The following is a 72,089-nucleotide window of genomic DNA, read 5'->3' as shown; positions in this document are numbered from 1 at the left end:
CTCCATGGAAGTGAAAGAGTGGATGGCTCAAGACAAGGACAATATCATAGTGGTTCACTGTAAGGGAGGCAAAGGTAAAAACATTCTTCTTTTTATTTCTCTTTTTCTAAAGAAATTTGAAAAATTTAATAAGGGACATCAACAAGATATGTACTGCTATGAACCAGTAATAATCACTGTTGACATTTTTAAAAATTAGCTTCAAGACTGAAGGAAGAATGTATAATTATGGCTGATTTGAGTTGTTGCACTACAGAAACCAACACAACACTGTAAAGCAATTTTCCTCCAATTAAAAAATAAATTAGATTAAAAAATAAAAAGACTGCAGGAAGAGAAGGAAAGAGGAAGGAGAGGAAAGAAGGGAAGAGAGAGGAAAGAAGTCAACTTACACAAATTCATCCAAAGACTTAAAAAAAGAGTAAGTGCAACTTAATTTTAGTTTATGAAGCCAAAGTTTGAAAACTAAAGCTGCTCTTACCCATGACATGGATAGAAAAATTCTTAAGAAAACCTTAAGAAACCAGCAATTTATTAAAAAATACTATAGCACAACAAAATTGTGTCTATTCCAGGAATTCAAGGTTAGTTTACTATCAATCCATGTAATCAACCAGATTAATAAAGCTAAAAAATCATATTATTTTAAAGATACAGAAAAAGTTTCTGATAAAATTCAACATTCATTCGTTATAAAAACTCTTAGCAAATTAAAGGAATGTCTTAATGTGATAAAAACCACATACCCGCTAAAGTAATAGGTGAGCTATTGAAAGCTTTTCCTTTGAGAGTAGGAGAACAAGGGTGCCTGTGATCATCACTACTAATTCAACACCACATCAAAGGTTCTAGCCAGTGCTAAGGAAAGAAAAGATTGAAAAGGAAAAAATATAGTTCCTTATTTTCATACAATATAATCTTGTGCAATAAAATGTGAAAGAATTTACAGATAAGTTAACAGAATTAATGAAAGATTTTAGTGAAGCTTCATCACACAAGTTTTTGTATGTATTCATTATTATTTAGTTCAGAATATTTTCTAATTTCCATTGTGTTTGTTTCTTAGCCTCATGGGTTATATAGAAATATACTATATTTTCAAACATGAGGATTTTGTAATTGTCTTCTAGTTACTGATTTCTGGTTGTATGTCATTGTGGTCAGAGAACATCTGTATTTTTTTTCTTTGAAATTTGTTTCAGTTCAGTTCAGTTGCTCAGTCGTGTCTGACTCTTTGTGACCCATGAACCACAGCACGCCAGGCCTCCCTGTCCATCACCAGCTCCCGGAGTCCACCCAAACCCATGTCCATTGAGTTGGTGATGCCTGTGTCAGTCATCCTGTCGTCCCCTTCTCCTCTGCCCTCAATCCCTCCCAGCATCAGGGTCTTTTCCAATGAGTCAACTCTTCGCATGAGGTGGCCAAAGTATTGGAGTTTCAGCTTCAACATCAGTCCTTCCAATGAACACTCAGGACTGATCTCCTTTAGGATGGACTGGTTGGATCTCCTTGCAGTCCAAGGAGTTCAAAAGTCCAACCTCAGTTCAAAAGCATCAATTCTTCAGTGCTCAGCTTTCTTCACAGTCCAACTCTCACATCCATACATGACCACTGGAAAAACCATAGCCTTGACTAGATGGACCTTTGTTGACAAAGTGATGTCTCTGCTTTTCAATATGCTGTCTAGGTTGGTCATAACTTTCCTTCCAAGGAGTAAGCATCTTTAATTTCATGGCTGCAATCACCATCTGCAGTGATTTTGGAGCCCATAAAAATAAAGTCAGCCACTGTTTCCACTGTATCCCCATCTATTTCCCATGAAGTGATGGGACCGGATGCCATGATCTTTGTTTTCTGATTGTTGAGCTTTAAGCCAACTTTTTCACTCTCCTCTTTCACTTTCATCAAGAGGCTCTTTAGTTCTTATTCACGTTCGGCCATAAGGGTGATGTTATCTGCATATATGAGGTTTTTGATATTTCTCCTGGCAATCTTGATCCCAGCTTGTGCTTCCTCCAGCCCAGCATTTCTCATGATGCACTCTGCATATAACTTAAATAAGCAGGGTGACAATACACAGCCTTGACGTACTCCTTTTCCTATTCGGAACCAGTGTCTTATTCCATATCCAGTTCTAACTGTTGCTTCCTGATCTGCATACAGGTTTCTCAAGAGGCAGGTCAGGTGGTCTGGTATTCCCATCTCTTTCAGAATTTTCTACAGTTTATTGTGATCCACACGGTCAAAGGCTTTGGCATAGTCAATAAAACAGAAATAGATGTTTTTCTGGAACTCTCTTGCTTTTTCAATGATCCAGCGGATGTTGGCAATTCGATCTCTGGTTCCTCTGCCTTTTCTAAAACCTGCTTTATGGCCCAGAATTTGGTCAATTTTATCAAATGTTTTCTCTGCACTTGAAAAATAAGTGTATTATGCATTGTTCAGGGCTCTATATGTACCCATTAGGTTGTCTGTTCATTGTTTTATTCACATATTCTATATCTTTACTGATATTTTGATTGAATTTTTTGCTTCTTTCCATCCCCACCATTTGCTTGGAAGTCATATACTCTTTTTATATTCCTTAGTAATTACTCTAAAGATTTCAACCTAGCTCCTTTATTTAGCCATGAGTTTGTTGGGGGTTTTGTTTGTTTGTTCTTTTAGTATTGACCTTGTATCTTCCTGAACTCTTGTCATCAGTTTTAGGAGTTAGCCTATAGAGTTACTTGGATTTTTCTAGTCTTCAAATAGTTTGTTCCCTTTTTTTTTTTTTTAATCCATATACATTTTGTTTCTTTTTCTTACAACACTGGCTAAGCCATGTAGTTCAGTGTTAAAGAGAAACAGCCAATAGTGGACATTTTGTTTAGTTCCTGGCTTTAGAAGGAATGTTATCATCATTTCATCATTAATATGATAAACCTGGTACATATTTTGGTAGATTCTTTTCATCATACTTAAAACTTTTGTCCAATAGCAAAAGTTTAGTGAGTGAATATACACCTGTGTTTTAAGTTAAAGTACTGAAAACAAATGTAAACCATTTGAATGATTCCTTGCATACCTGAGTTGACTGGATAAGCGGGCGGCTACTCTGTCTATGGCAGCGTGTGTGTGCTTATCCACAGCCACCGGGACATGGATCTACAAAAGTTTTTTTTTTTTTTTTTTTTTCCAAATGGGAATATATAAGGGCTGTGGAGACTCATAGATGTCCAACAAATGTGAAATGTTAACCTAGAGACAGCCAGGTCGTTAACGGTCAGTAGCCTTCTTTGGAAGTTATTGGCTTAGAGTAGTGTTTTCCAAACTATGGATTGAAAACTAAATTTAAACATTCATTTTTTTGAAGGACAGAATAGAAAATAAAGTCTATCTCAAGGTAAAAGGTTAAGTTTGGAATTACATAAAATAAGTTCAGCGTACGCTAGCTAAGACAAACTCATAGGTCATTGTAGAAATAATAGAAGCAATGTACTTTTTAACTCACACTTTGTGTGCCTGGACAAAAATATAAATTAGGAAAAAAGCATGAGACTTTGAGCTTGAAATGACATGAAATCAAGTTTTCTTTAAAATGCTACGGGGGTGAAAGCATATATGTGGAATCTAGAAATGGTATAGATGAAGTTATTTGCAAAGCAAAAATAGAGGCACGGACCTAGAGAATAAATGTGTGGATACAAGGTGGGTAAGGGTAGGTAGAATTGGGAGGAATTGGGAGATTGGGATTGACATATACACGCTATTGATACTATGTGTAAAATAGACAACTGATGGGAACCTACTGCATAGCACAAGCAACTCTCTCTAATGCTCTGTGATGACCTAAATGGAGGGAAATCCAAAGGGGTGCATATATGTGTACATTTCGCTGATTCACTTTGCTGGGCAGTAGAAGCTAACACTACATTGTAAAGCAACTATATGCCAATAAAAATTAATAACAAAGTAAGATGCTACAGGAAGGGCATAGAAAGAAGGAGGGAGAGAAGGATGAGGGAAGAAAAGAAACAAGTAAAATAATAAATAGTTATGGAATCTGGGGTATGGGTGTATGCGGGCTTATTACACTGTTCTTCCTATTTTAATGTATGCTTTACAACACAATAACTCTAACTGAAATAGAAGGAATGGGTATTGCAAATGCTAGGTGGCGGTTTGGGTTCTGTCCATCTTTTATCTTTTATAGCTTCTTTTATTTACATTAGTAGAGAAACAGGGTGTATAATTAGCTCTTAATCGGTGAGCATCACTTTAGCTTTAGAGTCCTAGAGCAGAGCCTGTTACTGCAGTCCCCAGGGGTCGTGATTCAGGAACAACATACACGTGCACATGCGTGCACACAATTAACACAGAACTCTAGGCAGACCCTCAGAACAAGCAGTGTACCGGCTTTGGTTATCTCTGAATTGAAATATTTTGAACCTGTACTTTTGGCATGAAAGAAAATCAATCCACAATGAGCTCTTTAAATACTTTGGAGGGTAGTTTTATATCAAGTGCCCTCAGGAACAATGGTTCATGGACTAACTTCTTTTCTAGGAAGAACTGGAACTATGGTCTGTGCCTACCTTCTTGCCAGTGAGATATTTGCCACTGCGGAGGTATGAAAGATACTCCTATAAACACTGTCTTAGGCTAATTGAGTTTGCTAGCTTTGAAAGCTCATGGGTAGGATGTTAAGATGATTCCTTAAGTCATGGTGTGTGTGTGTTGTTCAGTTGCTAAGTTGTATCTGACTCTTTGCAACCCCATGAACTGCATCACGCCAGTTTTCACTGTCCCTCACTATCTCCCGGAGTTTGCTCAAACTCATGTCCATTGAGTCATTGTTCATTGTATTTCATGGAATTGTTATTGGAGAGGTGGTTTTAGAACACCTGGCGTGGATACTTTCTTGTTTAATTGGCACTGGTTGGTAACTGACCTCAGTGCCTCTTCCTCTGGGCTGGGATGAGGGTAAAGTTGCTGAGACACTCACCCTGGGCACAAAATTTAAGGGAATGCCAAAAATCTCAGTAATTAGGATCAATAATCTTCTAATGCAATATTTTTCAAAAAATCAAAATTAATGCACCCACATTCATCATGAGCACAATGTCAATATTTTGATTAAAGACAGGACCCAGTGGAAGAAGGGTTAATGTGAAGTGAGTAAGGTTGAGTTATGCAAGTACAAAAAACCTCAGCAATCCAGAAACTTGACTTGCCACCCCCAGACCCAGCCCTGCTCTGATAGAATCCCACCAACTCCTGGCTTTCTGCTTTCCTCACAAGAATAAGAAGATGGGTTAGGGAAATTTTCTAAAGGACCTTGAACATCCTTGGAAGTGCTCAGTAGGTAAAAGTCATACTTTTCCAACCCAGAACAAAAGCTCCCCTGGACATTATTACTATCTTTGCACAATCAATAGCTGTGGGGTCTGTGCCCTCTGGGAATTTCTGAGAAGACAGGATGGGCTGCTGCTGTGTCTTAAAGCAGGGTTCTCAGTCTCTTTTTTCTGCCGTGATCTTACAGAGAAGGGCATGCTCCCAGCATCTCTGGGCCTCTTGTGGTCTGCTGCCCAGATAAGAGAAGCTGAGGGTTATGCGCTGGGTCCAGGGCTCTGAGTCCACCCTCCTCTTTGCTTCTAATTTGAGACGCACAGGTTAGGACAGTGGATGCTCTAGGACAGTGTTTTCCACACTGTGGATCAGAGTTTATCAGGGAGCTGTGAAATCAACTCACTGGGTTGTAACTTGCAACCAAATCTACCTATAAGATGGGATAGATTAGAAAAGGTGAGTATTGTTTTGTGAAACTTTTGTTTCAGTTGTGTGTTCATGAGAGAGAGTGTGTGTGCATCTCCCAGGTTTATGGATGTGGATTGTAGCTTTGAAAGTGAAAAGTCTGAGGACTTTCCTAATGGTCTAGTGGTTAAGATGCTGCACTTCCAACATAGACAGCACAGGTTCAATCCCTGGTCAGGGAACTAAGATCCCACATGGTGCACGGCCAAAAAAAGAAAAAGAAAAGTTTGAAAGCCATTGGTCTGAAGCCCTGGATAGAGCCAGAGGCCAGTGTTCAGGCCTGTGCTGTCTTTGACCAGTTACATACATCTCCACGGCAGGTCACTTGATTTTCTTTTGGTCCTAGTCTTTTCGTTGTAAAATAGTAAGAAAGGAAGAAGGACCAGATTATCTCTGAAGTTTTCCAGCTCTAAAATTCCCTGTCTTTATGAATCTTTGAATGAGAGTAGGCCTTGATGTGTCTTTCTTAGTTCTGTTATTTTGGGTAGCCTCTGCCCGGAGACTGCTGACCTTAGGAAATCACATGTCCTTAGAAACTTTCTAATGCCTTCTACAGAAAAGGAAAGTGCAGATGACCCATGACTGGACTGTCCCCTCTTTTATAGGACAGCCTGTATTATTTTGGAGAACGGCGAACAGATAAATCCACTAGCAGTAAATTTCAGGGAATAGAGACTCCTTCTCAGGTAAGTGTTCTTTCTTTAAAAGTGTTCTTTTCTCTAAAAAAAAGTGTTCTTTCTTTTAAAGAAAAACACCTATTTCCTGTTTTTTTTTTTTTAAATAATTTTTGGCTGTGCCAGGTCGTTGCTACGTGTAGACTTTCTCTAGCTGCGTTGCATGGGCTTTTTATTGTGATGGTTTCTTTTATTGCAAAGCACAGGCTCTAGGCCCTTGGGCTTCAGTAGTTGCAGCTCTCAGGCGTGTGTGTGGCGGTAATTCTCAGACACCATCCCCTCCTGGCCCTGCTTTGTGGGTCATTCCATGCACTACACACATTTCATCCATCCCTGACTGAAGAGCTTGACTGGCCCTTTCCAAAGAAGAGCATGGTGGTTAATTTTACTAATATTTCCCAATGAGTGGGGAAGCCTGTGAACTTTTCCATCCAGCTGATTCCATACAGAACTCTTCGACTTCTAGAAGAAAAGTTCAAGCGGAGCCCTTGTGAGCGACTTGCCATAGAAGGACTAGGCTAAGAGAATCCGCAGGGCTTTGCTGCAAAAATGGGATTGGGGAAATGGACAGTGGGGAACTGCTTGCTGACTGGGACTGGAGAAGAATGCGTATGTGCTGCTGGCCTGGGGCGGCCTCCCCCTGAGTTTTTACATCTTCCCTTCTCTTATCCAAAGCACAAACCTTCCTTTAACTCAGCCACCACAAAGCTCCTACCCTCTAACTGCCTCTTACATTTGCGGTTAACTGCATCTTGCTGTGATGCTGTCGTAGCTATTTTGTTGGTTCTGGTTAGTTGCTCTTGGTCCCAGCTGCCTCTCAGAACACCAGGCCCCTTTCTTGTTCCTTCCCCATTGCTTTTAGTTCAGTATTTTCCCCCTACGGTCGATATACAGCCATGAGACGACAGTGCCTGATCTAATGGCCCACCGTCCATGTTTCCTTCATCCATTACTTTCCTTAAAAAATCGGGGATACGGACTTTAGAATTTTCACCTCCATTGAAATTGAGACTCTGTTGTTTTGCAGAATAGATTCGTTGGATATTTTGCAATGGTGAAAAATATCTACAATTTGACCCTTCCTCCAATAAAAAAACTCACGATCAAAAAAATCGTGATTTATTCAATTCATGGTAAGTGCTCTATGTATAATTGGAGAAATGGGCAGGAGGGCCAGTGTTCTTACTATTTGGGAGGGTTTTCTCACCATTATATACACAGACAGTCCCAACTGATAGCTGTTAGTAGAGCCTCATGTACAAGTTCCTCCCCCTGGAATTGCCCGTTAGCCCTGTACTGCTATGGCCACCTTGTCTCTATCGTTCAGTTGCTGAGTCATATCTGACTCTTTTGTGGCCCCATGGACTGTAGCCTGCCAGGCTCCTCTGTCCATGGGATTTCCCAGGCAAGAATACTGAAGTGGGTTGCCATTTCCTTCTCCGGGGGATCTTCCCAACCCAGGGATCAAACTCATGTCTTCTGCATTGGCAGGAAGGTTCTTTACCCTTGAGCCACCTGGGAAGCCCTGTGGCCACATTACCACCACTCAGATGTCCTCTCCTTTCCTTTCCCAGCTTGAGGGGCTCCATCCACCCCCTTCCCTTTCTCCTATTCTCATTGCAGCTCTGGGCTCAGCCTGGGGTGTCCTTTTCAGAGTAGGACCTCTGAGATTAAAGGGAGTACGGGCCCGTAAGGCTGGAGGCCACTTCTTTCTCACACCTCATCTCTGGCTCAGGGTTTGTCTTGGCAGAGACATCCCTGGATCGTTCTCTCCTTCTCTGTTCAGAGATCCTCCTTTTTTTTTTTTTTTTTCCTCATCACCTGGTTTTCTTTGATTTTCTGCTCACCATCAAAAGTTTCTCCCTTTACCCACCCTCCTCTCCTATAGCCCTCTCTCCCCAGAAACTCCATCAGGATGTCTTAAATACCTGAACAGCAGATGCATTTTGTTGCCACGATTCTTTTTTTTACAAATAACTCCCAAGAACTACTTTGGGTCAGGCCCCCGGCTTGTGTTTCTCGGGAGCCCGTGAGTGGTAAACAAAGGAGAGGGATGTACATGAATGGAGAGCTGACGGCAGAGTTGGAAAGTTTCCTGCGGGGACAGTGCTTGGGTCTTCCTTCCCTGAACCTATAGGAACACAGAAAAGGGTTGGGACACACCTGGTCTCTGGGGGCCTGTCTCTCAGTACCCTAGCTCTTACCAGTTCTCACTGGGAGTAAAAATCCTTTTAAAAATGTAAGGAGAAAGACAGGGACCTGCCATCGCCCTGGGAGACTGGTCGGATCATTCATCTCTGGGACTTGAAGGAGGGGGAGAGGAATAGAGGTCAAGCCCTGTGTTTTATTTCTCTCTCTCACCTGCCTGGCTTTCCTGCACAGCTCAGTCTCAGGGAGGCAGGAGACAGGGACCCCTCAGTGGAAGGGATGGGGCTGCCAGGAGCGGACGTTTCTGGCTCTGATCCCTGAAAGCATCACCAGCTTGAGCACCCAGTGGTGCTAGACTCTTCTGGGTGGTGTGGGGCCAGAGGTGCTAGTCTCCACTCAGACAGCCCAGTGTTTTTAGTCCTCTGAGGAGTCACACAAAATCCTCTCTGTTGTTGCTGTTCAGTCTCTATGTCATGTCCAATTCTTTGCGACCCCATAGACTGCAGCACGTTGGGATCCCCTGTCCTTCACTATCTCCCAGAGTTCACTCCAGTTCATGCCCATTGAGTTGATGATCCAACCATCTCATCCTCTGCCACACTCTTCTCCTTTTGCCTGCAATTTCCCCCCGTATCAGGGCTTCCTTGGACGCTCAGATGGTAAAGTATCTGCCTGCAGTGCAGGAGACCCAGGTTTGATCCCTGGGTTGGGAAGATCCTCTGGAAGAGGAAATGGCAACCCACTCCAGTATTCTTGCCTGGAAAATCCCATGGAAAGAGGAGCCTGGTGGGCTACAGTCCATGGGCTCACAAAGAGTTGGACACAACCGAGCGACTAACACTTCACTAAAATACTCTCTAGACATTTTTTTAATGCTTCATCCAATTCTTCAGAAATAAGAGACTCCTTCAAAATATATGTAAAAATTGCATAGTTAAAAAAATTACAATTATTTAAATAGAAAAAGCTTTTTCTCAGATTATTTATATATTCCTCCCTCCCTACCCACACACCCCCGCGTCCCCACCACACCTCCTAGTGGTGGTGAGGAGCTGAGGGCCAACCACAAGCAGATCACGTGGGTTTCTGGCTTCTGGAAACAAACTTCAACCCAGCAGCAGGGGTTCTGTGGGCAATTTTGGTCTAGATGTCCAAACAAGCGTTGCACAGGCAGACCCTGGAAACCCAGCCTGTTCCAGCACAAGCCTGCCTCTGTGTATAAAGGAGTAGCTGTTTGTGAGGAGGCTCTGTGGGCTAGAGTTCTTTACAGGTCATTCTGACTGTCTCATGTGTGTGTGATGAATGAGGGACAGGGCTGGAGTGGAGCCTCGCTCGGAATGCCAGCTGCCCTCAGACTTCCCTGGGGTGAAGCCAGGCTCGTGGGCGGGAGGGGACAGGGGTGGCTCACTCCCCATGGTTCCCTGCAGAAAGAGCCACACTGCTCTCCTCTGCAGTGTGAGAGGCAACCCAGGGGCTGGTGGAGCAATTGCTTTCTCACGGAATTTTAAACTCAGCCATAAAACCAAGTTGGTGCGTGAGAGCCTGGTTTGTACCTGCGTGTCTCGTCTCCCTCAGGGCCCTCTTGGTTCATGATGAGAATCCGGGAAGACCTCATTTTATTGTGCTTTCCTTTATCACACTTTACAGAAGTTGCTTTTTTTTTTTTTTTTTTTTTTTTACAAATTAAAGGTTTGTGACAATTCTGCATTGTCAGATGATGGTTACCATTTTTTAGCTATTTGGCAATCAAATCTTTTTTTTAATGAATTATGTAGTGTTTTTTTAGACAAATCGACTACAGTACAGTGTAAATATACATTTTTATATACAGTGGGAAACAGAAAAATTCACGTGACTTGCTTTATTGCAATATTCACTTTGTTGTAGTGGTCTGGAAACAAACCCACAGTATCCCTGAGGTATGCCTGTAACAGTATCTATACACACCTCTGTGAGTATGAAGCTATTCCAAACAAGCAAATAGACATTTAGTCTGATGGAGTTTTGATGCATTGCTCGAACATGAACCATGAGAAGAGGAATCATTTCTCAAAATGCTAAGCTTGAAAATGGTTTTAATAAGTTCTAGCATTTCATAGATTGTCTCAGTCTGATATCATATCCTAAGACTGTGGACGGCTCTTAATATTTTGAGTTTTACTTAACCTCTGTGGAGATACTGTTAAAACTGTCAAGTGTAGATCTGGAACTAATGCAAATTTATAAGCACTGCAGGGCAAAAACCGGTGGAGAGATTTATGGGTTTAGTTTCCTCGTCTCAGGGCTTCCCAGGTGGCTCAGTGGTAAAGAATCTGCATGCCATACGGAGACTTGGGTTCGACCCCTGGGTTGGGAAGATTCCCTGAAGAAGGGAAAGGCTACCCACTCCAGTGTTCTGGCCCGGAGAATTCCATGCACTGTATGGTCCATGGGGTCGCAAAGAGTTGGGCAAGACTAAGCGACTTTCACTTCACTTCTCAGGCTAACATAAAGTAGTGGATTTTAAAAGTCTACTTTGAGACCCCTCACAGAGGCTTCCAGACAGAAGCTTGTGCCCTTTACAGCTCTTCTTATAATGTGGGACTTGGTTGGCAGTGCTGACTTAAGGCATGCCTGGCATGCTAAAATTCTTGCTGTGCCCACGTAAATAAGCAGGCCAAACCCAGGGACACCAGCCCTCATTTGGAATAAGAATTCTTTCCTTTGAGGGAGATCAAGATGGCAGAGTAGGAGGGTGCTGAGTTTACCTGTCCCTACCCCCCACCAAGAACACGTCAAAAATACAACTCCTTGCGGAGCAACCCGGGGTAGATAAGCTCTTCTACAGCCAAGTCTGTAAAGAAAACAATTCTGGAGTCTGGCAGGAAGGGAGGAGAAGCAATCTGATTGAGACCTACACCCTTGGTGGGAGACCCAGAAGAGGAGGGGGCTGGTGTCATGGGCTTGGGGATTCTCCTGGAGGAGTGAGGGATTTGATTTGCACCCCAGCTCGCGGTCTGACACCAGGAAGATGGGTCCCCTTGGCTGGTTGGGTTTTTTTTTTTTTAATATTTTATTTTTATTAGTGGTTTTATTGATTTGCAATTTACCATTCTATGCAAAATTCAATACTAACTTAATTATCTTTAGTCATTACCTGGGAATCAGTTTTTTAAAAAACTACTAAATCCTATTAAAGCAACGCTAATGACATTCTATCAGCTTCAAATTGACCGACTCACCACATCATTACACAGTCATCCTGCATCTGTTTGTGGAATGGTATAGCTTGAAAATAACAGATCACTGTGGTCTGTGGAATTGAAAATGTTAGTAGAGAGGTAACTCACATACCAGAACACAAATGATGCTGGAACGCTTAGATGCGTCTGATTCTATATTAGCTAAGTGTCAGTCACACTTTTGTATCCCCTTAGCAGGCCTGAAAGCCAGTGGGGCTGAGGGGAGGCTGTGAAACACTGAGACCCCTGCTCTTAAACAGCAAAGTGGTGGCTAATACACCATCCCAACCGAGGCAGCAGCCTGAAAACTCTGACCAGGGAGAAGGCAACCTTGGCCAGTACTCTGTTGCTACCCACATTTAGGAGGAGCAAAGCTACTCCAGCGCAGTGACTGACATTGCTGGTGAGACAGAAACCAGCCCAGAAGTGAGGCACCAACCTCTCTAGCCTGACCCAGCCTCGCACCAGGGAAAAAACGTGAAACCAGCATAGAATTGTGGCCCCCAGCCCGTGGGGCACTAGTGGTAAAGAATTCCTCCAGTGCAGGAGACATAAGAGACATGGGTTTGATCCCTGGGTTGGGAAGATGCCCTGCAGAAGGGAAACAACCCACTCCAGTGTTCTGGCCTGGAGAATCCCATGGACAGAGGAGCCTGATGGACTACAGTCCATGGAGTCCCAAGGAGTTGGACACGACTGAAGAGACTTAGCATGCATGCACACAAGCCCTTGAGCCCCTGATGTGTCCCAAACCAAGGCAAAGATTACTGCCATCTCCCTCATTCACACACACACAGGGTCGCGCCTGGCTTTGGCTGTAGCCTCTCCATCTCCAGCCCCACCTCCCACCAAGGTGGAGACTCCCAGAGCATCTCAGGGGGAGATGGGACCCACGCTCACTTCAGGTCCAGCTGTCCCACCAAAGCCACTGGGCACACCTAGACTGGGTAGGGATGCTTCCACACAAGGCCACGCCTTCAAGACCAGGATAGGTAACTGATTCACCTCATTTCATAGAGACAGAGCAAGTTAAACACAGTGAGGAGGTAGAGGAGTATCAAATGAAAGAACAAGGGAGAAAATCCTGTAAAAACTCTAAAGAATAATCTTCCTTTGAGATTATGATCATAACAGAGAGAGAGTGGGAAGACTGTCAGGAAAAAGTGACAGAGATCTTCTCCAGGGTTGTATCTTCTCCAGGGTTGTCTTCACCGCTCGTGGTCTTTAAGCTATTTTACAACTCTAAGTCATAGAAAACTGATGATAATGCAAATTATTTTGGGGATAGAAATGCAAATTAGTTGTGTCTAGTAGAATGAAATTGCTTATTGACCTGTTTTGTATCTATTTGTAAATTAATTTCATCATTCCTTATCTGCCCGTGAATGCAGTACTTTGAACCAACTACAACATTTGACTGTTTTCTTTTTTTAATAAGTTAAATAAGATTTTTGATGTGTTAAAAAAAGTACAAGTACAGGACAGTGCTATGGTATGCAACAATTTCTGTAACACAATATATATATATATATTTATGTTTGTATGCATGATGCTTAGTTGCTCGGTCATGTCCAGCTCATTGTGATACTTTGGACTGTAGCCCTCCAGGCTCCTCTAAGGGATTTTTCAGGCAAGAATCCTTGAGTGGGTTGCCCTTTTCCTCCTCTCAGGGATCTTCCCAACACAGGGATCAAATCCACATCTCCTGCGTCTCCTGCACTGGATTCTTTAACGTGCTGAGCCATTGGGGAAGCCCTGTTTGTACGTATATACACGTATAAAACATACAAAACTCAGAGAAAATATATTTGATTATACATAAAAATAGAAACTAATAGTTATCTATTGGAGCTGGCAAACCAAACAGGTGGGGGATAGGTGAAATGGAGACTCTTCATCTTCTTTATATTTTATTTTTAAATCATGTGATATACTTACAGTATTTTAAAACTTTTTAATGTGTGGGAATTCAAGCTCATAAAACAATGCCCTTGTCACTTGATAAATGTCTTAACGTTTAGCTCTGCATTTCCTGAATTCTAGTTAATATTAGTTGAAACAAATTCTGCAACTGGATATGACAGAGAGAACTGAGGCAAAGCCATGACTCCTAATGACAAATGAATATTTCAGTGTTAGTGAGAACAACATTAAATGAACATGAAACAATATGAGAAAATAATCAAGAATGATCGATAAATGACTTTGTTAGAATATTTGTTTTAGTTCTATACCTTTGGTTCTGTGCATTTTTGAAATATGAAGGATTGAAACAAAAGCAAGAAAAGTTAATTGGAGGCTTGAGAAACCAACTCTGAGGAAATACTAAAATAAGTGGGTCAATTAAATTGGGAAAAAAAAAAAACAAGAGTGGGGCAAAAAACCATTTGTTTCTAAATATATAGTGAACACAGCAGGAATGTTTGGATACAGCTATCCTGTGTTTTGTATAAACTGGACTTAAATTAAGGCAAGAGGAATTTTAGTTTATTATTAAGAAACATCATGATTGGAAATCTGAAGAAAGCTACACATCAGTAAGAAAGGTTTCAAGTCCCGTTCCCTAATTTTTTTTTTTTTTTTTTTTTTTTTGCTAGATAGGTGAGCAGTAAGATTCTAAGTCTTAGAAGCTGAACTGTGTCCTTTTTGTTTTTCGGGTTTTTTTCCCTCCAGCCTTATAAACTCTGCCTTAGGGGACGGAATTGGATTGAAGCTTTGTCTTTCAAAGACAAAATCCAGGCAAGATCCAAATGATTCAATATTAACACATTGTTAGCTGGGTTCATTTTTTCTCTTTCTAATCCATATTGTTGATTTTTAGACATTCTGATCTTTGCTCTAACCAGTCTAAATTTTTAATTTCATTCAGGTGTTGGAAAAGGCAATGGACATGATCTAAAAGTACAAATAATAATGCAACGAAAGACTGTCTTTTTCTGTTCTGCTTCCAAAAACTGTAGGGTAAGAGAAAGCACGTGAACTGAAAAGTCTGGTGTTTGTTTTAAATCTCAAATCAGCACATTGACCTCCCCAAACCATTTATCACCACAGGGAAAGGCCATGTTGCTTTCTGGTTACCATCCAACTTGGTGTCCCTGGGTTTGGATGTGAGTCAGGAGTTAAACTGATTGTTCAAAATTGTTTTCAGGGTGTTTTCCAGAATACACTTTTGGTTCAGAGTGGTGCTTTGCCCTTCACTTTTCCATAGATGCTAAGCATGTTCCCAGAAACCTATCAGAGTTTTAAATTCATGCCTCTGGTCACTTTTAGCCATGTCCTGTTCTTCTTGGTCATTGTATTACATGGCACTGATTCTGAAATTTCAATGCCCATGAAAATCACCTGTTTCCATATCTTGGCAATTGTAAATAATGCTGCTGTGAACATTGGGGTGCATGTATCTTTTTTAATTAATGTTTTTTTTTCCCCAGATATATACCAAGAAGTAGATTGCTGGGTCATAGTTTTATATTTTTGGTTTTTTGAGAAACCTCCATGCTGTTCGCACAGTGGCTGCATCAACTTACTTTTCCACCAAGAGTGTTTGAAGTTTCACTTTTCTCCACGTCCTCACCAACATTTGTTATTTTTCATCTTGATGACAGCCATTCTGATGGGCTTGAGATGATAGCTCATTGTGGTTTTAGTTTGTATTTATCTGGTGGTTAACAATGTTGAGCATCTTTTCATGTGCCTGTTGGTCATCTGGATGTCCGCTGGAAAAATGTCTATTCGGGTCTTCTGCCCACTTTTTAATTAGGTTGCTTGTTTTGGTTTTTTGTTTTTGCTTAATGTTGCAGGAGCTGCTTATATATTTTGGATATTAACCCTTTATCGGTCAAATCATTTGCAAATATTTTCTCCGTTTTGGTTGTCTCCATATTCTCGATAGTGTGCTTTGCTGGGCAAGAGCATGTATGTTCGGAGAAGGCAATGGCACCCCACTCCAGCACTCTTGCCTGGAAAATCCCACGGATGGAGGAGCCTGGTAGGCTGCAGTCCATGGGGCCGCGAAGAGTCGGACACGACTGAGCGACTTCACTTTCACTTTTCACTTTCATGCATTGGAGAAGGAAATGGCAACCCACTCCAGTGTTCTTGCCTGGAGAATCCCAGGGACAGGGGAGCCTGGTGGGCTGCCGTCTATGGGGTCACACAGAGTCGGACACAACTGAAACGACTTAGCAGCAGCAGCAGCAGCATGTAGGTTTAATTAGGTCCCATTCATTTCTTTTTGCTTGTTTCCTTTCATTTAAGAGACAGATCCAAGGAATCCAAAGAATTATTGCCACGATTTACATCAAAGAGTGTTCAGCCTGTGTTTTCCTCTAGGAGTTTTATAGTATCAGGTCTTACATTTAGATTTTAATCCATTTCGAGTTTATTTTTGTACAGGGTGTTAGAAAATGTTCTTTTACACATAGCTGTTCTACTGCCTTTGTTTTGAAGTCTATTTTGTCTGATATAAGTATTGCTACTTCCAGTGATTGTATTTAGCTCTGATTGGCTCTTTTTAATATCCCTTTGTTGAAGTTCTTACTGCGTTCATTCTTATTCCAAGTCTGAGTTTCCTTATGGGCATGACTTTGAATACTTTATCAGGTTGATTCCTTATGTCCATTTTGTTGGTTCTTTTTCTGAGGTCTTGTCTTTTTCTCTCATTTGGGACATTCCCATCTCCTCATTTTCCCTGACTCTGAGTTTGTTTCTATGTGTTAGGTGGATCACCGACATCTGGGTTTGAAGAAGTGGCCTTAGGTAGAAGGTTTCCTATGGGACCCAGAAGAGCAATCCCGGCTCGTCACCAGAGCCAGGGCTGTTTTTAGTGGGCTGCATGTGCCTGTGTGTTGTGTGGTGCCACCGTTGCTGCAGACACACGAGTGGATGGCGCTGGCCCCCAGGCCGGCTGCCTGTGAGGCCTGGCCACGGCTGCTGCAGGTTCACTGGTGGGCAGGGCGGGCCTCAGTGCGGCTGGCTTGGCGCCCAGCCACATCAGTTGCAGATACGGTCGTGATGGGATGAGCGTGGTCCCTTAGGGTGGGAGGTGCTTTGGAGGACTGGCCGCTGGGGTGAGCACGTGGGGCAGGGCGGGTCTGCAAGAGAACACCGGGGCGGGGCGCGTGGTGCTAGCCAGGTAGATGGCAGACGTTTGAAGTGGCACCCACCACGCTGGGTCAGCTAGGCGGAGAGGGAATTTTTCACACAATGCCTGCCAGCACTTTGTTCTCCAGAGGAAGCTTCTGCCCCTGGGGCACTCACCCTGAAGTTTATACACGTACTTCACATTTGGCCAGGGCACCTTTTGAAGTACAGCCTCTGCACTGGGGCTCCTTGTGAGGGAGTTTGTGCACATGGCCTTTAACACGTTATGAACAGGGGGATTTCTGCAGATAACTAATGCCTGTGGCCGGTCATTTATCGTGTAAGTGAATATTGAAACGTCTCTGATCAATAACATCTGGGTAGCAGAGGACGTATTAATATGTCTCTGGTCAGAAGAGCAGGAGTTTCATTTCCCACTGCCCTCCTGCTCTCCTGGATATAAGCCCTGCTGGTCTTTGGAACCAGATGTTCTGGGGGCTCATCTTCCCCAGAGCTGGGGTGCCTGATGAGAGGGGCTCGAACCCCTCCTTTCCACTGGGAGAACTTCCACATTGGTGAGCCCCCTCCCACTTGTGGGTAGTAGTCAAGCTGGGTGTACGGGTCTGCTAAGACCACCCATCTCTACCATCCTGTCTCAGCGTGGTTTTCTCTTCATATCCTCAGTTGTAGCAGAGTTGTCCTGCTAGTCTTCAGGTCATTCATAGAGTCGTCCCATAGGTAGTTGTAGTTTTGGTGTGTCCGTGGGGGCCGGTGAGCTGGGCACCCTCCTCCTCCACCATCTTGATCCTGCCTCGGTGCTCCTCTTCACCAACACACATCCTTCTGTGCCCAGCTCAGCGTCTGCCTCCTCAGGGAAGCGCTCTCATTCTTCACCTCCTGTTAACCTCCCTGAGCCCATAACGGCACCCTCAGTCTTTATCATCCAGCTTGACACATGATTACCTGCCATTCTGCTATTGTTCCTTGCGTGCTTAACTCCCGGAAGCATCATCAGAGTCTGCACTTCCTTTTGTATTTTTTTTTTCACAGGACCAAGCACAGACCTTTCCCCCTGTGGGTGCCACCCTCACCCAAGGGTGTATCAGGAACAAAGAAATAGTATAGCATCCAAGTCGTTCATTCCAGAAACTTGGCCTATCCTTGGTCCTTCCATCCAGCTGTCTGCTACAGACAAGACCAATAATCCCATCAGCAAATACATCTTTTGTAAAATGTGACCCATTAGGCATTGCTTTTTGAATGTGCATACTAGCTTTAAAACTGAACTTCTAATGTATTCTCAGTATTTGAAAAGCAGATGATAGACATTCAGCAGTAATGTTAACTTAGTTGAAGTCTAATGGAAAACAGGATACTGTACTTTTCAACAGTGCTGCCCCGTAACCTTCAACCACATTGGCCTATTAAAAATGTAAACAACAGTATTGAAACTTTAAAGATTAATGTTTATACATGTAGTCACTGAGCTATGAGACCAAGAGTACTTGATTAAATATTAGAAGCTGCAATAAGCGAACATGAACTTCACTGTTGGCTCATTATCAGGTTGATAATTCTGAATTCTATGTGTTCATCCAGATATTTCATGATGCTGAAACAGACAGAGTAATACTCTTGCTCTCTAAGTGCCCACCTCTGTATGATGAGGTCAAAGTGAAATTTTTCTCTTCTTCGGTGAGTAATTAAGAACAACCTATGCTGTTCATCTCATCTAGTCTTGTGAATGCTTCTGATTTGGGATCTCCTTGGCTATAATTCCCAATAAGCGAGATGACAGGCAATGTCAACCCCAAGTCGGGGAGGGGAAGAAAACAAGTCAGATTACTATAAAGAATTTTTTAAAATAAGAAAATATGTAAGGAAACCCTTTTCCCTTGCTTTCTAAATTCTATACAATTTGCATGTGTTCATTTTCGAGTAAGAAAAAAATACAAAAACCAGGATGTTAAAAACAAAACAATGTATGTCTTACTACATAGCAGTGATCATATTTTTGCTTTGTATCTTTGAAACACATTTCTCCCCATAACTTATAAAATACTTTAAAGGGAGGGAGGTTTTGCTTTCCTCGTAATTGAGGTATAATTCATTTAAAATAGTATATTTAATCCAATATTTATGAAATATAATGTCTGCCGCTGTCAGTACATTATCATGAGGGTATAATTATGTTGACCAGTTAGCAAATGTCTGATTCTGTATATGGCAGTATTCTGTACATAGTAAACTTCTAAGCCTCAATTGCTAGTTCATTTTCCTATATCATCATCAACCAGAACTGCCAACGGATAACTGTGTTGCTCAGTTTAAAGCTTATCTCCTCCATCCCCTGCTTGCTCCCTGTTGGGGAGAACTTACTAAGTTTGAAGTGGTAAATGTGTTGAAGTAGGTGACCTGGAAAGTTCCCCTCGAGTAATGGAGCCAGTCTGAGTTCTCTTAATCAGTGGTCTCTAAGCAGAAGCGCTAATGTGGGGATGTTGGTTTTATCTGGCCTTTGTGATTTTCAGGCCCATGAGATGAAAGCCCTTTTTGAAATTTTAGCTATTTCTATCATCATTATCGATAGTGGTTAATTATCTAATGTAGCTGTTCTTTGTAAAAATGGATGATACACTGGGGCAGAAATTGGCATAGTCCTTAGTAGATTCTGTTTAGCGCTATCCAAACCTGATTAAAATACCAGTGTCTAAATTTATAAATATCTATCATAGAGAAAATACATTTCCTTGAAAATTTTGCTGGAAACGGCAAGAGAAAGGAACGGTAATCGCTTAAAGTCTCCTCCTAGGTGTCTTGAATATAATGTTGACTAGAAGTGCTGCATTTGAATAACTACAACTATTTGATGAACACAAACGAATAAAGGAAGGAATTTTAATCCCTCTGGAATGACTATTTTTCACAGTTACATGGATACCAAGAACTAATCGTTGTTTAAAACCATGTCTTTTTAGGCTCTTCCTAAATACTACGAAAACTGTGCATTCTTCTTCTGGTTCCATATGTCTTTTATACGAAATAACAGGTATGGCCATGGCATAATCCAGTAGAAACAGCTTAGTCTCCAATGACTACATAAGGGATAATAACAAGCCTTTATTTTAAAGTTATTTTACTTGGCTGTGTTGGGTCTTAATTGTGGCACACAGGCTTAGCTGCCAACCTGTGGGACTGCTCCGTGGCATGTGGGATCTTAGTTCCCCGACCAGAGATCGAACCTGCATTTTAAGGCAGGTTCTTAACCACTGGGCCACCAGGGAAGTCCCTGACAAGTCTTTTGCTAATTACCCAAACCCAATTTATAGATACCAACAAAAAGTTCTTTTGAGTCCCTGTTTTCACTGCCTTATTTATTGTGATCTGGGTGTTTTAAAAATATGGCTATTCTTGAGATCCACTGTTGCATTATCCTCAAGACCCATGCCGTAGGACTGTGTTATAAAACATCCTGTAACCAGATCTTGACTGGTAACAAGTCCTTCCCCTGAAAGTTCAATATGAGTGTGTTGAGCACCTCAGATATGGCAGGTCCCCAGTACATGCTGACTTACTGATGACCAATCAATACCACATTCTACGCCACAGTAAGGCATCACCCAGGGAGGCTTCGGCTGGTTTAAAAGCTGGCTGACACACTTCTATTTTACACTTCTATATTTAGGTCAGAAGTTATAATCCACAGTAAGTACTGATGAAGACAGCTTAAAAAAAATTATGAATAGTCTCCCATAAAAAGTGTTCTAATAACTATAAATTGGATAATCTATTGATTTGAAGATTATGCCAAAGAACCTCTATCATATCTGAACCTCATTCCTACATCTAGAAGTTCCCCACTTCTCTTGTCCTGTGGTGCTGAAAGTTTGAGATTGGTATCACCATCCCATCCCATCCAGGGAAAAACAATATACAAAAAATCGTACAGGAGTTTTGAAGAAGTGGTTGTGATTATATATGGCCTGAGTTGATAGTTCTCCTGACATACAATTCTAGCCTTTTCTTCAAATGTGGATGCCCTCTCGTCCCACCTCAAGTTCCAGGAAGGCAACAATATACCTACAACGCACACACACACTTAGTGGATTGCGATAGAATGAACTTTAGATGTGACGGAACTTTACCAGATTTTTTTCCCCTTGGATGTGCTTGTGATCAGTTGTGTCTAACTTTTTGCAACGCCATGGACTGTCCATGGAATTCTCTAGGCACGAATACTGGAGTGGGTTGCCATTCCCTTCTCCAGGGAATCTTCCCAACCCAGGGATCGAAGTGTCTTTTAAATTATGAAGTGGGCATTTTGGATGAATTAAGTCTCGTAATACAAACAGCTTCACCCAGTAGTAAGGAAATCTAAATGTTAAATTTCCTGGCTGGCCAAGTCTCCTGCACTGGCCGGCAGATTCTTTACTACTGAGCCACCAGGGAAGCCCCCCTGGATGTTTACAGATGGAAAACTTTGACTCATAACATGAGCAAAATCCCTCAGAATTGACATCTAGGTGGAATTTCACTTGGTGCTACTTCTGCAAAGCGGTTCTTGCTGAGGGACACTTTTTTCCTTTAAAACACCATAGCTGTATGAGAGGCAACAAGTTCCATCACTTTTTCTCACTTTTATATAGTTCCTCAAGATTTAACATTTAGATTTCCATACTACTGGGTGAAGCTGTTTGTACTACAAGACTTAATTCATCCAAAATGCCCACTTCATAATTTAAAAAGACACTTGTTTATACTGGGTTTTAATACACATCCAGTCTGATTTGTCACACAGCAATTTATTAAATACAGATGTTAATTCCAAAGGCAATATTAAAAGAATCAGTGGCACGCTGTTATTCAAGGTTATGATATTTTTCTCTCTTAATAGAGAGTTGAGCTTAGAAAGCTAACTAGATGCAGAGGAACTGAGACTGATGGTAGCCAGCGAGGCTTTAAAACAAGGGTGCCCCACAGCATGGCTTTTCTGTTAGCCCTAAAATAAAATGTAAAAAAAAATTTTTTTTCTATTCTAGGCTTTATCTTTCAAGAAGTGAATTGGATAATCCCCATAAAATAAAAGCATGGAAAGCTTACAGTCCACAGTTTGCAGTCGAGGTATATTTTGATGACATTTAAGTTGTTCCTGGTATCTGATTAAGTATAGTTCCCTTTCTAGGCTAGAATCATGTTCTTCCCAATTCTTGCTACATATATCTTTTAAACCTATGTCCTTGCTGATATGCTTATATTTACATACATGTACATATGTTCTTGAGAAATCTATTAAATATATACAAGGGAGAATGTCAATGGCAGTATTTTTTTTTGGAAGGACTATACATCACACAGAGTTTTCGTCTATATTAAGTTTGAAACAGTACACAGAACATTAGTTATCACTTTTAAGAACTTACAAATAAAACTTTCCTACCAAAATAAGATTTAAAGACTGCAGTTTTCCCCTAATACTGTGGGTTTGTTTCATTTACTTATATATTTCTGGGTAAGTATTTATTCCCTGCTTTGTTTTACATCTGTAACTTCAGATGTTAGAAGGTAAGAATTGTAAGTCAAATAGAGGGAAGAAATGAAGGTAATTTCTTCCCTCTATTTGACTTACAAACTATTAACAACGATCAGAATGGCAGTAAAAACAATTTTAAAATCCAGAAACATGTTCACACCAGCAGCCTCCCACCCCCAACATGGGCTTTTTTTTTTACTCCAAGCACCGCACAGAACTCAGCAAGCTTCCTTTAATTATACACAGGGTATCGGGGGAGGGTAAAAGAATCTTCAGTAACCTCTGCTTTTGTCCATCATTACAGAAGTCAAAGGGAATGTTTGCCTAGAGCAATCCAGATTTTAAAATCCACCACCCCCGCCCCCAACCAGCTTCACCCAAGCTTGGAGAACTTCGAAGTAAGGTCAAGTTTTCATTAGAGACACAGGTTAACCCTGTGTCCACAGGAAATCACTATTTTCTCTTTGGTTCAGTTCAGTTGCTCAGTCATGTCCGACTCTTTGCAACCCCATGAACCACAGCACGCCAGGCCTCCCTGTTCATCACCAACTCCCGGAGTTCACTCAAACTCATGTCCCTTGAGCCGGTGATGACATCCAACCATCTCATCCTCTGTCGTCCCCTTCTCCTCCTGCCCCCAATCCCTCCCAGCATCAGGGCCTTTTCCAGTGAGTCAGCTCTTCCCATCAGGTGGCCAAAGAATTGGAGCTTCCGCTTCAGCATCAGTCCTGCCAATGTACCAGGTGCTATTTTATTCTAAGTGCCTCCACTGTCATAATTGTTCTTGAAAGCAGTTCTACGTTGGCTTTATTATCTGAGCAATTTTCCTTTTATTGGCAAGGCTCTCAACAATCTAGCCCTGGTTGAATTTATCAGGAGATGAAAGGGAGCACTCGTGAGCACCTGTGCCTCTGCTAAAACACAGAATACCCATTCCTGAAAAATCTGACACTGCTAAAAGCGTGAAAGTGTTTGTCAGTCACGTCCGACTTTTTGCGGCCTCATGGATGCAAAAAGTCAACCCCTTTTTGCAACCCCTGCCAGGTTCCTCTGTCCATGGGGATTCTTAGGCAGGAATACTGGAGTGGGTTGCCATGCCTTCCTCCAGGGGATTGCAGGCAGATTCTTTACCATCTGAGCCACAAATCAGGTCTGGGGGGCTGGGGCAGACCACTCCGATGAAGCAGTGTTGGAAGAGCACACTGACCATCAGGCTGGCAGCCCCAGTCAGTATTTGAGGGAGACGAGACCATCAGTTTCGGAGAAGGTGATGGCACCCCACTCCAGTACTCTTGCCTGGAAAATCCCATGGATGGAGGAGCCTGGTAGGCTGCAGTCCATGGGGTCACTAAGAGTCGGGCACGACTGAGCGACTTCACTTTCACTTTTCACTTTCACACATTGGAGAAGGAAATGGCAACCCACTCCAGTGTTCTTGCCTGGAGAATCCCAGGGACGGAGGAGCCTAGTGGGCTGCCGTCTATGGGGTTGCACAGAGTTGGACACGACTGAAGCGACTTAGCAGCAGCAGACCATCAGTTTACAGAGGAGGGCTGGTGGGTGCCAACCGAGCAGAGATGGGAGGAGACTGTCCGAGCTGCCACGTGGTGGCATGGAAGGCCCTGCAGGTGCTTCTTTTCCCCAAAAAACAGCCCACAAAGGGTCCCAGCTGCCACTGCAGCTGCCCAGCAAGAAAAATGATCATCCTTCCCTCTCCCTCCCCCCAATGCCCTGCCCCCTTGGAGGAAACGATCTTGGAGGAAAAAGCTTTCAAATTCCTCCTACATTATGTCTCCACTATTCCCTGTAGTTTGGGTTACAGAAATGTGTCAGGACAGGTTATTTCCTTTGAAATTCCTGCAGCCGTCATCTGTGGAGGAAGATCAGCAAGATCAGCTGGCAGGCTTAGGTGGATGAGGTAAAAAGTGAGGAGAGTAAGATCTAGCTTTAATACTGGCAAAGGTTGGGAAACCCCTATTTTTCAGAATCTTGAGTCTTGAAATAGAGATTACAGTTGGGGGTTTTTCTTCCCTAACCCTCCAAAGTGCATCAAAATTTCTGGCAACTATGAGCGGTCACCTAACACTGCTTTTGCTCATAGAGAACTTGCTCACAGCCACCTGCAGGCCTGCTTTTCTAGAATCCAGTGAGAGTAGTTTGTTAAACAACTTGAGAAATTTATAGAATATCAGAACGATACTGGTTTTCTTGAATAGGATTTACTGACCTGGAGGGACTTCCCTGGCAGTCCAGTGTTTGGACTCCACGCTTCCAATGCAAGGGATGCATGTTCAATCCCTGGTCAGGAAACTAAAAGCCAACAAGCTGCGCAGTGTGGCCAAAAAGAATTTACTGACCTGGAATAGAACTATCCAAACTTGTATGGAGAAGTTTATTTTAAAAAATAGCATGGCATCCGGGCAAATCAATCACATCACATCCACAGCCTGGTGGAGGGAAAGTAACTTTTTTGGACCAAGTTTCATCACTGCAGTGTACAGATAAAAATCCATGTTATCAGTAGTTGTTTTACATCAGGAATTTTGTTGACAAAGAGCAATGCTAATTGCAATAAAACCACCACCTTGAAATATCACCATACATGACTCAAGCATTCCTGACAGTTGGTTCTTTGCATGTACGTACTTAAATCATATAGTCACCTATTAGGCAAATAATTTAACGACAGAACTCAAGAATTTCTTTAAACACAGTATTTCAAGCTACTATATTTTTGTCTGGAGTACACACCTAAAATGGTACAAATTGTACCTAAATACTGAACCATGAGTTAAGCGAACAGAATGAAACAAACAAAAACAACTCTGACTTAAGTTCCCAATCCTTACTCCCATTCACTCTTAACTTGCCTCAGACGGTTTCTGTTGAAGAAATTCAGTTACATCTTTGCAGGACAACACAGGAGAAGTAGTACTGCCAGTGGGCTCTGGAGGAAGCCTCTTCCTGGGGGAACCAGTCCCGTTTGTTATTTTGGCTTCAGTCCAGGCTTGTCTAGATGAAGCACTACTCAGTAGCTACTGACCATTTAAATATGGAGAAAAGGTAGGTAGAAAAATGCTTTTCAAGAAAAGGCAAATGCTTTTCAAGACCAGGCATAACACGAACCCATTGGGCACAACGCTGAGCATCCTGCCTTCCTGACCTCCTGGCTTCCGGCAGGTGGCTAGAGTCACCACCGAGGCTTCAGGGAGAACAAAAAGCTTGCAGAAACTAGAGGTTTCGCCAGGGATAGACATACGGCTGAGGGCTGTTACTAACAACACATCAGCAGCTGAGGCCGATTAAGACCTTTTTATCAGAGCCCTGGGTGGTCCTGGGACCAGGACGGCGCAGCTCCCTTACACCAGAGGACAGAGAATAGCTGACCCTCCCACGTCTGTAGAAACCCAAAAAACTAGGGTTTGTGAGTAGTGCAGACAAACGGCATAGTTTAATAAAATGACTTGTTTCATTGATCAAGTCACACCCCAGAGACCACGTCGCTGAAATTCACGACGGCCAGAGGCCCACGTCAAAAGGCTCTCATGCTGGAAAAGCCCGACCAGGAGTGAGGGATCCTGAGCCAAAAATTCAGCCCAGCTCACCTAACACCCCTCACGGAGAGGGCAAGTCCTAAGAATGTTTGAGAGGAGAGCGCTTGGCCCAGGACCATCCTATCCCCAGAAGCAGAGCCAGGGCCTCTCTGGGCTTCCGCAGTCGGCTCCCTGGAAGGGCTTCTGATTGGCGGAGGCAAAGGAGGGCGTGGCCCAAAACGGATAGAAAGTCCAATAGAATCCCTGGAACCCCACCCAGGCCAGGACCCAGAGGCAGAAAGCAGCTCAGGGAAGCTGTCAGCCACCAGCTTCACCGAGCACCGCTGCAGTGGCGGCGGCGGCGCCGTCCCCTCATCCCCTTCCTCTAGCTCAAGCCCAACAGAGGGGAGTCCCTTGGGAGAGGAGGGAGGCGGAGCCAGCCCCGGGCTGCTTCTCAAAGGCTCCAGGCCACACCCAGCCCTATGTCGGGGCGCAGAATGTGGTCCTACTTGGAAGATGATTGGCACTGTTTCCACAGAGGAGCATCCTAGGAGAATCCAGCATGCTTCCTCTGAAACGTCAGTCGAGAACGTGAAAGCCACACCTGTATGCGGGTACATTCTCCTTTTTAAAAATCTAAAAGGACATCTTAAGTTTTCAAGCACCACAGGAAAACGTTTTAAAAACTGTACCCACTTAGTATAGTGTACGTGCTATGCAGATTTTTTTTTAAAAAAGAGACCTTACATCTAGAATGGATTACACATTTATAACCATCCTCATGAAACATGGTTACCTCAGGGTTTGTTTGTTTTTTTCTGTTGCGATCTGAGATAAAACATGGAACTACACTGTGCTTCACTCACAACACATAACCATCTAAACTGCATGGACTCATACAGGTTTATGCAAATGCCCTTGATATAGTTCTACTCAGCCCTCCATATTAGGTATATCTCAGACCAGCAGCCCACCTACCCTGCATGTCCCACCATGGACAAGAGCAGCAACTTTTTTATTTCAATACAATTATGGGCAGAAATTATATGCTATAAAATAGAGGCTCTTCTATAAAGTTTAAGGTAGAAGAATGGAAGACAAAAAAAAAAAAGTAATTTGCATGAAATCAAAATAACTCCACATTGGTCTTGTACTCTTTGAAACCCTGAGATGAACTGCAGTCCTCAAATGCCTGCACTTGGATCTAGGTTCACTGCAACACTTCAGTATGCTTCGAACTGGTTCATCATCAACTTCCTGCTGTATTCATAGGCCAAGAAGAGGGCCCCATTGGCAGGGAACGCGCGAATCAAGGTAGGTTTCAGTCCAGAATATAAGGCCGGTACTCCTAGAAGACAAAAGGGTGATCAAAGACTGAGATCCTTCCCCCCTCTTCTTGCAGATATCCCACCAACCCGCACAGCATGGATATTTTTACACTTACAAATCCAGACAATAGAGCTAAAACCCAACAGTTATGGAGCAGGTTTCCCTGGGCTAATGGAACCAGTCTAGTGGAAACAAGGGCAAGGGCAGGTCTCCCAGTAAAGCTGGCAAACATTCACCAATCCCGTGCCTGTTAACTCCTAGTAGACGGATGTGGCAGAGCGGGGCCATATGGGCCGACAGAAGGCAACCAGAGTCACAGACGGCAGCAGCTCTGCAGCTTCACGTGGGGGCGAGGACCATGAGGCAGTGGGCCAGGAGCAAGAATGTGGATGAGGTCAGAAATCTGACCAGGGAGGTTTCTAGTATCAGTACTGCCCAAGGCAGTTTTGAAGATCCAATCAGATAAAGGAGGTGTGAGTACTTTGTAAAACTATGAAGTGTGATGCAAATTGAAAAGGGGTTACTGGGAACTTCCCTGGTGGTCTAGTGCCTAAGACTCCTCGCTCCCATTAGCAGGGGGCCCAGGTTTGATCCCTGGTCAGAGAACTAAATCCCACATGCCGAAACTAAAGATACTGCATGTCGCAATGAAGACTGAGGATCTCACATGCTGCAACTGAGACCCAGTGCAGCCAAATAAATAAACAAAAGGGGTTACTATTAGTAACAGATGTCTTGTGCTCTATCTGGGGTTAAATCAGTTTTTGCATCTTTACCGTACTCACTCTCAAGAGACGTGCGTGTGCCAAGTTTTAAGATGCACAGTGAATGCTAGAAGGACAGGTCTTTACTCACAAGTAGCATAAAATCGACTTTACACAACCGCTACTTTAAAAAGTCTTTATCCTCCTGTATAACCAAAACCTGATAACAAATAACCTTCCAAAACGGCTTAGTGCCTTTCTCATTCCAGAAGTCTTAGCATTAAGGATGCACACTGTTTGAAATGTCTTAGCGATTCCATTAGAGCTCAGCTTCTGATAATATTGCTTAAAACAAGTGGTGCTAACTTAGAAACATCCGTCCTCTTAGACAAAAGTATATACTTTAAAAATCCCCTCCAGGCTATTTAGAAAAAAAATCCTGGCCTAGAGGTTAGGAGTCAGGAACTTTAAACATTCTTGAGAATAATGAAAGAACCTAAAGAAAGGGGTTTGAAAACAAATCCACAAGTGTGGGTTATATACACAGTTAGAAAAGGTTATGAGGTGGGGAAATAGAGCCATTATCCATGTGATCAACCTCAACAAGACTAGCGGCGAAATGACCGCTCTCTGTACACACCACCTCTGGTTCGGCCAATGGCAGACTCACCTTCATTTTTCACGATGCTTATAAAGGTTCCAATAAATCCCGCCTGTTTTCCAGACATGGAAAGAACTTGAATCCTGGATTTGATACAATCCACTGGGTAAACAGCAAGCCACAGGCAGATTCCACCAAATCCACCACTTAACATCAAAGGGACAGGGCCTAGAGGAGAAAATGCACAAATGGTATTTTGTCTCGAGCACAGGGATGTGACATTTCCAGAGGTCAGTGCAGCCGTGACTGCAGGTGGGTGCAGTTACCAACACGGAAGCTGCGGAGCACAGTTCTCTGGGGCAACGATCTAAGAGCACAGGGTCCTTGTGACAGCCTGGGGGCATCCCTCATGCCAGGACCAGGGGCAGCTCCAGTGAGGGTCAGATTTACGCTGGTCACTGTGGCCCTCCTGCCCTGTCCTCCAGAGGCCTGCCCCCCAGCCCCCGCCAGAACCAGCAGGCATCAGCAGCATGGCAACACCCTGCCACGAGGAGTAAGAACAGAGGCCACAGAAACACAGGCTGCATCTTTTTTCAACTCTCTCAAGTATTTTAACATATTAATACTCTACAGCCCTGATTCTCCCTTTACCGTGAAAATCTAAAGTTATCTTATTAAACATGACAGTTAAGCCTGGGAGCACGACGATCCTCAGAACAGGTCCAAAACACTGAATGGAGGTGTTTAAGAAAAAAATGTAATCACCCATGAGCCAAGCATTGGGTCAAGCCACTAATGAGGATAAACGAGAAGGAAGGACCCTTCTCATTGCTCTCAAAATATTATCTAGCAAGGGGACTTCCCTGGTGGTCTGGTGGTTAAGATTTCACCTCCCGTTGCAGAGGGGCATGGCTTTGATCCCTGGTCAGAAAGATAAAATCTCACACGCTGCACAGCCAAAAAAACCCAAAACACAAAACAAGCAATGTTGTAACAAATTCAATAAAGACTTAAAAAAAAAAAATGGTCCACATCCAAAAAAATCTTTGGGGGGGAAAAAAAAACACTATCAAGATTTATTACTAAGTTTAAGCTTATTCAGAGATTCTTTACAGGTGATTTCCCCCAGGAAAAATGATGTCTGCAATCTTCCTTAAAATGGACCTGGAGATAATGCACAAATGGTATTCCAGTAAAATAAGTTTGGGAAGTCTTGCTCCAGTCCCTGCCTTGAGGAAATTACCTAGGTGGGAGGAAGGTGCTAGCTACCACCTGCCACCACGGTTACTCCCTGGCATCCAGAGGGGCCAGGTGGACCCGCCACAAGGGGGCGCCGTGCACAGATTCCATAGCAACCACCACCACCCGGATACTTTGGCCACCTGATGTGAAGAGCTGACTCATTTGAAAAGACCCTGATGCTGGGAAAGATTGAGGGCAGGAGGAGACGGGGATGACAGAGGATGAGATGGTTGGATGGCATCACCGACTTGATGGACATGGGTTTGGGTGGACTCCAGGAGTTGGTGATAGACAGGGAGGCCTGGCGTGCTGTGGTTCATGGGGTCGCAAAGAGTTGGACACAACTAAGCGACTGAACTGAACTGAACCACCACCAGGAAGCCAACGCTTCAAACCCACTTGTGGTCCTCGCCAACAGGCTTACCTAATTCGTCTTTCGATCTCCCCGAGGCAAAAAATGACCGGCTTAGTTCATAGCCACCAAAAAAGAAGAAGTAGCCTGGTACTTCTCGAAGTAAAGTACTTGAGAGTCCATGGTAGAAGCCCAAGGGGCCGTCCTTCCTAAAGACAGTCTTCACGACAGACCAGACTGTGCTGGGTGGAGACACAGGGTGACAGACAGTTAGGACAACGTTCACACCCATCCCGTAGACCTGACGGAGCTCTGACCACCAAGCAGCTCGTTTTATAAACAGAGCTACCGGAATTCCAGCCCTAAAAGGCTTCTGTGGGAAGGAAATCTCTCAGATACAATTATTTTATAACAAGTTTGTTTCATCACTTGAGCTAGTCCATGTAAAGATATTTTATTAAGATGAATGCATACATTTCTAGAAATCATTATCAAAGATCTAAAAGAGTCAATTACACCCATTTTTTCAATAGTGAGTAAGTGAAACGACAATGAGATTGTCCAAACTCAGTGAGAATAAAATGGCATTGTTCTTGCCCAGTCCCCTTACCGCCCTCGATTTCTATCTCCTCAGCCTTTCTTTTGAGATGATCTATTTTGAGTGAACTGGTTGTTCAGCTGTTTAGGGTTTTGTTTTGCTTCCATCCAGGGAAGTGAGTAAGGAGCCTTACATGTTACTTAAAGGCAAGAACAAAAGAAATTCCAAGAGCCGAACTATGTCAGGCTAGACGCACCCAGGATTCAGTTCTTAGGCAGGTGTGTAAGAATTTTTTACTTGAAGCAGATCAGAGCCTGAGGCAGCCAGAACACGGCACACTCTGTGCAGGCTCTTCTTCCTGATGGTGTCAGGGGTTGGGGTGGGCAGGCCTGTTCCCGATAGCACCAGAAACCAAGCCTGTCAGCTTGGCAAGCCCCTCACTCCTCACTGTGTTCTCAATAGGTGACCTGGCTTGGACCAGAGAGGGATCAGGCCCCAGGTAACAAAGGCCACCTGCTTTTATTGATGATCTGCCTTCCCAGGCATTATCCACTAGCCAGTCCCTGCCTGCAGTGCCCTCTCCTTCTATATTGAAGAAGTAATGTAATCCAGGGTTTCCTTGATGGCTCAGCAGGTAAAGAACCTGGCTGCCAATGTAGGAAACACAGGAGATGCAGGTTCGATCCCTGGGTGGGGAAGATCCCCTGGAGAAAGGCATGGCAGCCCATTCCAGTGTTCTTGTCTGGAGAATCCCTTGGACAGAGGAGCCTGGCAGGCTATAGTCCATAGGGTTGCAAGTGGTTGGACATGATTGAATGACTGATGCATGCACGCAGAAAGTAATTCAACTCAACAGTTAGCCTAGTTCCAATCCAGGTCTCAACCCTCAGCTACCATATTCCCGGCTTGGGCACTGCTGTACCTAAAACATGTTTTCTTTTGTACAGGGTGTCCATCTACCAGAGTCCTTTGGATCTAACAATTACTTTTTAAAAAATACTTTAAACTACTTTCAAGAGACAACTTTCTGGGTGCTGTTAATGCACTATTCATCTGGGCACCAGCTGACAAAAAGGTTCATTTGTGACTATTCGTGGAACTGCACACTTAAGATTTCCTATGATTTCTGGGTGTGTTTCTGTTACTGTGTGTACACTGTATTTCAATGAAAAAAGCATTAAAGACTTTTGAACTTCTAGGCTGTGAATAATAGATTCAAATAGGTTGTAATGAATCTCTTGGCTGCAAGAAATAGGGTGCTATTACAAACCCCGTTTTCATTGGAAGGAAACTGACGACTCAGAAAATGGTCAGTTTATCTACCAGTTTTTCCCAGCAGTTTATTTATTGGCTTTTGAGTTAACCTGAGCAATATCCATGACCAAACCTTTAGTTAGTTCAATAAGCAAATTTTGGGATGAATAAGGATAATAAATTGCTTTTTAATTCTAATAATAAATAATAATGTATATGATTCATACATTCATGGGATAACTCAATCACTGAAGACTTGCTAAGCTTACGAGGGTTTGATGAACGTTTTCAGAATTTGGGCCCTTTGTAGGTATACTTAAAGGACTTCTTGTTGTTTAGTTACTAGGTCATGTCTGACTCTGTGGGACCCCATGGACTGTAGCCTGCCAGGCTCCTCTGTCTGTGGGATTCTCAAGGGAAGAATACTGGAGTGGGAAGCCATTCCCTTCTCCAGGGGCACTTGAAGGATTAGGGAAGGGGTAAAGGAAGTTACCACCAGGATCTGGTGTGATCAGTATGAGCACCGATGTGAAACTGGGGAGTGAGCAAATATTCATCCCAGAATCCAAATCGGCACCTAGGAAAGCTCAGCCTCAGTTCTAAAGCTGCTGCTATGTGTTTCCAGGTATATATGGAGGTCATGCCTTAGACTCTCCACAGGCCAAATGAGGTAGAAGCCCTGCTTCTCCACTTTTAGGATATGAAATATTTGCCTACAGGGACTTCCCTGGTGGTTCAGTGGCTAAGACTCCACACTTCCAATGCAAGGAGTGCCACTGGGTCGATCCCTGATCACGGCACTAAGATCCCACACACCTCATGGCAAAGCCTTACCCCCACAAAAAAAAAATTTAATTAGGAAAAATAATAATCATTGTTAAAAAAAATCTTTTGCCTACATTCTGGGGTGGGTGGTGGGTCCAACCATCCCAGACTGTCCATTCAGAACATTATTCTTGGATTGGTGGGCATGGGGGGTGAGGGGAGTGTTTGGAGTAAACTGTTTTGCCTCTTAATTATAGCATAATGTAAAATTTAAAAATATTCATTACACCAAGGCAACAGAGACCCTACATTTGTACATGGGCAGCACCAGTGTTCTTGCCTGGAGAATCCCAGGGACGGGGAAGCCTGGTGGGCTGCCGTCTATGGGGTCACACAGAGTCGGACACGACTGAAGCGACTTAGCAGCAGCAGCAGCAACACTTACTTCTGGCTTTTGGCTATCTTTCCCGATGTCTCCATCTCGTACATGGTCTGCAGTCGGCACTTAACCAGCTCTGTGGGGCAGAGGACCAGAGCAGCAAAGGCAGAGGCGAAGGAGCCGGCAGCTGCGTTCTGCAGATCACTGGAAGGATGCAAGCACAGGCGACCAGTTACTCATTCACTCGGCACTGGGCGTGCTCCAACACGGATAGTAAAGCAGAGCGAGCACAGGTGGAGAGGAACGCTCCTCCAGCGCCCACCAGGCGCCCACCAGGCTTCCTCTGAGGAGCCCACCGCCCCGTGGGGGTGACAGCAGCACCCTGACTCCCGGGGACAATGATGCTTAAGAGATGATGCCAATGTGTTCAGTCATACAGCTGCTAAGTGGCAATGCTAGGTTTCGAACCCACGTTTCCGTGATGGCAAACCCATGCTTCTTTTATTAGTCATAGAGCTATGGCCTGGACCCCACCCCCAGATTCCAATGTTGAAGCATTCACACTCCATGTGATAGTATCTGGAGGAGTCTTTGGGGGGGGCGGTTATTAGTTTGAGATAGGGTCTTGATGTAATTAGTGGAAGAGACTGGAGAGCTGGCTGGTGTTCTCTCTACCATGTGAGAAGACAGGCAGGCATCCCTCTGCAAACCAGGAGACGGCCCTCGCTGGACACCAAATCAGCCAGCACCACCTCATTCCTAGACTTCCTAGCCTCCAGAACCATGAGAAACAAATGTTTGTTTTTAAACCACCCAGTCCAGGGTATTTTGTTCTAGCAGTCAGAACTAAGACAAAAAGTGACACAGAGAAACCAACTATGGAAGAAAAAATTCCCCAAGGTCCTACCACACCAAACACATACTCCATTAATACTTCAGTGTGTTTGCTGCTGAGCTTAATAAAACTAGTTTTCAAGGCCATCCCTATATGCCCTGCATCCAGCCCAGAGCAACCACAAGTGTGATGTAACTGCTACAGATGATACTAAGATCACGGCATCCGGTCTTATCACTTCATGGCAAATAGAGGGGGAAACAGTGCAAACAGTGGCTGACTTTATTTTTTGGGGCTCCAAAATCACTGCAGATGGTGACTGCAGCAATGAAATTAAAAGACGCTTACTCCTTGGAAGGAAAGTTATGACCAACCTAGACAGCATATTAAAAAGGAGAGACATTACTTTGCCAACAAAGGTCCATCTAGTCCAAGCTATGGTTTTTCCAGTAGTCATGTATGGATGTGAGAGTTGGACTATAATGAAAGCTGAGCACCTAAGAATTGATGCTTTTGAACTGTGGTGTTGGAGAAGACTCTTGAGAGTCCCTTGAAGGGACTAGATCTGATAGAGTGTCTGATGAACTATGGATGGAGGTTCATGACATTGTACAGGACACAGGGATCAAGACCATCCCCATAGAAAAGAAATGCAAAAAAGCAAAATGGCTGTCTGAGGAGGCCTTACAAATAGCTGTGAAAAGAAGAGAAGTGAAAAGTAAAGGAGAAAAGGAAAGATACACCCATTTGAATGCAGAGTTCCAAAGAATAGCAAGGTGCAATAAGAAAGCCTTCCTCAGCAATCAATGCAAAGAAATAGAGGAAAACAACAGAATGAGAAAGACTAGAGATCTCTTCAAGATAATTAGAGATACCAAGGGAACATTTCATGCAAAGATGGGCTCAATAAAGGACAGAAATGGTATGGACCTAACAGAAGCAGAAGATTTTAAGAAGAGGTGGCAAGAATACACAGAAGAACTGTACAAAAAGATCTTCATGACCAAGAGAATCATGATGGTGTGATCACTCACCTAGAGCCAGATATCCTGGAATGTGAAGTCAAGTGGGCCTTAGGAAGCATCACTACGAACAAAGCTAGTAGAGGTGATGGAATTCCAGTTGAGCTATTTCAAATCCTAAAAGATGATGCTGTGAAAGTGCTGCACTCAATATGTCAGCAAATTTGGAGAACTCAGCAGTGGCCACAGGACTGGAAAAGGTCAGTTTTCATTCCAATCCCAAAGAAAGGCAATGCCAAAGAATGCTCAAACTACCGCACAATTGCACTCATCTCACACGCTAGTAAAGTAATGCTCAAAATTCTCCAAGCCAGGCTTCAGCAATATGTGAACCATGAACTTCCAGATGTTCAAGCTGGTTTTAGAAAAGGCAGAGGAACCAGAGATCAAATTGCCAACATCTGCTGAATCATCGAAAAAGCAAGAGAGTTCCAGAGAAACATCTATTTCTGCTTTATTGACTATGCCAAAGCCTTTGACTGTGTGGATCACAATAAACTGTGGAAAATTCCGAAAGAGATGGGAATACCAGACCACCTGACCTGCCTCTTGAGAAACCTGTATGCAGGTCAGGAAGCAACAGTTCGAACTGGACATGGAACAACAGATTGGTTCCAAATAGGAAAAGGAGCATGTCAAGGCTGTATATTGTCACCCTGCTTATTTAGCTTCTATGCAGAGTACATCATGAGAAACGCTGGGCTGGAAGAAGCACAAGCTGGGATCAAGATTGCTGGGAGAAATATCAATAACCTCAGATATGCAGATGACACCACCCTTATGGCAGAAAGTGAAGAGGAACTAAAGAGCCTCTTGATGAAAGTCAAAGAGGAGAGTGAAAAAGTTGACTTAAAGCTCAACACTCAGAAAACTAAGATCATGGCATCTGGTCCCATCACTTCATGGCAAATAGATGGGGAAACAATGTCAGACTTTATTTTTCTGGGCTCCAAAATCACTGCAGATGGTGACTGCAGCCATGAAATTAAAAGACACTTACTCCTTGGAAGGAAAGTTATGACCAACCTAGATAGCATATTAAAAAGCAGAGACATTACTTTGCCAACAAAGGTCCATCTAGTCAAGGCTGTGGTTTTTCCAGTAGTCATGTATGGATGTGAGAGTTGGACTATAAAGAAAGCTGAGTGCTGAAGAATTGATGCTTTTGAACTGTGGTGTTGGAGAAGACTCTTGCGAGTCCCTTGGACTGCAAGGAGATCCAACCAGTCCATCCTAAAGGAGATCAGACCTGGGTGTTCATTAGAAGGACTGGTGTTGAAGATGAAACTCCAATACTCTGGCCACCTGTTGCGAAGAGCTGACTCATTTGAAAAGACCCTGACGCTGGGAAAGATTGAAGGCGGCAGGAGAAGGGGATGGCAGAGGATGAGATGGCTGGATGGCATCACTGACTCAATGGACGTGGGTTTGAGTGAACTCCGGGAGTTGGTGATGGACAGTGTGCTGGCGTGCTGCAGTCCATGGGGTCACCGAGTCAGACACGACTGAGCAACTAAACTGAACTGAACAGATGAAAACCCAGGATAAATTTTGAACCAAAAAGTTGCTCATCACAAAAAGATTTTCCAGCTCAGCTGATGACCTCCTGGAGCTCAGCCACAGAGGGGCATGGGTGTGGTATAGTGTTGCCATAGGAGGAGGGCAGCCAGTGTGAATCAGCAAGCTCGATGCTTGCAGGGCAGATGGCAAAGCTGGAAATCTAGAAGGAGGAATGAATGCATGCAAATACAGGAAGAGAAGAATTCACTTCATCCTTCATCTCACATGGGTTTAGTACCACCAGCCTGAGGCACCAGCAGGGCTGTGAAGTTGGAACCCACTAAGAGTTCAAGAAATTGCCAGGAAGACTCCTGGGAGTTCATGGGCGTCAGCAAAGGAGACAGTCTCCAAGCCGCGGGGCCGTGTTCCACTGGTGCGTGTGGGGACAGTCTTTAGTTGGGCTGAAGAACTGAGCTGCTCACAGCACCTGGCCCTGACACTGACCTGTTAAATCCCAGCAAAAGGCTGTCACTGACAACTGGAACAACTCACAGACCTCCAGAAGACCCCAAAGGTAACTTCCAGGGCAGCCTGCCAGGAAGAAAGGTCCCCTCATGATTTATGTCCCATTTGGAAGTAAATGCCTAACAGACCTACCACATTCAGTTGTCCTAAAGTTACAATAAACCAACCCACTTACATCAGTAGACAGTCATCAGGACAGGAAGTCAGTAAGGAAACACAGGTCTTAAATGACACATAAGACCAAACAGACTTAACTCGTATTTATAGACCATTCCCTCAGAGAGCAGTGTACATTCTTCTCAAGAGCACATGGAACATGCTCCAGAATAGGTCACATGCTGGGCCACAAATCAAACCTTGGTAAATTTAATAAAATTGAAGTCATATCAAACATCTTTTCCAAGCACAATGCTATGTGATTAGAAATCAATCACAAGAAAACCGTAAAAAAAAAAAAAAAAAAAACAAAAAAAAAAAAAAAAATACCAAATATGTGGAGACTAAACAATGTTACTAAACAACCAATGGACCACTGAAGAAATCAAGGAGGCAATAAAAAATTACCTACATGAAAAGCAACTATACTTCAATCTTAAAAGTTAAAAAAAAATTTCCTAGAGACAAATGACAATGAAAACAAAACAATCCAAAACCTATGGGATTCAGCAAAAGCAGCTCTATGAGGGAATTTTACAGCAATACAATCTTACATCAGGAAATAAGAAAAATCTAAAAAAAAAACCTTAATCCTACATCTAAAGGAACTAGAAAAAGAACAGATAAAACTCAACATTAGTAAAAGGGAAAAAACCAAAGACCAGAGCAGAAATCAGTAAGAGATGAAGAAAATAATAGAAAAGATCAATGAAACTAAAAGCTTAGCCAGACTCATCAAGAAAAAAATGGGAGAGGGCTCAAATCAATAACGTTAGAAATAAAAAAAGGAGAGGTTACAATCAACACCACAGAAATACAAAGGATCATAAGAGACTACTGTGCTTAGTCACTCAGTCATGTCCGACTCTTTGTGACCCCAGGGACTGTACCTGCCAGGCTCCTCTGTCCATGGGGATTCTCCAGGCAAGAATACTGGAGTGGGTTGCCATGTCCTCCTCCAGGGGATCTTCCCCACCCAGGGATCGAACCCAGGTCTCCCACATTGCAGGTGGATTCTTTTTACCATCTGAGCCACCAGGGAAGCCCATGAGAGAGAGAGAGAGAGACTACTACAAGCAACCATATGCCAACAAAATGGACAACCTGGAAGAAATGGACAAATTCTTAGAAAGGTACAACCTTCCAAGACTGAACCAGGAAGAAGTAGAAAATATGAACAGACCAGTCACAAGTACTGAAATTGATTAAACGGCTTTTAACATGGGACTTCCCTGGTGGTCCAGTGGTTAAGAACCCTCCTTGCAGTGCAGGGGACATGAGTTTGATCCCTGGTCAAGGAACTAAGATCCCATATGCTGCAGGGCAACTGAGCCCTGGAGCTGCAACCACAGAGTCCTGTGCTCTGGAGCCTGCATGTCACAACTAGAGTCTGTGAGTGGCAATGAAGATCCCGCATGCTGCAACTAAGTGAAAGTGAAAAGTGAAAGTGAAGTCGATCAGCTGTGTCTGACTCTTAGGGACCCCATGGACTGCAGCCTACCAGGCTCCTCCGTTCATGGGATTCTCCAGTTAAGAATACTGGAGTGGGTTGCCATTGCCTTCTCCGGCTACAAAGCTACACTAATCAAACAAAAAAACTGACAAAAAAAAAAAAACAAAAACAATATGAATTAACATAACAGGACAGAAAGTCCAGAGATAAACCTATACACCCGTGGTCATTAGTCTATGACAAAGGAGACAAAAACATACAATAGAGAAAAGAGAGTCTCTTCAATAAGTGGTGCTGGGGAAAATGGACAGCTACAGGTAAAAGAATGAAATTAGAACATTCTCTAACACCATACACAAAATAAACTCAAAATGGATTAAAAATCTAAATGCAAGACCAGATACTATAAAACTCAGAGGAAAACAGGTAGAACACTAACAAATGGCAGCAATATCTTTTTGAATCTGCCTTCCAGAGTGATGAAAATAAAATAAACAAATGGGACCTAATTAAACTTAAAAGCATTTGCACAGCACAGGAGACCATAAGAAAACAAAAAGACAACTCACAGAAATGGGAGAAAATATTTGCAAACAAAGGAACCAACAAGGGATTTATCTCCAAAAATATACAAACAGCTTATGCAACTCTAATAAAAAAAACCACCCAATCAAAAAATGGGCAGAAGATCTAGACATTTCTCCAAGGAAGATACACAAATGGCCAAAAAGCACATGAAAGACGTTTCACATCACTAATTATTAGAGAAATGCAAATCAAAACTACAATGAGGTATCACCTCACACTGGTCAGAACAGCCATCATCAAAAAGCCTACAGACAAATGCTGGAGAGGGTATGGAGAAAAGGAAAGCCGCTTACACTGTTGGTGGGAATGTAAATTTGTACAACCACTGTGGAGAACAGTGTGAAGGTTCCTAAAAACTAAAATTAGAAATAAAAATAGAAAATGATCCAGCAATCCCACTTCTAGGCATATATCCAGAGAAAACCATACTTTGAAAAGATACATGTACCCCAGTGTTCACTGAGGCACTGTTTACAATAGTCAAGACATGGAAGCAACCTAATTGTCTGTTGACAGAGGAATGGATAATGAAGATGTGGTACATATACATGGAATATTATTCAGCCATAAAAAAGCAATGAAATAATGCCTTTTGCAGCATCATCAATGGACCAAGAGACTATCATACTAAGTGAAGTAAATCAAAGACAAATATCATACAATATCATTTATATGTGGAATCTTAAAAAATTTAACAAATGAACTTATTTACAAAAACAAACTCACAGAATTAAAAAACAAACTTAAGGTTACCAAAGGGGAAACATGGGAATAAATTAGGAGTTTGGGATTAACATATACACACTACTATATATAATCAAGTCAGTTCAGTCGCTCAGTCGTGTCCGACTCTTTGCGACCCCATGGACTGCAGCACGCCAGGCTTCCCTGTCCATCACCAACTTCTGGAGCTTGCTCAAACTCATGTCCATCAAGTCGGTGATGCCATCCAGCCATCTCATCCTCTGTCATCCCCGTCTCTTCCTGTCTTTAATCTTTCCCAGCATCAGGGTCTTTTCCAGTGAGTCAGTTCTTCGCATCAAGTGGCCAAAGTACTGGAGTTTCAACTTCAGCATCAGTCCTTCCAATGAATACTCAGGACTGATTTCCTTTAGGATTGACTGGTTTGATCTCCTTGCAGTCAATCAACAAGGGCCTACTATATAGCACAGGGAATGCTACTCAATATTCTATATTAATCTACAAGGGAAAACAATCTTAAAAAGAATGGAGATAGTTATATATATATATATATATATATATCTAATTATCACTTAGCTGTACACCTGAAACTAATAACATTGTAAATCAAATATACACCAATATAAAATAAAAATTAAATTTAAAAAATAGTGTTTTGGAAACCATATAAAAAAGTTACAATAAACTAATGGTTACAGAAACTGGAGTCAAACATTATTACAGGCAAAGCTTACTTTACTGTGCTTCACTTTACTGCACTTTGAAGATACTGCATTTTTTAAAATCGAAGGTTTGTGGCAACCCTAAGTTGTCACATGACGGCTAGTATTTTTTAGCAATGAAGTATTTTTAAATTGGGCTTCCTAGGTTTTACCTACATTCAGGAGACCTAGGTTCAAGCCCTGAGTTGGGAAGAATCCCTGGAGAAGGAAATGGCAATCCACTCCAGTATTCTTTTTTGGGAAATCCCATGGACAGAGGAGCCTGGCGGGCTACAGTCTATGGGGTCACAAGACTCAGGCACGACTTAGTGACTAAGCCAGCATTTTAAAATTGAGGTAGGTACATTGGATTTTGAGGTATAATACTATTGCACACTTAACAGATTGCCTTTCCCTCCTCCAGGGGATCTTCCCAATCCAGAAATCAAACCCAGCTCTCCCACATTGCAGGTGGATTCTTTACCAGCTGAGCCACAAGGGAAGCCCACAGTATGGTGTAAACTTAACTTTATATGCACTGGGAAACCAATCTGGAACCAAACCCAGAATATTTGACATGTGCCTGAATAAAGCCAAGGGCCGTCTGCCCTCTCCAATTTGATTTTCTACCTCTGGTGGCCTGGCATTGGTGCCTTAGGTGAATGTGAAGTGAGTGCCCAGGGCCAAGCCAGCCTGTTGCACGCCCAGGCCTCAGAAGAGCTGGGTTGGAGCAGGCTTTCTTTCAGAAGGAAGACACTGGCCTTCGTTTTAGAGAATGACATGTCAGAGCATTACCAGAAGAGCCAGCTCCACAACTGCACCGGCACACAGCTTTCTAGGGGTGGGGACTGCCAGACACGGTCCCTTCCAGCCTTCCCACTTCACTCCTGCTTGGCTTGTTTGTCAAAACCAAAGCTTAACTGGTTTGTCTCTTGGCTAGCCTGAAGATCTGTACTTGGCCTCCCTCTGGGGCTCTCTGTCAACCTGCTGACAGGCCGTAGTCAATTAGGGTCATTGACCAGGGTTGGCCAAGCTTGCTGGAACAAAGGTGGCACTGATTAATGCAGACGGCTATTCAATCTCAGAGGCAGTAACGCCTGAACGAACCCCAACCATGCTGATACAGGGCAGCGCAAGGCCAAGCCTGATCTGCGGTGGACTTTGGCTTTCTAATAAATACTTTTTGCACAGGTAAGGGACACGGGCCTCAGGCTGTGCCCGTAGTATAAACGTTTAGACCTGGAGCTCAAGCGGCAGTCAGTGTGGATGGGACTGGTAAGAATCAACTGTTTTTGTCACCCACTTGACAAACATGTACCTATATATTCCTGCTGTGTCAGACTCCTTCCAGCCAAGGATGGAAAGAGAACACTACTCAGGGGCGTGTTCAAGCTGAGAACAGACAAATATTTACAGCAGTCCTGCAGAAATTCACCAGGTGCCCACAAGCAGCTCTTTGCTTTTGCTGCATCTGCGTAATTATTAATCTTATCTCTGGACCTGACCTCCTACAAAGTACTCCAGAGCCTGCCAGTGGTCTGATGGGAAGAGTGCTGGTTGCAGGGTGCAGATGACATGGCTGGGGTCCCGGCTGCATCACGTATTAGCCCGTGTCGATGTCTGTGCCCGAGTTTCCCTGCCTATGAAACAGAGACCACTGCCTGCCTGCACGCTCTCACAGGACCACGGGGGTGAGGGCTAGGGAAGCATGGCATGAATGTCAGAGCTTCACAAGCTCTCAGGCAGTATATGCTCAATGGTAATGAGCAACACTGCTCTGCAGGATGAAAAAGGCAGCAGGTCCCTGTCCCCCAAGTTCCAAAAAAAAAAGGGAAGGAGGATTTGTCTGCCAAGGTAGGAGATGTGATCCCTGGTCTGGGAGGATCCCACTTGCCGGAGCAACCAAGCACAACTACTGAGCCTGTACTCTAGAGCCCTGGAGCTGCAGCTAATGAGCCCAAATGTTGCAACTACTGAAGTTCACGTACCCTGGAGCCTGTGCTCCGCAACGAGAGAAGCCACCGCAATGAGAAGCCGCACACACAGCGGCCCCTGCCCACCACAACTAGAGAAAAGCCCGCACAGCAGAGACAACTCGGCATAGACACAGATAAATAAATGCATAATTTCTTTTTCTTGTTTTACAAAAAGGCCAAGGTGCTGGTTAAGCCAAGTGAAACAGGAAGATTCTTCACTGCAGGATCTGCTCTGAATCTCCTGTGGTTACTCAGTCCTTCTCCAAGAATGCTATGCTATGTCGCTTCAGTCGTGTCTGACTCTTTGCAACCCTGTGAACTGTAGCCCACCAGGCTCCTATGTCTATGGGATTCTCCAGGCAAGAATACTGGAGTGGGTTGCTATGCCCTCCTCCAGGGGATCTTCCCGACCCAGGGATTGAACCCACGTCTCATTATGTCTCCTGAATTGGCAGGCAGGTTCTTTACCGCTAGTGGTACCAAGGATGCTAAAGGACTGGCTATAGTTACGGGTTTTATTCAGCTAAAAAGTCTCTCCCTTGAGTGGAAAGAGCTCCAGTCACAGCTGTGTCCTTCCTGTCTGTCTCTACATGGGATACCACATTCTCCTGTTTTGGCTTCTGCTTATTTTTTTACTTCCTCTTTTTTTCCTGATCCCTCCTTGCTGGATGATTCTACGATCCATGCTCAGTCCTACAAACATGTCTCCCTGGGTGATTTCATCCAGTTCCGAGCCTTTAAAAAAAAAAACAAACAAGTTCCTTCCATCAAGATAAAACGGCTGCCTATAAACAGGCACCTCTCCAGGGAACTGCAGAGAAGACTTTTGTACAAGGGAACCTACTGTAGCCACATGGGACCGATGGTTGCAACAGGATCTCAAATTCCCACCAAAAAACCCAGCCAAGACTGCCCTCTGCAACTGTGAAGCTAAGAATACTTTTAAACGATACAAAGTAAATCAGGGCTTCCCTGGTGGTCCAGTGGTTGAGTCTGCCTTGCAATGCAAGGGACAATGGATAGATCCCTGGTCTGGGAAGATCCCACGTGCCACAGGGCAAGTCCGTGCTCCACAATGACCAAGCCTGCGCTCTTTAGCCTGGGAGCTGCGATTACTGAAGTCCCCCTGCCAGAGAGCCTGTGTTCTGCAAGAAGAGCAGCCTCCTCAATGAGAAGCCCGTGCATTTCAACAGAGAGTAGTCCCCACACTAGAGAAAGCCCGTGAGCAGCAACAAGGACCCAACACAGCCAAAGAGAAATATTTAAAAAACAATAATAAAATAAAATAAATCAATGTTCAAAAGAGCAAAGGGTTAACGTCCCAGTGCTTTCCAAATTCCTTTAATCTCTGTATAATAAATACCCAAAAGACGACCAAGCGCACGCCAAAGTCTGATGTTTGGGGCACACGTGGCCAAGGAAACAGACCCTCACCTGCATCTTCTCAGATGCTTTGACCCTTCTTAAGATTCCAACTTCCTCCTCAAACCTCTTTGACTGCATTTTGCTGATGACGTGGAACCCAAAACTCGGATCACAAGTCGGATCTCTAGTTTAAGTTCTTCTGTCTCAAGAAGTGGCACCCATAAGCAGCATTTGAAAAGTGTGTTCCCCAAATATCACATGATATCACTTACAGGTGGAATCTAATTTTTAAAAATGGCACCAATGAACTTATTTACAAAACAGAAACAGACTCACAGATCGTAGAATCAAACTTTTAATTACTAATGGGAAATGGTGGCGGGAGGGATAAATTAGGAGACTGGGATGAACATACACACTGCTATATATGAAATAGATAACCAACAAGGTCCTACTATATAGCACAGGGAACTCTACTCAATCTTTTGTAATAACCTATGTGGGAAAATAGTCTGAAAAAGAATGGATATATGTATAACGGATTCACTTTGCTGTACAGCTGAAACTAACAACATTGTAAGTGAACTATATTCCAATCAAAAGGAAAAAACTGAACTTCCCTAATGATACAGTAGATAGGAATATGCCTGCCAAGGCAGGGGACACAGGTTCAATCCCTGGTCCGGGAAGATTTCACATGCCATGGAGCAACTGAGCCCATGTGCTGCAACCACTGAGTCCACGCAATCACTGACACCCATGTGCCTAGAGCCTGTGTTCCATAATAAGAGAAGCCACTGCAATGAGAAGCCTGCGTACCGCAATGAAGAGTAGCCCCCTCACTCTCTGCAACAAGAGAAAGCCCATGCATAGCAAGGAAGACCCAGCTGAACCAAAATAATAATAATAAAAGAAAAGAAAAATAATCCTTAAAAAAGAAAGAAAAGCATCTTCCTGAACAATGGGAGGAAGGTGAGGGTGGCTGGTTCTCCGTGGTGGATTGTGGGCGACTCTTTTACATAACACATATATATGTGCTTGCCCAGTTTCCTATGAGTGATGGATCACTTCAGAATCAAGAAAGTGGTTACTGTTAAAACAAAAAAAAGGAAGTGTTCTTCCCAATAAGGTCTCTTAAAGCTCTTGACCAAATAAGTGCTGGCTTTCAAACAAAGAGGGTCAGCGCCCTCAGCTCACCTCAGCTTCGCCTGCCGGTCCAATCCAACCGCTTTCCGCACCACCTGCTGGCAGAAGCCGTAGCACATGAAGAGGACGGAGTTCTCGGCGATGTTGGCAATGAGCGCGGGGCTGGTGCCCTTGTAGAAGCCCCGGAAGCCCACCTGGGAGTAGGTCTTGAGGCAGCAATCGGTGAGGCCCCGGTACAGGTCAGGGAATGTCTGCATCTTCACTTTCATGGTGTCGAAGGGCTGCCCGGTCAGGACGCATGCTGTGCCCCCTGTAACCAGGACAGAGTCCTTGTCCAGCCCGAGTCCATGGCTGCGTGGCAGGCTACAGCCCCAGGGACCCTTGGAGATGAGGGACAGGCAGCCCACCCCCGGGCTAACCTCTGCATCATCTCGTTTTGACTTCTCCTCCCCCTAAGACCTCTAGCCCAGTTCAGTAAAACTTCTAGGGGGTTCCCTGTGTGCTGGGTCCCCTGCCCAGCCCTGAAGGAGCTCACACTCAGTAGGGGAGAAGGACGTGTTCAACAATCAGAGCCACTGATGTGAAGGTGGGATGTGTGTTCAGGAGCATTGGTCAGAGGCACCTGGGGTTGAAGCCTGACTCTGCTATGAGATCCAGGACAAGCGATGTGACTTCTGAGCCTCAGTTCCCTACTGGGATAGCATGAGGATAAGGATAAGGGTCTAACATTACGGTTGCTACACAAGGGGTTAATTTATAGGGGTTAACTGTGTGTGCGTCCACATAAAAGGAAGGGGAGAGGAATGGTCTGGAAAGAGTTCATCACTCCTCTGTCTGTTGCCCAGTGGTCCTGATGACTATCAGAAAACTAACAGGAGACTAGGCCACAGAGAAAGAAAACAAAGAGCCTAATTAGTCCCCAAAGAGCTAAATGTTTGACCCTATGCGAAAACCTCTTATCTGGACTCTAATGACTTGTATTCAGACAGGAACTGGATTAAAACTTGCCTTGCTTCAATTCAGTTCAGTCGCTCAGTCATGTCTGACTCTTTGCAACCCCATGAACCGCAGCACGCCAGGCCTCCCTGTCCACCACCAGCTCCTGGAGTTGACCCAAACTCATGTCCATTGAGTTGGTGATGCCATCCAACCATCTCATCCTCTGTCGTCCCCCCCTTCTCCTGCCCTCAATCTTTCCCAGCATCAGGGTCTTTTCAGATAAGTCAGCTCTTTGTATCAGGTGGCCAGAGTACGGGAGTTTCAGCTTCAACATCAATCCTTCCAATGAACACCCAGGACTGATCTCCTTTAGGATGGACTGGTTGGATTTCCTTGCGGTCCAAGGGACTCTCAAGAGTCTTCTCCAACACCACAGTTCAAAAGCATCAATTCTTCGGCACTTATCTTTCTTTATAGCTTAGCACACATATTTATATGCTTTTATACTGTTAAGAGTATTAAATACAGCAAAATCTAAATTGCATTCAATTACAACTCTGATGTGAGGAAGTGAATGATTTATAAACCCTGCAGCTCATTGGAAAAGACCCTTTACTTATGCTGGGAAAAGTGTGAGGGCAAGAGGAGAAGGGTGCAACACAGGATGAAATGGTTGAAATGCTGGGACGGCAGCACTGACTCAATAGTCATGAGTTGGAGGAAACGCCAGGAGATAGTGAAGGAGAGGGAAGCCTGCTGTGCTGCAGTTCATGGGGTCATAAACGACCGCACACAGCTTAGCGACCGAACAACATAAACCCTGTGACATCCCCAGACCCTGGGCTGGGTCAGCATTTGGGGAACTGTCCCTGGTGAACACTTCCACCTCCCCTTGGGCCAGGATGTCCCCTACTTGTGCCAGGACACACAGCCGTTGGATGAGGTTATTAAAGCCTCAGCAAAGTTGAAGAGAAGGCAAGCAACCTAGATGTCCATAGACAGATGAATGGATAAAGAAGATGTGGTACATATATACAATGGAATATTACTCAGCCATAAAAAGGAATGAAACAGAGTTGTTTGCAGCGACATGGATGAACCTAGAGAATGAAGCCAGAAAAACAAATAATGTGTATTAATGTATATATACGGACTCTAGAAAAATGGTACCGATGAACCTATTTGCAGGGCAGGAATAGAGACACAGATGTAGACTTGTGGACACAGGAGGGTGAGACAAATTGAGAGTGCAGCCCTGATGTATACACATTAGCATATGCAAAAGAGATAGCTAGTGGGAAGCTGCTGATAGCTGGGAGCTCAGCTGGGAGCTCTGTGATGACCTAGAGGGGTGGGACGGAGACTCAAGAGGGAAGGGATATACGGCTGATTCATGATGTTGTACAGCAGAAACTAACAACACTATAAAGCAATTATCCTCCCATTTAAAAACAAAACAAAACAAAAAAAGCTGGAGAAGGCTGACAAAGTACTTCAGAAATGTAATTTCACCACTTTGACATAATAAGTTACTCCAACTACGCTGTGGAAAGTAGAGATGGAGGGAGGGCTGTTAGGAATAACTCCCGAGTATTGGTAGATGAACATTTACCCAAGAGTCTGAAAACTGAACTGTTAAGCACGCACAGGTATGGTCTCCATGATCCTATCGCTGTTGTTCCTCCCTTCTAGGAGAGCAATGACACGTTTCTGCGTTTGTCCTGCCACACCATCGCCAGTCCTGAATCAGTGGAATATAATTTAATAAGATGTTACCATAATTAGAGTCATTCTCTCCCAGGTACTGATGAGCTAGAATGAAATAAGATCCTACTCATGTCAAAAATAATCATTTCAAAAGAAGAGGTGACTGTCAGAATTTTTAAAGTGGGTTCATAATCTTGACAGCCTAGATGGGGCTACATGGAAAAAAGCATTTAATTCAGAGCATTAAAATCCTATCCTAACCAGGAGTTTTCCATATTTTCACCCAACCATCCTGAAATGCGCACACATCTGGGTAGCTACAGTACCCATTTGCTGCTTATCTGTAACAGTTTCCATCTCCAACAGGGAGAAAGTAGAAGGCTAACGTACTTCCAATGCTACCTACAATTCTCTCCCTTCATCCATGGATGCAAGCTAACTTCCTACGTAACTTGTGGCTCAGTCACTCAGTCACGTCCACCTCTTTTGCGGCCCCATGGATTGTAGTATGCCAGGCTCCTCTATCCATGGGATTTTCCTGGCAAGAATACTGGAGTGGGTTGCCATTTCCTTCTCCAGGGGATCTTCCTGACGCAGGGATCAAACTCTCATCTCTGCCTCTTCTGCATTGAAGGCAGATTCTGTACCACTGAGCCACCAGGGAAGCTCAGGCAAATGACACCATCATGGCACTCATCACGCCCTGCTCAAGGAGGTGATAACTATTCTGAACACCAGCACTAACCCAAGACCAAGACGGTCCTCATACCTGTTGAGTCTACAAAGCTATGAATAATTTACAGGAATTATCTCTTTCCCTATTTGCCTAGAGCTCAGACCTCTGATCATCTTGCTCTCCATAAGAAACAAGAGGGGGTTCCTCCAATCAAAAAAAATAATAATTTTTAAAAGTTCATTAAAAAAAGGAAACAAAAGGGGGACTTCCCTGGCGGTCGAGTGGTTGAGATTCCAAGGCACAATTTGATCCCTAGTTGGGCAAGTAAGCCCATAGGTTACAACTCGAGAAGCCTGTGTGCTTCAACGAAGACCCAGCATAGCCCCCAAAGAAGAAAACAAAGAGACCCATTCTCTGCACTTTTGTGTACGTGTCACTGTGGCACTTTCCTCTGCAGGAGAGGTGCTGCAGCCTACACCTTCTCAAGGTTGCGGTTGTGGATTTCGGTCCTCCAACCTACATCTTCTCAAGGTTGCGGTTGTGGATTTCGGTCCTCCACACAGTACAGCCAGCAGGTGAAAAACTGGTGAGGAAACCCACCAGGGCTGAGACAGTGATGGTGGTGATGCACGGCGCTCGGGAGGGCCCTGGTGGAAATGGAGAGGCAGACCTTCACCCGGAAGGACCTGGCCACCTGGCCACCCACGCAGAAAGGAGAGCCTCCGACCCGCCAGAGGCAGTCAGTCAATGCTCCACTTAGTGCTGCAGAAAGGCGTGCCATTTTCAAAATATTCCAACCAAAAAGTGCTTATGGTTTGTTGTTAATTTTGGCATTTGAAAGGATAAACCTCAATGATCTAAAAATGCCACATTTTGGGGACTTCCCTGGCGGTCCAGTTGTTAGGACTTCCTAACTCAGACAGTAGAGAATCTGCCTGCAATGCAGGAGACTGGGGTTTGATCCCTACGTCAGGAAGATCCCCTGGAGGAGGGCATGGCAACCCACTCCAGTATTCTTGCCTGGAGAATCCCATGGACAGAGGAGCCTGGGGCTACAGCCCATGGGGTCACAAAGAATCAGGCACTCAAGACTGAATGACTAATACCATTTACAACAGGTGGTGTGGCTTCCATCCCTGGTTGGGGAACTAGGATCCCACATGCCAAAAAATAAAATAAAATGCCACTTTCCCGACTACTTAAGCAAGGCACATTGCAACAGAGCAGTCGGGGGAAAGAATGCATCCTTTTGTATTGATGGTTGTTAAACTACTAAACCTTCACATGCCACTAAGGTTTCCCTTTAAGGGGATTTAACTTTTGCGATCCAAGCTGCATCGTTTCAATAATTATCCAATTACCTAACCAACTGCCTTCAAATCTTCCCCAACCAGCTGCCTGGGCCTCTCGATCTTTTCCTGGCATCGCTCCTACAGCAGCTTCAGACACAGAAGCTGTGCCTTAGGGTAGACGAGCTGGACTGAAACACTGCTTGATGGAGGAGGTTTGTCTAGAAGACACACACACCGAAGAACACACGGATGCTACACTCACATCACCTCCAACCACGGCTGCCTCTGCTCTCACACACATCGCTTCCACGGGTGGTCCATGTCTACAAAGCACTAAGGGTCCTCTGCTCCTGGCAACGGCCACAGAAAAATCCCAAAGCCCCCCAGTTTCCCCATCCAGAAGGCTGGGGCAGTGAAGCCCCCAAAGGAATCCCCACCTCTGGGAGACACTGTTGGCCATCATGTAGCATCAGAAAAAAGATCACAGAACGGGGCAAGGAACCAGGCAGCCAAGGTCCTCGCCCTGTCTTTATTTACACCATCTATTAACAGCTGTGCAGCCTTGAACAAATCCACTATCCCTCTCTGGGCCCCTTTTCTACACATACAAGAGCATTAGAGTCAAGGGTCTCTAAAGGCCCTTCTAGCTCCATCACTCACAGGCTGAAACCTCTCCAAAATGGGACGGCTGCTTCCCATTCTCAGGTCACCACGAGGGACCTCCTCTGCCTGGTGTCTCACAGGCTTAGCACCCAGCAAGCCTGCTGACCTCAGATGTCAAGACAACCAGGGTGGTATGACATCAGTGAGGGGCGACCCTGGGTTTGCAGTGCAAGAAGGAACACCTACCCACAGTTAGCAGAAAAAATAAATGCTAATGTGTATAAGGGCCTGATACATGTTAATACCACTGTAAAAGAGCAGGTGTACTGGCAAATGCCTTACACAGCCAGGTTCCTGACAATATTGTTGCAATTTACATCTTTAAATATTCCTATACAGGCCTTATACACGTTTAAAAAAAAAAAAAAAAAAGGGCACATGTACTAGCGAATGCCTTACACAGCCAGACTCCGGACAATACTGTTGCAATTTACATCTTTACAGATTACTCTTATGAATGGAGATAGTTATGAATGCAGTACTCAAACGCCTGTCCTTTCCAGGAAAAGCAAAAATGCTTTAATTCTATCACAACAGATCCTACACCTTTGACAGACTGAAAAGACACAGAATTCCAAAAGCTGAGCTTCCCGCATGGGGTGAAACCCACTCCTACTGCAGAGACACGAACTGAGCACAGGCGTTCATGGGAGGGTATGAGGCAGGCAGCTGGGCCCATGGTTGCATCCTCTGCCAGCAAATGACAAGGGGCAGGGGTTAAAAGGACGGAGAGGGGACAGTGCGAGGGCCTGGGGCTCAATCCCAGGGCACTCAGCATGCGAAAGGCCGCAGGAGGGAACCCAGGCACCCCTTAGTGCGCCCCTCCCCCTCCACTACCCCACCCCGCTTGCTCCCGTGGCCTCTGACCTGGGAGTGCCCCTGCCTGCACTTCTTATCAGTGTCTTGCAGCGTACCGTCTCCAGACTTCCTCACGAGCCTACCGTGGCCAAGGTCTGGTTCATGGAAAAATACTTTGAGCTTCCCTGAATCCCTGATTTCTTTTTCACAATTAAGATGACAGGATGAGAGCAGGCAGCCCTCTGATTGCCCTTCAACTGCTGACCCGGGAGGGCCCCCCCAGATAAGAGGACGGGGGGCGACCCACTCCCCTGGCCTCTCCGCTCCAGGGAGCGGTGACAAGAATCGGTGAGGGAGGCAAGGAGCAGTCAGGGTTTCCACTGGGAAAGTGGTGGGCATTCCAGTGCTACTCCGGCCGTAAAATCATCCAGGAATCCGAAGAACCAAGTCATCACTCAGGCACTTGGAATTCTGTCATCTGCCTCTCACTGAGTAAAGGCGGCCTTTCTGAAGAGTGGCCTGCGTGGCAGGCGTGGCCGAGAACTTGCCAGTGCCTGGGAGGGGAGTTGTTGGGGCGCCGGGGGCGGAGGACAGAGTCTGCCTTGGCACTCACCCCATCCACCACTCCCTGGCCAGGCCTGGGGCCTCTCCTTTCCTTTCAGGGCTTTAAGACACAGTCAAAAGTCAGTCTTATTTACCGAAGACATTTCTAAGGGTTTCCGTTCTCTCCTCAGTGGTAGTAAGGACAGTCTCTGGGATTTCCCTGGAGAAATGGTACAACGTTACTTCTGCACAAAGGGCTCTCGAGAATGCCAGGCTAGGAGTAGAATCCTGTGTATCCCAGCCACGTGGCAATGGACATGTGGCTTCAGCTCTGAGCTGTGATCTCACAGTCTTCTAGCTGTGAACCAGGGACATTCCCACCCTTTACCCTGACTCCTAGTTGGCTTATTTTTTGTCTTTTTATTTTTGTCAATTAAAAAACTTTTTAAATTGGAGGATAAATGCTTTACAATATTGTGTTGGTTTCTGCTATACATCAATACGAATCAGCCATAGGCATACATATGTCCTCTTGAAACTCTCTTCCACCCCTCTAGGTTGTCACAGAGCATGGGGCTGAGCTCCCTGCATCATACAGCCAATTCCCGCTGGCTATTTTACATACAATGATGCATACATTTCCAGGCTGTTCTCTCAATGTGTCCCCCCTTCTCCTTCCCCCACTGTGTCCAGAAGTCTAGTCTCTGTCTACTTCTCCACTGCTGCCCTGCAAATAGGACGTTCATCAGTTCCATCCTTCTAGATTCCATATATATATATATATATATATGCATTAATATATGATACTTTTCTCTTTCTGACTTACTTCACTCTGTATAATAGGCTCTAGTTTATCTACCTACTTAGGACTCACTCAAGTGTGTTCTTTTTTACGGCTGAGTAAGCGACTTCCCTTTCACTTTCCACTTTCATGCATTGGAGAAGGAAATGGCAACCTGCTCCAGTGTTCTTGCCTGGAGAATCCCAGGGACGGGGGAGCCTGGTGGGCTGCCATCTATGGGGTTGCACAGAGTTGGACACGACTGAAGTGACTTAGCAGCAGCAGCAACAGCAAGCTGGTTTTAGGAAAGGCAGAGGAACCAGAGATCAAATTGCCAACATCCACTGGATCATCAAAAAAGCAAGAGAGTTCCAGAAAAGCATCTATTTCTGCTCTATTGACTACGCCAAAGCCTTTGTGTGGATCACAATAAACTGTGGAAAATTCCGAAAGAGATGGGAATACCAGACCACCTGACCTGCCTCTTGAGAAACCTGTATGCAGGTCAGGAAGCAACAGTTAGAACTGGACATGGAACAAGACACTGGTTCCAAATAGGAAAAAGGAGTACGTCAAGGCTGTATATTGTCACCCTGCTTATTTAACTTCTATGCAGAGTACATCATGAGAAACACTGGGCTGGAAGAAGCACAAGCTGGAATCAAGATTGCCAGGAGAAATATCAATAACCTCAGATATGCAGATGACACCACCCTTATGGCAGAAAGTGAAGAAGAACTAAAGAGCCTCTTGATGAAAGTGAAAGAGGAGAGTGAAAAAGTTGGCTTAAAGCTTAACATTCAGAAAACGAAGATCATGGCATCTGGTCCCATCACTTCATGGGAAATAGATGGGGAAACAGTGGAAACAGTGTCAGACTTTATCTTTTTGGGCTCCAAAATCACTGCAGATGGTGACTGCAGCCATGAAATTAAAAGACGCTTACTCCTTGGAAGGAAAGTTATGACCAACCTAGATAGCGTATTCAAAAGCAGAGACATTACTTTGCCAACAAAGGTCCGTCTAGTCAAGGCTATGGTTTTTCCCGTGGTCATGTATGGATGTGAGAGTTGGACTGTGAAGAAAGCTGAGCACCAAAGAATTGATTCTTTTGAACTGTGGTGTTGGAGAAGACTCTTGCGAGTCCCCCTGGACTGCAAGGAGATCCAACCAGTCTATTCTGAAGGAGATCAGTCCTGGGTGTTCATTGGAAGGACTGATGCTGAGGCTGAAACCTCCAATACTTTGGCCACCTCATGCGAAGAGTTGACTCATTGGAAAAGACCCTGATGCTGGGAGGGATTGGGGGCAGGAGGAGAAGGGGACGACAGAGGATGAGATGGCTGGGTTGCATCACCGACTCGATGGACATGAGTTTGAGTAAACTCCGGGAGTTGGGGATGGACAGGGAGGCCTGGCATGCTGTGATTCATGGGATTGCAAAGAGTCGGACACGACTGAGCGACTGAACTAAACATTCCACTGTATATACGTAATGCCTAACTTCTGCTGTACTTGCAACACAGTATTACATTCCCGTTAAGCGGATTCATTACAAGGTCCTGGAGTGACAGAGGCAATGTGCTCACTGGATCTCACTCGCAGAAGGTACTTGAGGATCAGAGAACGGGGTTTTCTCTGGCCTTACCTGCGGCCCCAGCCGTGAGGTCAATGGCAGCTTGGATGGCAGGGTTGGATTTCATATTCTCCTGCTCCTCTGCTGGGCTCTGTGGAGGGTGACTCTCTGGAGCTTATGATGGGCACCTCATATCCCTGGGAGGAAGCCAGAGCTCACCATCAGTCGGGCCTCTGCAGCCCCCCTTTCTCTAGGCCTGCTGCCCAGCTACTGGACTTGAACCTCACGGAACTGGGAAACTGGCTCTGAGTGGCTCCAGAGGAGGGGGCTAAGGGGGTCAGAGCAGCTCAGTCATCAGCCTCCCCTTCTCCCCACCCATCACCTCCCCATAAAAAACACAGAGATTGAAAACCTTTTCTGAGTATCACTGCTCCATCAACAGGTGGGGGGACTTCAACCAACTTTTCTGAAACTCTCAGAAACAAAGGCCAAACAACCAAGCCAAGCAGACACCACAAGCCCCATCAAACCAGTTTTTCAGAGGCCTAGGTTGAACTCTCAATCCACTAGGCTCTGTTCCAAATTCAGACAGCAGCCTGAGACCCTAAGAGAATGCCACAAAACAGGAGGTCTGAAAAGGAATGAGTTAGGAGCTCTGCCAAGTGACACCTGCTTGGGTCTGAATGCCTACTCTGCCACCAGTAGGGGGGCCCCCCTGGGCCCGTAAAGCTGGAGGTCCCTGTCTATACAAGGTCTCTGTCTATACTATCATAATCTGAGAGCAATCAGAAATAGCCACATTGGACAAATACAATGATAAACTGTGAATATGCACCAGGAGTTCTTAGAACTACAAAACATTAGCAGCAAACATTCCCGACATCAGACTTCCCTCCAGAGCGTCTCAACATAAACGTGCACACAGATCACCTGGGGACCTTATTAAAAGGCGGATTCTGATGTGATTGGCTTCAAGTGGGACCAGAAACGCTGCCTGCCTGACGTGCTCCTAGGTGAAGTTGATAATGCCTGGTATTAACTATATTTTGAGTAGCAACACCTGGTCCATTGCCCCCCAGATTTGCTTGATAAGAATCAGCTGGGACACTTGTTAAATATTCAAATAACCAGGCCGCTCTCCTGGAGATCTTGATTCAGTAGGTTTGAGCTGGAGTCTAGAAGTTTGGGAAAATCAGAGTCTACTTTTCTACCTTTAGACAAATAAAAAATCAACCGTTGCCATGGAATTGACTTAAATAAATATTGACTAGAAAAGAAGAGGTAGTTCTTTAACAGAATATTCTTATGTGTGAGTAACAAGGAACGCTTTTTAACCGTCACACCGAAGATACCACACCCAGTCAGGCCACCTCTCAGAGGGGGTGGGTGGGCTGAATGATCCATGAATACCAACCTCACCCTAATCACCAGCAGAAAATAATTTTAGCCACCAAGAAGTTTTTCAACTGCTTAAAATATGTTGTCAATGACCAGACACCAAGAATCTCCCTTTTAAAAAAGTGTTAAAACTAGCAACAACAAAAGTACAGCATTTTATAAAGCAACTAACTCAGACATAAAAACCACCGACTTTATGTTACCGATAGGCCTGGAGAGGCAGTGCCAATGACTAATGTTGATAAGACGGGGACCATCCAGTAGTGAGAGAAGGATATCAGGGTCCTAATCCAATCTCCTCCTTTTCCAAACGGAAAAACTGAGGCCAGAGGAAGCCAATGGCTCATCCAAGGTCAAGTCTGCGTCAGACAGCATTCAATGCAAGTCTTACCTTTTGGGTCTGTGCTTATCAACCAATACTTAATTCCAGAGTATCCCCACCTGATCAAAAGGAGAAAAAGCACTCAACCCTGCATTTTAGAGGGAAAAGGAGCCACAGATGGTGGCAATCCAAAGGGGTTCTTTTGTGTGGCGGGCGGTGGGGGGGCGGGGGTACATTTCTCTCTCAGAAAGAAAGAGGCATAGCAGATGTTACTATGTCATCAACGCGAAGTTAACCCTTTTAGGCAAGTCAGACTTAAACACATCAACTCCTGCACATAACTACTTGTAGAATCATTAGGACTGTTAACAGTGATGGGAACTGACAGATTAACTCAGAAGATGTGAGCAACTGTTTCAAACTATGCATGGCTTTGGCTTGAGGAAGACATATGGTTTGAGGGCGGCAAGACTGACCAACCTGAGTTAGACTGATTTATGAGCCTTCGGTACCAACTGAAACAGAAAAACTGAACCTTGCGGAGTCCCTTTATCCTTCTTTGAAACTACACCGGAGTCCCACTCCAGAAGACCATGTACATTTCCCATTCCTCGGGGAAATTCATTTCTTGTGCGGGAGAATCCGAGGACCCCCGCCTTCCCCCACCAGATCACAGCTTAGGGAAGATTCCAGCTTCAGGCCGAAGCTGGGGTGAGGGGAGGCCGCCCGCCATCAGAGCGCCCAGAGAGGGGCGCCCCATGGCGCAAGGATGCAAACCAGTCTCGCCGCTTAGCAGCCGAGACCGGAGCTCCCGCTTCGGGGGCTCGGGATCCCGGTCCGCCCAAAGGGTTAGCTTACGGAGACGACTTCCAACTTCTTCCCGGCTCTAAACGTCCGCTGACTCTACCCAGCAACCTGCCCGAGTCTCCCATTCATACGCGCCTCCGCCCTGCCCGGCGCCGCGCGGAGCCAGGAGGCTGGGTGACACGACTAGCGGAGCAAAGGAGGACAACCTTTCCCGGGCGGTGACCGCAGCGCGCAGGAGGCCGCGGGGCCCGAGGGTCTACGGGGAAGTCCAGGGCCGAGCGCAGGAAAGGGGCGCCCGCGGGATCCCCGGGCACGTGGGCGGCTCGTGTGGGCCCGGGGACTCCGGATCCCCGCCGCCCGGGAAGGTCACACAGCCCGGGCGACGAGGCCCGCCCGCTCCCCGCTCCCTCCCGGCAGGTTCCCCGCAGTCCGCGAGCGCCTGACCGGGCTGCGCTCACCACCGCGTCCTCCTCGCGCTCCGCCGCCTGCTCTCGGCTCTGGCTCGGCGGCGGGGGTGGCCGCTTAACACCCACGTCTGCCGCGGCCCTGCCCTCCAGCCCCGCCTCCCGTGCCCGACTGCCGCCGGCGGCGGCCCCCGGGCCTCCGGAGCGCCCCTGCGGCCGGGGCGGGCGGCGCGGACCCGAGGCTGCAGCGCCTCCCGCCCGCCGGCTGGGGAAGCGGAAGTCGGCGCGGTGCGGCGGCGCGCTCGGGCTCGGGGACCGCCGGGGGCCGCCAGCGGGCGGGGCTGGCCGGGCTGGCGGGGCCGGAGGGCCGGCCGGGAGTCGGGGCCTCCACGTCGCTTTGCTGCCCGCTCGGTTCCGGAGGCCCGCGGTGAGCTCGTCTCTAGCTCGACTTCAGGGCGGGCGCTGGGGGTGCCCGGAGTTAGACGAGTGACAAGTCTGCAGGGTGTTGACTTGGCTGGGACTCGGGGCTCAAGGCCTTCATTTTATGTTATAATTGAGCACCAAAGTACTGAAATGAAAAATACATTCGCTTATTGCCGGTAAAAACAAAACCCCAAACATTTCCCATTCCACCTTCCGCGAGGAAATCTACACAGATGACATTTGGGAAAAGCACACCCACCAATGGAAACTGTAACTCTGTCTTTTTAAAGAATAGTTTCCAACGGGTGTCTCAGACAATAAAGAATCAGCCTGCAATGCAGGGACCTGGGTTCCATCCCTAGGTTGGGAAGATCCCCTGAAGGAGGGCATGGCAACCCACTCCAATGTTCTTGCCTGGAGAATTCCATGGACAGAGGAGCCTGGCCAGGTACAGTCCATGGGGTCACAAAGAGTCGGACACGACTGAGCGACTAAGCACATGACCAAGCACAATGAATTATAGACTAGTTCTGCACCTCTCTGGCATTTTATTAAAAAGCACAGTTCAAGGTTTCTGTTGTGCACTGGGAGTAGAGGAATTTTCTCTAGTGTCCCAGGCAAAGACTCACTCATTTGGGAGGGTGTTGATCTGTGACTCACAGCTGTTCCATTAACAGTCATGGTCTTGGTGCTTTGGTTCAGACATCATGAATTCATTTTCCTTTCCTACACCATGTTTTCTTCTTTAAACTGTGTTATCATTTTTCTTTTACAACTTTCTGCCCTGTTTGAATGTGGTGTTGGCCTGCTGCCAGTGTAACTTAAGTGATTTTTGCTGACTGCGTCCTAAGTGTTAAGTTGCTTCAGTCGTGTCTGACTCTTTGTGACCCTATGGACTGTAGCCAGCCAGGCTTCTCTGTCCATGGGATTCTCCAGGCAAGAATACTGGAGTGGGTTGTCATTTCCTTCTCCAGGGGATCTTCCCAACCCAGGGATTGAACCCATGTCTCTTACGGGTTCTCTTATGTCTCTTATGCCTGCATTGGCAGGCAGGTTCTTTACCACTAGCGCCCCCCTGGGAAGCCTGGGGTTTTTTGTGTGTGTGTGTGTGAAGGCCAGTGACAAATATTTGAGGTGGCTTGTGTTAGGGCTTCCCAGGTGACTCAGTGGGTAAAGAATCTGCTTGCAGCTCAGGAGACAGGTTTGATCCCTGCATCCGGAAGATCCCCTGCAGGAGGAAATGGCAACCCACTCCAGTGTTCTTGCCTGGAGAATCCCATGGACAGAGGAGACTGGTGAGCTACAGTCCATGGGTTCACGAGTTGGATACAACTGAGAGACTGAGTACGTGTTAATGCTTAAACATGAATGCCCAGCTGAATTAGACCTGAGCGGGGGATGGTGAGGAAGTGCTGTGAGGGTGTCAGACCTCCTGATACATGCATGGGAGCCCTTCTCAATGTGGCAGAAAACCATTGTCTTCTCACAGAATCAGCACTTTAGAACTCAAGCTTCTGGAGCATAATTTAATTACAGAAACAAGCCAGGGCATTTGAGCGACTTGCCCAGTGACATGTAGCATAACCAGTGAGAAGAAGAACCTTCAGTATAATGTCCTAGAGGATTGGCACTTTCCGTGGCACCTGGCCTGGTGGCTTTTGCAAACCAGAAACATGAGGCCCAAAGGAGCTAACTAGAGGCAAGCTTAGACCTCCTGTTACAGATTAGAAAAAGCCCTGGAATTGGAGCAAGGCCACCTGTGTTAAAATCTCCATGACCTTTAGTGAGTCATTTAGCCTTTCTAAACCTCAGCTATCACGTGACAGCGTCGTGGCCTCTGAATCCCGCTGCTGTGGGAGCCTGGAGTAGCAATACGGCATGGGGGGTGGTGAGGGGTGGGTGGCGTGCTGCTACTCCAGATCAGGGTCTCCTGACATTTTGTCCTGTCTTGCTTTAGCGCCTTAACTCTCATCACTCTCCCCAAGGCTTTTACATTTCTTCTCTCCCTCACCTCTCCTTCACAACCCTCAGCCTCAATTCTGTAAACTAAGAAGCAATCAGGAAACTTCCCTGCAAGTTTTTAACCCCTCATCTACGAAGTTGTCTTTTTGCACAAACTCTCACCTGTTTTCTTCTCCATTTGCTGTCTGGCTTCCTACCCCCATGGCCGGGAAAATGATGCAGGTGAAGAAACTGAGGCCTAGAGGGATCAAGGAACTTAACTGATGTTGTACAGTTACTAAGAGGAGAGGTGGGACTCAGAGTTCATATTGTTAACTGCTAGATACCTCCCAGAAGGCCTCCTCTGAAAAGCAAGAGGGTTGCAGGAACCCTTTCTCCTGGAAAGAGCTCCATAATATCTCCCTTTATAATATTTTGTTAAAAATCACCTCTTACAATGGTGGCCCGGTATGCTATCTTTGCTTTAGGAATAGAGACATATGTAGATGTGAAAAGGTTTAACATCTCACAGGAGCTCAGAGGAGGATTGAAAAATCACCTGACTGCCATTAAATCATGAAAGTTTTCGTCCTAAGGGTTATTCCCCAGGGATCTGTTGGCCTCTTGAGAAGAAAATTTTAGAGTCATGCATCACTGCTCTCCGTAGAGGTTAGTCAACCCAATGATATTTCAAATCCAGGTTCAAAACAGCAAAGAAGTCAATGCACTGACCTCTTTGCTCCAGGCATCTGTGTGCAGCACTTGGGATTGCATAATCCAGGAACATCAGTGCAGCTGGCTCTGGGGTGAGAGGGAAGGTATGACGCAGGTCAGAGTGAGGGGACAGACAGAGTGGCTGCATGAAAAGGGAGCTTCTGCTGTTTCAACAGAATTTCACAATGTGCTAGTTAATGATACTAAAAGAAGAAATAATTTCTCCACTTGAAGCCTTTGGGCCCTGATACCATGTGAGTGTGTTTTAACAAAGTGTTAACTGGAGCTGCAAATAATTCAGAAACATAAATTATCTCTCATTCAAGGATACCTTTTGTTAATGAGAAAGAAGAAACTGCTTTGATCACACAATTTTAACTCCCATTGAATATTTTTGGCTGCTGATGTAACTTTTATTGAAAACCCTCAAATTTGTTTTGAATCAGATAGAATCTGTATTTGAAATAAATATGTTTGGATTTCTATCAGTGTGATAAAGGAGGGTAATTTGTGTCCTGTGAAAGCATTGTTAGGGCAATGTTTTAAAGGGGGACAGTTTTTTTATTTATCTTTTCCTTGGCAGTTTTTTAATGGTACAAGCAAAAATAAGAAAATCAGCTAAGGTACATGTTTTAAGATCCTTAGGTTTGAATTGGTAAAATATATGTTAAAAATGAAAGATAACTTATTATAGCAAAGAATTAGGAGAAATGCCTCTAAATGGTTAAACTTTAATGGGTTATCAATAAGAGGCAATACTATGCCATAATATAAAAAATCATATTCTCATATATGTTTTAGTACATATTTGGCTACAAGTAATAGAATGTCCAGCTGCCAGTATATTTACTTGGAATATAAAAATATTTCTAGAGATAGGAAGTTCTAGGATTGGTTAATTTAACAGCTCAAAGGCATCTGGGTCCACTTCTATATTTGTCTTTTCTTTTCCTCATGATCACAAAATGGCTGCCACAGCTCTGTCTATCACATTTTCACACACAACATCCAAAGTCAGAAAGCATTCTCTCATACCAACTTTTTATCAGAGAAAAAAAAATTTTTTTTCCTAGAAGCCCTCTGTCAGACTTCTCCTTATATTTCATTGGCCTGAAACTGGGTGTCATGCTACCCCAAACATAAACATTGGGAAGAGAATGAAGTTACTATGACTGGTCTAAAACAGGTTTCAGTAAACTTCTGAAAAGGACCAGCTGATAAATATTGGGTCAGTCAAAAGAGTTCGTTTGGGTTTTCCAAATATTTAAAAAAGAAAGAGACAATGGCAAGCCTCAAAGAGCCCTCAGTCCAAGCAGAAGAGGAAAAAACAAATAATTATAATTCAGGGAAGGTATGCAGCAAAGGGGTGTGAGTGGTGTGGCATCTCAGAGAAGGGCATGAATAAAAGATGGAAAAGAGAATCTCAGGGCAGGCCTCTAGGAGACCCCCCCTATCGGGGTATGTTTTGAAAGGCAAAGTCGTCTTTTTTAAGATGAACAAACGTGTGCTGATGTAGCACTCAGGGCTCTTCCAGTCAGCAGAAGCTAATTCTAGCTGACAGAGCAAAATAGCAGCCAGTTAAAAAGATTCTGGGTGACTCTCCTGACAGCAGAATGGGGAGATGATACTCCCTGAAGACTTGAAACAAGTCCTCAAACCCACTGCAGAGCGGGTCAGCCGTGGAAACCATGCTGCAGTCCCTTAAGAGCTCTAGACGTTATAGTTGGTCTCATTTTCCCATCTGATGGTATAGTTGTCCCTGTGATCCATCTATGTCAGGGCCTCAGCCTTCTTGCTACTGCTTTTCCAAAGCGAGCATCTTCTTTCCCAGCTTTGCCTGATAAGCCACTGCCACTCCCCGTCCTGCCAGGCCCTGTCCCTGTGGCCTCCTGTTTCTCATTTCCAAGTGAGTTTCTCCTTTGGGTGCAGCTGATGGTTGGAGCCTGGGTCACGTGCCTGAACCCTGATCTGTAAAAGGGGGCTGGGAACGTGGGGGTTTTCTGGCTTCTGTCTTAGAGAGGAAAGACCCACTTATTAGAAAATGCTTTGAATGTAGGCAGGGTTTTCAAACGGTTTCAAGCAGCCAGAAAACATGACACATGCCGGCTCTAGACGGGCTGAGCATTCCAGGGGTGAGGGGGAGCGGTATGGAAGAAGGCCACTTCTGAAGGTGCAGAGCTACAAAGCAGAACAACAGATCTGGGGAACCGGAGCAGTTTGGCTCTGCCAGTGTATAAAGCGGGGAATGCTGGGAGGCGGGGCCGGGAGGTGGGAGGAGCCACCTGCTAAATTCTCCGGTCTCTGATCTACTCTGCTGCTGCTACTGCTGCTAAGTCGCTTCAGTCGTATCCGACTCTGTGCGACCCCATAGATGGCAGCCCACGAGGCTCCCCCGTCCCTGGGATTCTAATCTACTCAGTGATCTGCAACTGAAGCCCGGAAGTTGTGACTTGCGCCTTGCCTGGCCCAGGGCCAGGCCCAGGGTGGGTTTTAGTCACTACCTGTTGAATCTTTGTAATCAATCTGTTGGATTGCATCATTGTTGTAGAATTTGCCAGTAAGAGATTTGCTGGTGTACACAGTTCTCTCTCTCTCTTTCTCTCGTGTGTGTGTTTGTGTGTGTGTGTGTGTGTGTGCATCTGTGCACTTGTGTACACATGTGTCTTTTCCCACAACTGGGCCTATCTCCAATGGATACTTTTATAAAGACTATCTTGCCTTTTTTTTTAAGATATGTTGATGCGGGCCATTTTTTAAAGTCTTCATTGAATTTGTTACAATATTGCTTCTGTTTTATGTTTTGGTTTTTTGGCCATGAGGCATTCCCCTGACTAGGGATCAAACCTGAACCCCCTGCTTTGGAAGGTGAAGTCTTAACCACCGGACCACCAGGGTAGTCCTGGCTAATTTGCTTTAAATATGAGAAGTATTCAATTATTAACTCATAGGGTCACATGCATACTCTTTGATGATGCTTTCAGTTAGATTAAGATTAAAACCATTTTTTTAAATGATCATAAAATATGGCTTGAGAGATAGAATGAACAATAATATGTCTCATAGTAAGTGGAAAACATTACCAAACTTGCAAATCTTTTACACTTACCAAATTAATGATCCAAAGTAAGCATTGCAGACGTTTTATATGTTTTTTAAATAAAATAACTGTAAAGGTGATTTCTTTTTACGTTTAGATTTTCTATTTCAATCATTAAAAGCTGTAAAATATACGTATCATTGGTTCTATTACCTTTGAAATACAGACTGTCAGCAGTATCAGATGAACATATTCTCTCCTGCAGCTTGCTCCTGTCATTTCTCATCTTCACATCTACAGCCATCAGGTTATATACCTTCAGTTTTTCAGTCAACAAACATTAAATACAACTTGAACTGCCAAAGAAGTGCTGCATCAGCTCAGGGACTTAATATATATTTTCATTATCAGATCTGGAAGAGCAGTTCCTAGTTTGGTCACCATGAACCAGAACAGGCTAAGTGACAGCAATATGACAGATGGTTGCCATAGCAACTGTCACGCTAGCTTGTCTCCAGCCCACAGTTCTTAAATCTTTATTTTTCTATCATATATTTTGGTCACTGTGGTCAATGGGAGATTTGAAGTTTGTCTCTATTCTCCTGTTGAGAATCCCCTTCTAGGAACCAAACAAGACAACCAAAGAAAGAAGACTTTATATACTTTATATGGTATACCTGAAAGCTTGTGTATATAAATCATTTAATATGGGGTTAAAATTACATGTGTGATTTAACACCAAAAAGTATAACAGGGCGCTGAGTAGGATTTATCTTGTCCAATGTGATGCTAAGAGTCAGTACTTAGGGGAAGGGCATTTTAGAGTTACCAAAGTGGTTAATAACACCTCCCTGTAGGGTTAACCAAGAGGCTGCAGAACCTGCTGCTTCCTCATCCATCACTAGGCTTTGCCATCCCAGCCTCCTTTTCCACCGAGAGAGGAATTGATTGAGTGCTGCGTGCTTCGTCGCTAGGTCAGGTCCGATTCTTTGCAACCCCACGGACTGTAGCCTGCCAGGTTTCTCTGTCCGTGGGATTTTCCAAGCAAGAATACTGGAGTGGGTTGCCATTTCCTAATCCTGGGGATCTTCCCAACCCCAGGGATTGAACCCACGTTGCCTGTGTCTCCTGCATTGCAGGTGGATTCTTTACCCGCTGAGCCATCAGGGAAGCCCCTAAGCAGGTGAAGGGAGAAGTATTTCATGGCCATGAAGTATTTCAGAGGCCAACTGGGGGAGAGGAGGCAGGGAGAGGGCAGGGCTTGTATCAAGAAGCCTATTCCTCCTCTTCACAAAATCATTTTGGTCACCAAGACATTGAAGGGAATCCACTTGGCTCTCCCCTCAGTTGGCTACTGGTTGAGCTGCCAAGCTTGCACCCTCTGCGGTGCACTTACTGTCCCAGCCGAGCTAAGCACAACCTGCTCAGCGATGATCTTTAGAAGAGCTTGGGGTGTGTCTTGGGACAGTTGGAGTTCAAGGGTCTCATAAACATGAGGACTGGTGCCTATTTCCCAGAGATTCTGAACGTGGGGAGGCTTGGCCTGCTGGTTTGAAGGGACAGTGGCCTGGTGAAGGGGAACAGGTTTCGCAGTGGTTCTCATGACTCCACATGAAGGAGAATGTGTTACAGAAAGGAGAGGAGCCCTGAGATTGCCTGGGGAGCCAAAGGAGGTGACACCCCACCAGAAGAGGGTGCTTGGGGGCAGAGGAAAGAAAGATGCAGAGGAAAGAAGCACAGCTGCCCTTCTCTGAGGAGGTACTCCACCAAGGAGGGGGCTGGGGTGACCTGCACACCATCCCCGAGGAACCCCCACACCACCACCCCCGAGGAGCTCTCACTCCAGCGAAGACCACCAGCATCAGACGAACTTAGAGCAAGACCAGTTCAAAAGGCAAACCTAACACTTTGAAACTAAATGTTGGGGGTTGGTGCATAGAGAGAGAGAAGCAAGCTGAGTAGTCAGGAAGGTTGGAAGCCAGAAGTTTGCACTGTGACTTTCATGAAGTCATTTTGATGTTCTTGAGTGTATAATGTATTATATGTGTGCACGTGTATGCTCAGTCGTGTCTGACTCTCTGCGACCCCATGGACTGCAGCCCTCGGGGCTCCTCTGTCCACAGGCTTTCCCAAGCAAAAACACTGGAGTGGGTTGCCATTTCCTACTCCAATAATGTATTACATTTGTACATAAAACATAGTAAGTCCCCTACTTACTTATATGCGAACCTTCATATTGTGAGCTTTCAAAGACGCGAATGTGTCCCTGTATGCCAGCTGATGTACAGTACTACTGTACTTTTCAAGGTGTTGTACTATAAGATGGAAAATACTTCCTTTATTTTCTGCTTGTTTTTTAGAATATTGTTTGTGTGAAACGTATTATAACCCTATTACACTTCATATATAGCTCATTTTGTTAGTTGGGTAAATAGGCTAACATTGTTAGACTTATTAACAAATTGGACTTATGAGTGCATTCTCAGGATGGAACTCATTTGTAGGTAGGGATTTACTGTGTGGTAAACACAGAGGTTATAACATTAACTGTGTTAAGGTGTTATAACACTAAAGGAATAAAGTATTAGGTAATTTGCTTCATATATTCGGAGAAGGCAATGGCACCCCACTCCAGTACTCTTGCCTGGAAAATCCCATGGATGGAGGAGCCTAGTAGGCTTCAGTCCATGGGGGTCACTAAGAGTCAGACACAACTGAGCGACTTCACTTTCACTGTTCACTTTCATGCACTGGAGAAGGAAATGGCAACCCACTCCAGTGTTCTTGCCTGGAGAATCCCAGGGATGGGGGAGCCCGGTGGGCTGCTGTCTATGGGGTCGCACAGAGTCGGACACGACTGAAGCGACTTAGCAGCAGCAGCAGCACATCACCTTCATTCCCTGTCACATGCCAGGTACTATATATTTTACTTATTTATTATGTTTTATTTACTGTCTTCCTCTCTCACCTCTACCTTCATCTCCAAATGTAAACTCCACAAGAGCAAGGATCTTTGTTTCTAGTGCTGTTTCCCTAGCATCTAGAATTACACTATCCACTTTGTAGCCCCTCCTTACTTGTGACTACTTAACTTTAACTTAATTACAAAAAAAACTAAGACTCAGTGCTTCAGTTGTACTAGCCACATGGAGGTGCTCAAGCGTTAACTGTGGCTACCATGTTAGGTTTCTTGTTTGCCTCATTTTTATAGTAAACGAATTAACTTGATCTCAATGATGCTTTTGAACGGTGGTGTTGGAGAAGACTCTTGAGAGTCCCTTGGACTGCAAGGAGATCCAACCAGTCCATTCTGAAGGAGATCAGTCCTGGGTGTTCTTTGGAAGGAATGATGCTAAAGCTGAAACTCCAGTACTTTGGCCACCTCATGTGAAGAGTTGACTCATTGGAAAAGACTCTGATGCTGGGAGGGATTGGGGGCAGGAGAAGGGGACGACAGAGGATGAGATGGCTGGATGGCATCACCGACTCGATGCACATGAGTTTGAGTGAACTCTGGGAGTTGGTGATGGACAAGGAGGCCTGGCATGCTTTGATTCACGGGGTCTCAAAGAGTCGGACACTACTGAGCGACTGAACTGAACTGATCTCAATGATAGGAATTTAAAATGTTAATTCTGCATACCCTAATAAAAAATAGGAACATTTTCTTATTCATTCAACAAATACTGATTGGCCATCAATGGTGTACTAGGTAAAGCAGTGAAGAAGGCTGCCCAAGGTCTCTGCTGTCATAGCCTAGCCAGGGAGGCTGACATAAATATTAGACAGATTTGGCGAGAGATCTGTAAGCTCCAAGGGGCCAGGAGCAGGTCTGTTCCTACCCTGAGGTAGCTCTCATGCATAAGATAGCGCCTCCTGAAGGTGCTCAGTGAATGTGTTGCTGCTGCTGCTAAGTCGCTTCAACTGTGTCTCTGTACAATCCCATAGACGGCAGCCCACCAGGCTCCTCTGTCCACAGGATTCTCTAGGCAAGAATACTGGAGTGGGTTGCCATTTCTCTAAGTGAATGTGATGAGTAAATGATAAATCATTTCAGGCAGTGATGGGGTGGGCAGGTGGGCTTCACGAGATGTGAAAGTGACTGAAGAAGTGACTGTTGAGCTAAGTTAGGAAGATATGAAAGAGCCAATCATACAAGAATCTTTGTGAAGGATATTCCAGGGACAAGAATGTGCTGTGCTTAGTTGCTCAGTCGTGTCTGGCTCTTTGCAACCCCATGGACTTTGTAACCTGCCAGACTCCTCTGTCCATGGGGACTCTCCAGGCAAGAATACTGGAGTGGGTGGCCATGCCCTCCTCCAGGGGATTGTCAAAGATAACAATCCAACAAGGCTGTACAGAGAACAGGAAGAAAGTCTAGGTTACTGGGGTGCAGTGAGCAAGGGGTGCGGAGAGGTAGGGAAGGCCGTCAGAGCAGTAGGCAAGGGCTGGTCATTTCCCACACTGATGCCTGTTTCCCAGACCTGCACAGACCCCACCCGGTAAGATTCTCTCTTCCTTATATCAGTGTCTGTGGAATAGACTCCTTATATTGGCTTTTGTGCGATAGAAATATCTTTCTGTTGGTACTTTATCTGGGTAGTGTTTCTGGGCTGTGTTGGGTTAATTTTGTGAGGTTTGATACAGTGATAAAGTGAAATATTGCCCTCTGGGGGCAAAATTTCTAAGTGCAAAGGGGACACTTCAAGATTTTAAATTGGTGAAAAAAATGACCTAAATTAAGTTACTAAGGATCACGTTGGTGGTTGAGTAGAAAAAACATTGTGGGAGAGTGAGAATGAGGGGACAGAGATGGGGTAGGTAACTGCTGAAGCAGTCAAGGCCCAAGACAGTGAGAGCCTGGACACGGCGTCTGGACAGCCAGACAAGAGATGGCAGAACCCCCGGCAGTCTTTGGTAGAAGTACGTGCATGTGCATGAGCACTCTCTCTCACACACACTCCATACACACCACACACACCATACTACACACAGCGCACAGCACACACACAGCACACACACACACCAACCACACCACACACACACACCACACCATACCATACACATCACACACACACCACACACACACACCACACACATACACACCACACACACACACCACACACACACCACACCAACCACACCACACCAACCACACCACACACCACACCACACCACACACACACCACACCACACCACACACACACACCAACCACACACACCACACCACACACACACACCACACACACACACACACACATCACACACACACACAGCACACACCACACACACCATACCATATCATACACATCACACACACACACCACACACACACACACACCACACACACACACCATACCACACCCACACACCACACACACCACACCACACACACCTTACCACACACACACAGCACACACACCACACACACCACACACACCACACACACCACACCATACCATACACATCACACACACACACCACACACACACACCACACCACACACACATACCACACACACCACACACACACACACCACACACACACCACACCACACACATACCACATACACATAGCACACACACACCACACCACACACACCAACCACACCACACACACACACACACCACCCCACACACATACCACACACACACCACACCACACACACCAGACACACCACACACACCACACCACACACACCACACACACACCACACCACACACACACACACACACACACACCAACCACACCACACACACACACACCACACACACATACATACCAGTCCACACAAACCACACCACACCACACATACCACACCACACACACACCACACACACACACCACACCACACACACCAACCACACCACACACACAAACCACACCACACAAACACAGCACACACCACACACACAGCACACACACCAACCACACCACACACACACACACACCACCACACACACACCACACACACACCACCACACACACATACCACACACACACCACACCACACACACACCACACCACACACACCACACACACCACACCACACACACCACACACACCACACCACACACACACACCACACCACACACACACACCACACACACACACACACCAGTCCACACAAACCACACACCACACACACCAAACCACACACACCAACCACACCACACACACACACCACACCATACATACCAACCACACCACACACACCAACCACACCACACACACACACACCACACCACACACACACACACACCAACCACACCAACCACACCACACACACACACACACACCAGTCCACACAAACCACACCACACCACACACACCACACCACACACACACACCACACACACACACAGCACACACACCAACCACACCACACACACCACACACACACACACCAGTCCACACAAACCACACCACACCACACACACACCACACCACACACACCAACCACACTACACACACCAACCACACCATACACACACCACAAACACACACCACACATACACACACCACAAACACACACCACACACATACACCACACACACCACACCACACACACCAACCACACCACACACACACACACACACACCAAACCACACACACCAACCACACCACACACACACACACCACACCATACACACCAACCACACCACACACACCAACCACACCACACCATACACACCAACCACACCACACACACCAACCACACCACACACACACACACACCACACCATACACACCAACCACACCACACACACACACACCACACCACACACACACCCCCTATATACACCACACATACACACACACACACACCACACCATACCACACACACACACACACACCCTCACATCCCACACATAATATCACACATACCACATCCACAAACACCACACACCCTCTTCATATACACACATACCATACACACACACCACACACCACACACACAACCCACCCCCGACACCAGAGACTGCACATACTCCCACTACATGTCATACCCTCCTTATGCAGACACACACACCCCATACCAGAGACTGCACACACCCACTACGCCCACACCTCACATCCTCCTCACACACACACACACACACACCCCACACACATCCACACATCAGAGACCACACACACCCACTACATCTCACACCCTCCTCACACACACACACACACACACACCCCCCACACTCATCCCCACATCAGAGACCACACACACCCACTACATCTCACACCCTCCTCATATACACACACACACACACCACACACACAGACACACACACATCCCACACCCTCTTCACAGACACACAAACACACACCACACACATATCCCCCACATCAGAGACTGCACACACCCACTACACCCCCCACACATCACACCCCCCTCATACATATACACACACACCCCACACACCAGAGACCACACACACACACACATCACACTACACACTGCCACACACACACACACACACGCATGCGCGCAGGTACTGTATCCATATTTTATATAATGTGAGATTATTCTTGCCTCCAGAGGGCACTTGAAGGTTACAAATGCCTCCAAGGGTCAGAGCAAATTAACTCAGACAGAGAAGCCATTTCCCCTAGTCTGTAATTTGAGGGGCCAGGAAAGCAGAGAACACAATCTTAACTGAAGCTGCCGCCCTTGCTTACCGGAACTTAAATCCTCTTCTATTAAAAATTAAACTTTCTTGCAAAAGCTCATATAATAAGCTAGCAATTTGGGCTTTGAGACATGACTGTAGGTTAGTGAAATGATACAGCCGTCCTCCTGCTGGACAAACGGGAGAGAGGGAGTCTGACCAGTGGAGGAGGGAGGGGACGGCTTCCCTGCAGAGGAGCCTGACCAGTGGGCCAGGCCCAGGCCCGGGGAGGCCGGGGAGGCCCAGGGAGGCCCAAGGCGGGGCTCCAGGAAGCCTGAGGGCAGCAGAAAGACTGGCGCCTGGAGAGAATGAGTGTGAGAACGTGTGGGGTAGGGAGCCAGGGAACTTTCAGACCCTGCAGAACATGGCCCAGGAACAGTTCTGCCTGGAAACATCTCTGTCACCTCCAGAAATCACTTGCTAAGCGCCGTCAACATAATTCTCCGTCTTCTGCTGGGCAAACACACGTTAGAATGACACGATGCTGTTCTTTGATAAACTGAAAGTCCGAAGAAATTTTACAGATAAATATGCTGAGAATAGGAAAAGGGAATGGCAACCCACTCCAGTTTTCTTGCCTGGAAAATCCCATGGACAGAAGAGCCTGCTGGGCTATATAGTCCAAGGGGTCGCAAAGAGTCAGACACCACTGAGCAACTAACACACGCACACGTGCTGAGAATGAGTCGTTTTACACAGAGAGGGAAAAGGCAAGCATCTAGACGCTCTAATTTGAAGGGCACAAAACCACTTCCTCTTCCATCTCATCTTGTGTACATGGCGCCTGCAGGTCTCACAGTCCCCTCCCCCCGCCCCCGTCCTTGGTTTTGGGCGCTGAAGACCTTGTGAACAGACTCACGTCCTCTGGGGGGCTCCTCCACCTGGGTGCCCACAGGAGCTTGTGCGTGCGTCACTTTGCTCCATTGCCCTGTGTGTCTTGTCCTATTACCTTCTAACCTACTTGGGGGCCCGCCCAGATCGTTAGCCTCTTGAAGCAGGAATGAATTCTTACGCATTTTTGTATTCCAAGGGGACTAAAACCTTGTTTTTACATAATAAATGTTCCATGTTTATATTGATCCCATACATCTGTATTTATTTTATATAAATTCACATATATATCTGTTTTAGGCTGTGTTTGATACTCTAGTTTGCCCTGGTCTGTAAATTTGATTGGGCTTCCCTGGTGGCTCAGTTGGTAAAGAATCCACCCGCAATGCGGGAGACATGGGTTCGATCCCTGGGTTGGGAAGATCCCCTGGAGGAGGGCATGGCAACCCACTCCAGTAT

General features: G+C 45.2%; 2 protein-coding genes across 48 annotated transcripts in view; one reads left to right on the top strand and one right to left on the bottom strand.

Moving 5' to 3' along the window:
* LOC102393852 (phosphatidylinositol 3,4,5-trisphosphate 3-phosphatase TPTE2) overlaps positions 1-22,234 on the top strand; it is a 60,857-nt gene extending 38,623 nt beyond the window's left edge. For all 43 annotated transcript variants that reach the window (XM_044926779.2, XM_044926781.2, XM_044926780.2 and 40 more), the window contains 8 exons: positions 1-74; positions 4,549-4,610; positions 6,402-6,482; positions 7,498-7,603; positions 14,709-14,800; positions 18,521-18,616; positions 19,897-19,967; positions 21,958-22,234. The exon at positions 1-74 is cut by the window's left edge and continues 15 nt beyond it. In XM_044926779.2, the coding sequence (XP_044782714.2) occupies positions 1-74; positions 4,549-4,610; positions 6,402-6,482; positions 7,498-7,603; positions 14,709-14,800; positions 18,521-18,616; positions 19,897-19,967; positions 21,958-22,060 (685 nt within the window). In that variant the 3' untranslated portion in view covers positions 22,061-22,234. The remainder of the gene's footprint in view (positions 75-4,548; positions 4,611-6,401; positions 6,483-7,497; positions 7,604-14,708; positions 14,801-18,520; positions 18,617-19,896; positions 19,968-21,957) is intronic.
* Positions 22,235-24,821: 2,587 nt separating this feature from the next.
* Positions 24,822-57,212, bottom strand: SLC25A15 (solute carrier family 25 member 15). 5 transcript variants are annotated; one of them, XM_006065770.4, is made up of 7 exons: positions 57,075-57,212; positions 54,162-54,286; positions 45,166-45,424; positions 33,212-33,349; positions 30,282-30,451; positions 28,685-28,843; positions 24,822-27,329 (listed from the first exon to the last, which is right to left on the bottom strand). In XM_006065770.4, exons 2-7 carry the CDS (start codon positions 54,214-54,216, stop codon positions 27,205-27,207), a joined length of 906 nt encoding a protein of 301 aa, XP_006065832.1. In that variant the 5' UTR covers positions 54,217-54,286; positions 57,075-57,212; the 3' UTR covers positions 24,822-27,204. The 5 variants fall into 5 exon arrangements, with proteins under 5 accessions (XP_006065832.1, XP_025118721.1, XP_006065833.1 ...); XM_025262936.3 differs by having other exon boundaries at positions 57,061-57,197; XM_006065771.4 differs by lacking the exon at positions 57,075-57,212 and adding an exon at positions 56,668-56,815.
* Positions 57,213-72,089: the final 14,877 nt, after the last annotated feature.

The sequence above is a fragment of the Bubalus bubalis genome, chromosome 13 (genome assembly GCF_019923935.1).
Source record: "Bubalus bubalis isolate 160015118507 breed Murrah chromosome 13, NDDB_SH_1, whole genome shotgun sequence".
NCBI lineage: Eukaryota > Metazoa > Chordata > Mammalia > Artiodactyla > Bovidae > Bubalus > Bubalus bubalis.
This window is presented reverse-complemented; position numbering and strand designations above follow the sequence as displayed.

Bases quoted from the DNA above. Each gene is read 5' to 3' on its own strand.
- SLC25A15 (XM_006065770.4), bottom strand. From the start codon at position 54,216: ATGAAATCCAACCCTGCCATCCAAGCTGCCATTGACCTCACGGCTGGG. The intron at 45,425-54,161 runs GTAAGGCCAGAG...TCCTGGTTACAG, and splicing joins CCTCACGGCTGGGGCCGCAG to GGGGCACAGCATGCGTCCTG. The intron at 33,350-45,165 runs GTGAGCTGAGGG...GCATCCTTCCAG, and splicing joins GACCGGCAGGCGAAGCTGAG to TGATCTGCAGAACGCAGCTG.